This window comes from Peromyscus eremicus, chromosome 6 (genome assembly GCF_949786415.1).
Source record: "Peromyscus eremicus chromosome 6, PerEre_H2_v1, whole genome shotgun sequence".
Taxonomy (NCBI): Eukaryota; Metazoa; Chordata; class Mammalia; order Rodentia; family Cricetidae; genus Peromyscus; species Peromyscus eremicus.
The window spans coordinates 40,304,378-40,376,466 of record NC_081421.1 but is presented as its reverse complement, the minus strand read 5'-3'; the positions used below and the strand labels follow the sequence as shown (position 1 = coordinate 40,376,466).

The 72,089-nt window shown below is 41.4% G+C and overlaps 1 protein-coding gene and 1 pseudogene across 2 annotated transcripts; both read right to left on the bottom strand.

Annotated features, from left to right (window-relative positions):
* Positions 1 to 16,622: 16,622 nt before the first annotated feature.
* LOC131913712 (mitochondrial nicotinamide adenine dinucleotide transporter SLC25A51-like) lies at positions 16,623 to 17,520 on the bottom strand (annotated as a pseudogene).
* Positions 17,521 to 22,739: 5,219 nt separating this feature from the next.
* On the bottom strand, positions 22,740 to 52,354 carry LOC131912418 (vomeronasal type-2 receptor 1). Of its 2 annotated transcripts, none has more exons than XM_059264712.1 (6): positions 52,119 to 52,354; positions 46,362 to 46,653; positions 43,183 to 44,055; positions 30,436 to 30,669; positions 25,069 to 25,192; positions 22,740 to 23,722 (listed from the first exon to the last, which is right to left on the bottom strand). In XM_059264712.1, the coding sequence occupies exons 1-6, from the start codon at positions 52,352 to 52,354 to the stop codon at positions 22,740 to 22,742; spliced, it is 2,742 nt and encodes a 913-aa protein (XP_059120695.1). The 2 variants fall into 2 exon arrangements, with proteins under 2 accessions (XP_059120695.1, XP_059120696.1); XM_059264713.1 differs by having other exon boundaries at positions 46,362 to 46,687; positions 52,126 to 52,255.
* Between the last annotated feature and the right edge of the window lie 19,735 nt (positions 52,355 to 72,089).

The window sequence follows — 72,089 nt, the reverse complement described above, 5'->3', positions numbered from 1 at the left end:
TGGCCAGGGGTTACTTTCCACTTCTTTTTTATAGTGGGGTTTCTTTCCAGGATAAAAGGAGTAGGGAGCAACAATGACTATGACAACCGACATTGTTTCATGTGATGCCTAACACAAAGTAGACACTCACTAGATTCAGGTTCTCTTTCCAGTTCCCCTACAGCATCTGTTTGCCAGTCTGAGGGTGAGGGGAGATGCAAGCCCGTCAGCTGACACAAATCATAGGAGATTTTTCTCGGGAATAAAACATGATAGCCTTGCACCGTCCATGCAGGTCCCATGTGAGCTTCAGAGCCCTGCAGTCTGGGAGCAAAGGAGGCTGCTGCCATCTTCTTCCCAATATGGGCAAATGCCATTGCAGCCTTCAGCCCAGGTCCTCACAGATGCTGAAGGGCCTCAGCAGCTGGAGCTGGTACTATTTCTAACTAAGGTTAATTAGGAAAGGGCAATATCAGTGAACATGACAGCACATGTTAAAAAGACAAGAAAGCAAAGGCATCTGTTTGTGTCAAGTTGGTTGTGTTGGTGCACATATCTTTCTGTTGGTTTACAAGTCTCATTAAAAGCATAATTTTAAAATTCATTTTATTTTTGTTCCTTTCCAGCAAAAGATGCAAAGTCAGAAAGGTTCTTTTTTTGTTTTTGTTTTTGTTTTAATCTATTACAAAGTATTGAACCCTGAGGCAGCCATTAAGTACACACCTAAGCCAAAGTTAAATTAAAAACACCAAGGCATAGGTGGTTCTTTTTTTTTTTAATTTTTGTTTTTGTTTTTCACGAAGTCTAACTCTAGGCTACACAGGAACACACTATGTAGCTCAGATTGGTCTCAAATTCAGGTCATCTTCAATATTTCAAGAGCAGAGATTGTAAGTGTTTGTTGGGTGATATTTTTTTCCAGGGGAGATAAGAACAAATTTCTATTCACCCCAGAACCCGAGATAAGGACCTGACAACTTACCAAAGAAAACAGTCCACCCAAGTCCAGATTGGTGACCTAGTGAATTTATGTAAGTTACAATACTATGTGAAAAGGGATACTTACAGGTGAAAGGACCAAGCAGATGCCATAACTGGCTGCTCAGTCTTCTCTCAGAGATCAGGCCTCAATTTCAGTTTCCTGAGACTTGAGCAAGCAGTTTCTGGGAGGGCCATGAACAAAAGACATAGTCCTTGCAGTAGCTCCCTTTCTGCATGTACTCTGACTGCTCAAAGTTCAGCCACATGTTTACTTTCTGGGGCCCCTCACCAACTTAGAGTTATGTGCAGTACGTGCTTGGCCAGCCAGCCCCCATGGTGGCTCAAGGACAAAGCCTGGGACTTGTGCTGGACTGCCCCCAAAGCAATAAATTGTAACCACCAACCAGTAAAAGAGAACAGAGATAGAAATAAACCAATCCGAGTTGCACCCGTGCAAAACTCCCCCAACCCCCCTGAAGGGCTTGTGGATTTTGCCTTTAAAAAGCTAGCCACACAAAAAAAAGCAAGTTCCTCCTGGCCTCACGACTACGAGTGAGTGCTTTGGATCGAGCTTCCCTGCCCGCGGCTTGTAAACAAACAGAAATAAACCATGCTGTTGCATTCTGAACCTAAGGTCTGTGGTGAAGTCTTTGGGGTCCCTATCTGGGCATAACACAGGAATATTGGTGACTCAGGCAGATGTATTGTTGAGAAGTCCACTCCAATATGGGTCGCATCTCTCAAAAGCTATACAACTAGAATTCCCTTCACAGCTTATGGAGCACTATCAAAGAGTCTCCTCTGCCCCAGGGACTGGTCGCTGATCATCCACACCTTTGTAGAGGGGCCTTGTATGTCTTACATGTTTCAAGGGCTTTGAAACCACTTCATCCAAACTTGCCTTGTGCATGTGTTTGCTCCTGTTCAGTCGCCAATTTTGCTGTATGACTTTTCTAAGGGAAGCATGAATTCATGTCTATTCAACACAGATTGGCCTTTAAGGACGGGTCAAGAAATGATAGGCCTTAAGTCTGCATTTGCTAATGGATGCATTTGTGGGGTGATGTGCTGAGACACCCCACCAGGGGTGATGACTCTCAAAAGTCACTGGAGCTCTCTGCACGGCTTCCAGGCAGCTCCACGGGCAGTGTCCTCTGCCAGCCACTGCGCATGCTCACGTAGAACCTCAGGGGAGGCCTGTGAACCTTCTAAATGCCTGGGTCTTATGAACAATTTCTCTCTCTAGGAAGAATCATTTCCATTAGGAGGCAATAGCCACACAATAGCACAGTCACCATGAAGGGGAGTTGAAAACATCTAGGCTGAGTTAGGAGGCAGTAAATCCAGAGCTTTGAAACAATTTTATAGTACTATTACTGGCAGGAGGAGCTTTAAAAAAATATGTAAAATGATCTAATCCAGGATTTAATAAGAATTTTCTATAAAAGGCTAGAGAGTGAATATTTAGGCTTGACGCTTATATTAGTTTTTAACACAGCTATTGAATTTTGCTTTTGTAAGGAGAATATGCAAATGAGTGTATATAGCTGTATTCTCATATTTATTGATACTGGAATTTGAATTTTGTTTACTTTTCGAAAATATTTTTAATTTTCTCCAAAAACCATTAAAAAGAACAAGGTCATTTGTATCTCGTGGGTCATCCAATAACGTGGAAGGCTGGATTTGGGCATCCTTTGCTGACGTCATGTCTAGAAAGCAAAGCTTTCAGTTGACAGGTTATTAATCTTTAATTACCTCAAAAACTCTTTGTTTCTGCTGCTGTGTAAAGAGCCCAAAGGCATATAATTCAGGAAGATACAAATAAACTTAGAAGATAGAGGAAGTATGTAAGACGGGAAATGCCTGGAGGACAGGCAAGCCTCTCAAGGCACATGTGAGGATGGGGACTTCTGAAAATGACTCTGGGAAATAACCTCAGGAACTACCAAAGAGGATCGCATGAAATTTAAACACCTAGCAATGAAAAGAGTCACAAGCATCAGAAGATGCAGGGTAGATGCAATTAATAGCTAGAATATGCACATGTGTGAACTGCAAAATTAAACATCCCAAGCCCAAACATCTAATCAACAAATAAACCAATGAACAACAGTCAAATGAAGAAATGCTAATAGTCAATAAATATTTGAAAATGTATTCAACATTCTTAGACATCAGGAAAATATAAATTCATATTGCTTTTGGAATCTGTCTTACCTATTCTGACTGGCTATCATAAGGAAAATAAACATCAAAAAATGCTGGTAAGAATGTGGGGAAAGTGGATCCCTTGTGCATTGCCGGAAGGATCTTAAACTCGTGCAGTCACTCTGTCAGTTTATGTGGAAATTTAGAAAACTAAAAATTGAACTAACCTATAACCCAGCACTATACTTGTTGGGTATGTATTAGACCTAACACACCCATAAGTAAAACACACACACACACACACACACACACACACACACACTCACACACACAAAGATATGTGTACATCCGTGTTTACTGCTGCATTATTCACAGTAGCTAGGGAATGGAACTAGCCTTGATATCCATCAATAGATGAATGGATATTGAAAATACGGTATACTTACTCAATGAAATTTTATTCAACCACCAAGAAAAATGAAGTCTTGTAATCTGCAGGAAACTGGACTACACTGGAAATCATTATGCTAAGTGAACAAGCCAGACCCAGAAAGTCAAACACCACATGGTTTTGCTTTGCTCATTTGAGGAACTTAGATTTAAAGTGTGTGTGTGTGTGTGTGTGTGTGTGTGTGTGTGTGTGTGTGTGCGCGCGCACGCATGCGTATGTGTGTGTGTGTGATGAAATTAGAAACTTGACTGTTAAGAGAGAGGAGGTCTTGGGAAAAGATGTCACATGAAAACAGAAGGGAGGAGCATCTGGGAGCAGGAGATCAACCAGGATATGGAGGGCAGTGAGGCAGGGAGAGGAATGAGAACAAAGAGATGTTAAATGGCTTGTGTGTATAAAATGCCATGTTGAAATCCATCACCTCGTGTGCTAACTAAAAGATTAAAACAAAATCATAAATAAGGGTACTAAAATTATATTAATGTGTATACATCAAAGAAGAAAAGAGAGAGCAGCTCAGAAACACTTCTCTCGTGGGAGCTTTTCACAGGTGTGCCCAGGTGACAGCTGCAAAATCTTTGCTCCTATTTGGTCTCCATTGATCTCTAAATGAACAAATGCCAAGGGTTGGGGGTGGGGGCACTTTTTACTCTGGACATACCTCCACGTGTTCTGTCATAGTGAGAATATGATGTTATTGCAGGAGGATTTGTTGGTGGCCTTTTCTTCCTCCCTCCCTCCTTCCCTTCCTTTCTCTCCCTCTCCCTCCCTCGCTATCCCTTTCCTTCCTTCATTCCACCGGCCTTCTCTTGTACTCACTTAGATTCTCTTAAACATGAAATTGAAATAACAGACCCTTCTTATCAGGATAAGGCCATTTTTACAGGGCTGAGGTGCTGGAGAAGAGGAATACTATTTTGTATTAAGATTGAACTCACAGAGGCAGGCGGATCTCTGTGAGTTCGAGGCCAGCCTGGTCTCCAAAGTGAGTTCCAGGAAAGGCGCAAAGCTACACAGAGAAACCTTGTCTTGAAAAACCAAAAAAAAAAAAAAAAAAAAAAAAGATTGAACTCACGATTGTCCTCCCAGAACCCCCTAGTATCATATACCTTTCTCCGTGAGTTCCTGTGGCCTGCTCTTTCCGTGGAATGTATGACACACTCAGACCTGCTTGAGAAGTCCCTCTTGTGTGGGGGCTGCATTGAGACACTCTGACATGATTTATCTTAGGCTGGTCTAATTTGGGCCACTCCAGGAGCCCGTGCTGATTTCTCGGAGTCTCTATCTATGTCTCTCTTGTAGCATTTCTGGAGGCATGTAAATGACACTGAGATGCATGGGGCTCAGAATGTGTGTGTGATCTGAACTCTGGATAGGCTGCTGGTAGAAGACCTGGAAAGTATAACAAAAGTAACTTATTCATCATGTTTTGTTCTTAGGGGATGAAGTAAAAATTCTAAAGCTTTTATGGTGGGATAATGTCATTTTAAATAGGAAATACCTTAGCATTTAAACATGAGCACTGCTTGAAATATAATTTGAGGACCAAAATTCAATCTCTTTTGAAGTTTCTGCTTATGATTTTTCTAGGGTAAAAGTTGCTTTGGTCACTACAATGAAAACATCAAAACTTTAGTCTGTGAGAACAACACTATGTTACATGAACTTTGTTTTCTTGAATAGAAGTTGTTGTTCATCTGAAAACAATAGGGACTTTGAAATCTAATTTATTTTATTTTATTTTTTGGAGACAGGGTTCTCTGAGTAGCCTGGCTGTCCTGGAACGCTCTCTCTGTAGACCAGGCTGCCCTTGAACTCAGAGATTTGCCTGTTTCTACCTTCCAATTGCTGGGATTAAAGGCATGCACCACCACTGCCAGGCTTGAAGACTGATTTTTATGACTAAGGTGTTCAGTCCAAATTGTGTGTGTGTGTGTGTGTGTGTGTGTGTGTGTGTGTGTGTGTGTGTGTGTGTGTGTGTAGGCCAAAGGTCAATGCTGGATGGCTTTTTGAATCACTATCTATCTTATTACTTGAAGTAGGGTCACTCAATTGTCCAGAACTTGTCTCACTATGTTCTTTAACAAGTGAAGCTCATTATTGGGACAGCCCCCTAACTCTAAGCCCTAGTTATCCATTCTTTGCCTTCCCACAACTGGGATTATAACCATCCACCAGGCTTTTTTATGTGAGCATAACTGACCTTTATTTCTCATGTTGTGCAACAAACACTTCACCAACTGCCCCTTATCTCCTTAGCTCCAAATACATTTCTACAGAAGAGAAAAGCTGTTCTATTTTCTCTGTGGTGTGCTTTTGCTGTCCTGAGGTGCACTTTTTATAAAGGAAGTGGTCTATTTCCCAGAATACAGTTAGCAGGAACTTCATTCAGGCAATCTCGGACCAAAGCTAAATGAAACTACAGAATTACCCAGTTATGACAATGGGGGGATTTCTACAGTAAGAAATGAGATGTTATGACTGGAATGTAGCTGGGGTTCTGAGATGCCCTGATCCTCTAGCAGGTGTATTACAGCCTAACCCAGTTAGGTCTTAAAGAGCAAATTTTCTATGTCCAGAAGTTTTCTGACCTTCACTGCTCACCTCTGAACAATAGCTCATAGAAAAAAGACAAGCAGAAAATTTATTGCCAGCTTTTCCCCCTAGAGAGTATTTTGTTTCTTTGACTCATTATAGACCATTTCTATTTGAAATATTATCATTTGAAAATAATTTCGAACTTATAGAAAAGAAGTAATAATACACACAAGATTATCCTTCAAACCCAAGGATCTATTTAACTTTCCAAGGAATTTGAGAGTACACTGTGTAGATGTAACCAACCGTCTTACTAAATAAGAAACACAGAACCAATGCAAAGAAGAAAGCCAAGAGGTCAGAGCTAAGAGCTAAAACCTTACCCTTCCTCCTGTGGTGGTCCTACCTCTCTGAAAGAGAGCTACTACCTGTGTTAAAGTCTTTATATAGACTTTCTGTTCTGCCTTCTCATTGGTTGTAAACTCAACCACATGACTGCCTCATCACTGCCTGTCTGTATAGACCTCCAGGTCTTCTATGGTTGATATTGAGATTAAAGGCATGTGTATCCAATGCTGGCTGTATCCCTGAACACACAGAGACTTACCTAGCTCTGCTTACCAAGTGCTGGGATTACAAGCATACGCCACCACCACCCGGCTTTCCTATGGCTTGCTAATAGCTCTGACCCCCAGGCAACTTTATTTATTAACATACAAATAACATTTTAATACAAATAAAATATCACCATAACACTGCACACATTTGAGAGTACTCGATACACAGTATGGCCAAGAATTCTTCATAACCTTCTAATAATAAGGTATTCTTGCATGTATCCCATCAAAACACCAACTTCAACAGGATGTGCAGCACCACCCATCTTTAACCTCCAGTCTGTACTCATGCTCTGCCAGACAAGCTAGGAGTGTCTGTTGTGACACTTTCATATCCTAGTGGCTGGAGGTGGTAGGGATCCATTCTCGGACCCCACACCACCTTACACTGCCATGTCTGTTGTGTTTTCTTCATTCTGAACAGTTTATGCAGACCCGATTGTAGTACAGACAGGGAAGTGGTTGGAGAACCGTGGCTGTTGTGACATCACAGCATTTGAACTCAAACTATATACCACAGAGCCATTGTAACAAAAATAACACAGTATTGACATGAAAGCAGGCATGTAAGCCAATGGACCCTGAAAGAAACTCACAAACCCACAGCCATTTCATTATTGACAAAGATGTCAATAATATGCATTGGGGGGGAGACAGTCTTTTAAACAAATAGTCCCAGGGAAAATGGACTATGTAAAAGGTGGAAACCAGTTTTATATTTCTCATCCTATACAAACTTAATCAAAAAACTGGATCAAAGACCTTAACATAAGACCTGAAACTGAAGTTGCTAGAGGAAAACAGACCACCACTTAAAAGAGTATCACGGGGTTGGGGATTTAGCTCAATGGTAGAGCGCTTGCCTAGTAAGCGCAAGGCCCTGGGTTCAGTCCTCCGCTCTGAAAAAAAAAGAAAAAGAAAAAAAAAAGAGTATCACAGGTGAAGATTTCCTGATAAGAACTACCAAAGGAAATAAACTCAGGAGTTCACAAATTTGATTGCATAAACTTAAAAAGCTCTGCACAATAAAGGAAACCTCTGTGACCTCCATTCGAGAGGGGAAAGCCACCAGATAGGAGAGGATCTTTGCCAGCTAACATCTAAGAGAGAATTAACACCAAGAATCCACAAAGAACTCAAAAAAATTAAATAGCTTCAAGTCATCCCCCAAGTCAACTACTTGAGAAGTGGGCTAATGAATCAAATGGATAGTTCTCAAGAGAGGAAATAAAAATAGCTGATAAATGCTTGAAAAAGTGGGCAAGGACATAGGGAAAGAGGAAACTTTATACAGTGCTGGGGAACCATAAGGATTAGAAGTCAACACACCACAAGGATGCATGTGCATACGTGTTCATTGCTATATCATTCATATTAGCCAACATGCAGAAGCAACTTAGATGTCTATCAACAGATGAATGAGTAAAGAATATGTAACCCATTTGCATAATCAAATTTAATCCAGCTGTAAAGAAGAGTGAAATTATGAGGCTTACAGGAAAATGGATGCAACTGAAGTCACTGTGCAAAGTGAACCGAATCAGACAGAGAAAGATATACAGTGCATATACTTTCTCATATGTGAAATATATATTTAAATATATATGACATGGAAGTAGGAAGGGCTATGAAAGAAGGGAAGAGGTGTAAAGGGAAAGAGAGGAGGAAAAAGAGAAGATAATGGAATATAGATATCATGAAAGCAGAAGATGAAACTATTTAAGGGAGGAAGGGGGCCAGCAAGAGACGGAGTAAGGAATGGTGAAGGTAGTGGATGAATACAGAACAGTATCTTTTGTAAGTAGAAATGGATTCATATGTCTTATTATAATATGTCGCTGTAATTATCTTATTGTTGGTTATCATTTGTTATCTCTTACTGTCCCCAATTCATAAATTAAACTGTATTACCAGTGCATATATATGGGGGGAACAGCATATTTACTACTTGTTATTATTCAAGGTTTATGGAACATTGGGTTCTTGGAACATAACCCTTGTGAATTACTTTTCTAAACTGCACACTGACTGTGAGCTTCATTAATGTCTTAGGCTTTTTCTTAGCTGCCCAGTGCCAGCATAATTTGTTCTTTACAGTTAATTTGCTCACTGTGAATTACTGTGGACCATTTGTACCACCTTTTAAATATGTATCTCTGGGGAGTCACTGTATTCCTATTTTATTTCTGCTATATTAATACACTAGGCACTTCTCTGGTATAAAATCTATAAAAAGAAAATGCAGTTCATCTTCAGCAGATTTTAAAACATCACTATTTATAAAGAAGGGAGAAAAGCTCTCTAAAAATATTTAAGTGTCTAGCAAAAGAAAAAAACAAACCATCAGTAACACTCATGCGGAAGCCTACACCCTCCCTGCTATCTCTAATTTAAGGAAACATCACAAAAAAAATAGCATTCTAAGGCCGGGTGGTGGTAGCACACGTCTTTAATTCCAGCACTTAGGAGGCAGAGGCAGACAGATCTCTGTGAGTTCAAGGCTAGCCTGGTCTACAGAGTGAGATCCAGGACAGGCACCAAAACTACACAGAGAAACCCTGTCTTGAAAAAAAATAGCATTCTAAGTGGGCTTTCAGAAACCCCTTTATACAAATCAAGAGACTTAGAAACTACTGATCAAGATATACCTAAATGTGCAATAGGGGCACTCACATGTTGGTAACCAACAGGTATCAATTTGGACTGAAGTCCCATTCAACAGGGTGGAAATTATGCCTCATACTTTTCAGGGCTAGTGTGACCATGGACCTTAGAAGAGAATCTACTACCACCACTTTACTAGACATGCATAATGCCTTACTACCTTCTAGATCTTATCCTTATATCCACAGATAAGTGTACCCCTCATCAAGGAAGCTTCTCTTTACAGCAAATGGAAACCATCACCCACACACACACACAAAAAAAAATCGACTGGATACAACGCAGAGCTCAAGCAATAGTTAGGAGCCCAGCTCCAATGGATATATCTATACCACAGCTCATATGTATATATGTATATACTTTATACATTCTTTTGTTGCTGGACACATAGGTTGGCTTCATTAGCTATTCTTAATAATGCTACAATAAACATTAGCATGTAAAACTCTGTGATATGTTCACTTGGAGCCTTTTGAATAAATACTCAGGAGTGGCCTAGATAGATCACATGGTTAATGGGTTTTCATTTTTGGAGAAGCCTCATCCTGATTTCCATAGTTGTGGAACTCCCACCAACAGCCCATTTAGTCTATTTTCTTGCCATCCTTGGTGGTAATTGCTTTCTTAATGACTGGCATTCTGACTGGGCGAATGAAATTTCAATGTAGTTTCGGTTTACATTTCTCTTTCGATGATGGAGATGGATAGTTTTCATATATTTACTGGCCATTTGTGTTTCACTTTTTGAATTGTGTCTGTTGATTAATTTGGCCCATTTGTTAGCTGGGTTGTTTGCTTTCTTGTTTAATTTTTTTAGTTCTTCTTATATTCTACACATTACTATAAACAAGAATAAAATTATGACATTGTAAGAAAATGAATGAAACTGAAGACCATTATGTTAAGTGAAATAAGCCAGACTCATAAAAACAAATACTGCAAAAATGCTCAATAAAATACTTGCAAACTGAATCTAAGAACACATCAAAAAGATCATCCACCCTGATCATGTAGGTTTCATCCCAGATATATAAGGACAGTTCAATATATGAAAATCAGTAAATATGATCCACCATATAAAAAAACTGAAAGAAAAAAACACACACACAGTCATCTCAGTAGATGCAGAAAAGACCTTTGACAAAATCCAACACTTCTTTATGATTAAAGTCCTGGAGAAACTAGGGATACAAGAGACATACCTAGACACAATAAAGGCAATTTACAGCAAGCCAACAGCCAACATCAAATTAAAAGGAGAGAAATTCAAAGCAGTTACACTAAAATCAAGAACAAGACAAGACTGTTTACTCTTTCCATATCTATTCAAGATAGTACTTGAAGTTCCAGCTAGAGCAATCAGACAACTGAAAGAGAGCAAGTGGGTACAAATTAAAAAGGATGAAGTCAAAGTATTGTTAGTTGCAGATGATATGATAGTATACATAACTACCAGAAAAATTCCAACAAGGAGCTCCTACAGCTGATAAAGTGGCTGGATGCAAGATCAATTAAAAAAAATCAGTAGCCCTCCTATATACAAATAACAAATGAAATGGACGAAATCAGAAAAACAGTATCTTTCACAACAGAATTAAATAATATGTAAGATCTTGGTGTAACTCTACCCAAGCAAGTGAAAGTTTTTGTCATACAAATGATAAAAACTTCAGATCTTAGCTGGGAGGTGGTGGCACATGCCTTTAATCCCAGCACTCAGGCAGAGTTAGGAGGATCTCTGTGAGTTTGAGGCCAGCCTGGTCTACAGAGCAAGTTCCAGGACAGGTTCCAGAGCTACACAGAAAACCCTGTCTTGAAAAGCAAAAAAAAAAAAAAAAAAAAAAAACCCTTGAAGAATGAAATGAAGGAGATATTAGAAGACAGAAAGATCTCCCATGCTCATGGATTGATTAACATGATAAAAACAGCCATTCTACCAAAAGCAATCTACAGATTTGATGCACTCCCCATCAAAATTCCAACACAATTCTTTACAGACACCGAAAAGACAATTCTCAACTTTCTATGAAAAAAAATTCAGCATAACTAAAACAATCCTAAACAATAAAAGAATTGTTGGAGTTCTCACCATTTTCAATTTCAAGTTATACTACTGAGCCATGGTAAAAAAAAAAAAAAAACCTTCATGGCATTGGTATAAAAATAGACAGGTTGATTAATGGAATTGAATTGAAGACCCAGACATCCAGACATAAATCCACACACCTCTGGATACCTGAGTCTTGTTTTTGTTTTTGTTTTTTTATAAAGAAGTCAGAAATACACACTGGAAAAAAGACAGCATCTTCAACAAAATGATGCTGGTTAAACTGTATGCCTGCATGCAGAAGAATGCAAATAGATCCATATTTATTATCCTGCACAAAACTCAAGTCCAAGTGGATGAAAAGCCTCAAAATAAAATCAGATGGACTGAACCTGATAGAAGAATAAGTGGGGAATATCCTTGAACACACTGGCACAGGAGACAACTTCCCAAACAGAACACCAACAACTTCTTAAACAACAGGCACTAAGATCAACAATTAATAAATGGGGCCTCAATTAAGCGGAAAAGCTTCTGTAAGGCAAAGGACTGTCAATAGGACAAAACAGCAGCCTACAAAATGGGAAAAGATTTTCAACAACTCCACATCCTCTACTAGATCTCAAATAATAATAATAATAATAATAATAATAATCCAATTATTAAATGAAGTACAGATCTAAACAAAGAATTCCCAGTAGATGATTCTCAAATGGCTAAGAAACACTTAAAGAAATATTCAACATACTTAGCCATCAAAGAAATGCAAATCAAAACTATTTTGAGATTTTATCTTACACCTGTCAGAATGGCTAAGATCAATAACACAAGTGACAGCTCATGCTGGAAAGGATGTGGAACAAGAGAAACACTCCTCCATTGCTGATGGGAGTGCAAACTTGTACAGCCACTTTGGAGGTTTCTCAGAAAATTGGGAATCCACCTACCTCAAGACCCAGCTATACCACTCTTAGGTATATACCAAAAGGACACTCCATCCTACCACAAGGACACTTGCTCAACTATGTTCATTGCTATTATATTCATAATAGCCAGAAACAACTTAGATGTCCTTCAACAGAAGAATGGATAAATAAACAAAATGTAGTACATTTGCACAATGGAGTATAACTCAGCTGTTTAAAATAATGGAATGAGAGCCGGGCGGTGGTGGTGCATGCCTTTAATCCCAGCACTCGGGAGGCAGAGCCAGGCAGATCTCTGTGAGCTCAAGGCCAGCCGGGGCTACCAAGTGAGTTCCAGGAAAGGCGCAAAGCTACACAGAGAGACCCTGTCTCCGAAAAAAAAAAAAATGGAATGAAATTCGCAGGCAAATGGATGGAACTAGAAAATATGGGTGAGGTAACTCAGACCCAGTAAGACAAATATGGTATGTATTCACTTATAAGTGGATATTAGATATTAAGTAAATGATAACAAAACTGTAATACATAGACTCAGAGGAGTTAGGTATGCATGGATCTCCCTTGGAAGGAGAAATAGAATAGAATTTACAGGTCTGCTGGGGGCATGTACAGAGGGATCAGGTAGGGGAGGAGATAAGAGGAAAGGAGAAAGTGTGAAGAAAGATGAGTAGAATTGGGAAGCACTTGGGGAGTGGTATGGAAAATTAGTGCAGTGGAGATTTCTGAAGTCTATGAGGGTGATCCTAGTGAGGATTCCTAGTAATAGGGGATGTGGAGTCTCCCCTGGCCATCTTTTGCAGCCAGGCAAGGCTTACAGTGATGGGACTGGGTTACATAAGCTTGAGTTGTTGGCCAAGGGGTTCCTGTGGAGATCTCCAAATAGCACAGGCTGATGCTAGGCCAGAGGGCTTCTCTCTGCAAACTGACAGTGAGGCCCCATTGCCAAGGATAACACAGCTCATTGAATGTGGGGGGGAGCCTTCACCCCTACATTCTAGTCTCTTTGGTGCAGGAAGGTAGTCTGAAAGCTACCGAAAGAGAAACCATGGACACCAACCCGGACGAGAGGGAACCCATGCTGTACACTGCTTCGATCCCAGGGACCGGGGATTGGATAGCCCAGAGATCTAGGTTAGAATCAAACACGACTGGCTAAAAAAAAAAAAAAAAAAAAAAAATGAAATGATTCCTAATGATACTATGCTATACTCATAGATAGGTGCCTTGTCCAGTCCTCATCAGAGAGGCTTCCTCTGGCAGCAGATGGAAAAGGGTGCAGAGACCCACAGCCAGACATTATGTGGAGAGAGTCTAAATCAGAGGTTTCCATCAGGTCCCTCCCCTAGAGCTCAGAGAATCTGAGGGAGCAGACGGATTCTAGGAGGCGGAGGGAATGGAGAACAGCAAAAGAACATGGCCCACTGAATCAACTAAGTAGGGACCATATGGGCTCACAGACAGAAGCTGCAAGCACAAGGCATGCATGGGTCTGCACCGGCACAAGGCATGCATGGGTCTGCACCAGGTCCTCTGAGTGTATGTTCCGGGTGTTGTGTTTAGTGTTTTTGTGGGACTCTTAAATGTAGGAGTGGGTATGTCTCTGACTCTTTTGCCTGCTCTGGACTCTTTTTCTCCTACTGAGTTGCCTTGCCAGCTTCTGTGTGAGGGCCCTGGCCTTGCCTTACTGTATTTTGGTTTGTTGTATTTGGTTGTCTCTGGGAGTCCTGTTCTTTTCGGATGGGAGATAGATGGGGTGTGGATTTGGGGAAGAAGGGAAGATGGGGGGGAGTGGAGGGAGGGGAAACTGTGGTCGGCATGTATTGTACAAGAAAAATCCATTTTCAATGAAAATATCTATTAAATTTTTAAAAAGAAAAATAAATACCATGTTTTCTCTTACATGCAAAATGTATGTCTGTGTGTGACATGAACATAAAGAGGTGGGTATGAGAGGAGCAGAGGTTATGAGGCAGAGAGGGCAGAGTTAAAACAGAAGGGAACAACTTGGAGAGGAAGGAAGGGACAGGAAAACAGCGAGGGGAGATATGGGAGAGAGCGGTGGGAGTAAGGACAGAGTGTACTGAAGTTTGTACGCAAATGTCATGATGACACCATTTCCTTGTACGCTAACCAAAGGCTACCTGAAAGAGGAGCCTTCTCCCATTTAAGAGACCTCCTTCCCAGTCTCATTCTTGCCCCCTTGTGCCGCTGACATGCACATTGCTCTCGCTGGCCCCTGATACCTTGGAAGTGCACTGTGTCCCCACAAGGCTCCTTCCACCTCTTCCTCCCCTATTGTGCCCCAAGCCTGTCCTGCTTATCTTACCTGGAAACCTTGCTCTATGTCTGTTAAGGTAAGGTTAGCTATTTTGATAACTTTACTCATTCAGCCATTAAAATTTAAGCATCATAACAATTGAGCACCAATTAAAATCAAAGAGTATTCTAGACAATGTTCTATGATATTGTCTAGATCACTTCCTGACACTTCCAAGACTGCCATTAAAACTTGCTTTGAAGCCAGGCAGCGGTGGCTCATGCCTTTATTCCCAGCACTCAGGAGGCAGAGCCAGGCAGATCTCTGTGAGCTGGAGGACGGCTAGCTACTAGCTGACCAAAACTAACCACAGAGGTTTTGGAGGACTGAGGACAGATAGACAGGACACAGGAAGTAGTGGGGTGGGGTTTAGAGAGGGTCTCAGCCTGTTTTGGACTGAGGAATAAGAGGTGGGGAGGAGGGAAGGAAAGATAAAGGGAGGAAGGGAGGGAGGGAGGGAGGGAGGGAGGGAGGGAGGGAGGGAGGGAGGGAGGGAGGGAGGGAGAGAGAGAGAGAAAGAGAGGAGGTCACTGGTTGCTTCTCTGCAACTTCTTTGATCATTCAGGTTCTTACCCTGATATCTGACGTCCAAGTTTTTATTGGTAAAGAATAATTAGATAAATGCTTCAAGGTGATAAGGCTACAAAGACAAAGGTAGACAAATAAAAGGTAGATCTCAAGTTCAGTTCACAAAATATATTATAGTGGGACAAGAGTAGCCAGAAATGGACGTGGACGACGCTAGTAGGAGGCACAAAATGGCTAGCGATGCAAAGGAGGCACATAGTCCTACAGCCCTGTATTTTAGTAACAGCAGGAACGGTGTCATGCTGACAATTGCCATGTTATAAGCATGAGACTAGGAAAAATGCACACACGTCTGGTTCATTTTTCTCCGTATGGCTAGTTCTTTTCTTTTCTTTTCTTTTCTTTGGTTTTTTGAGACAGGGTGTCTCTGTGTAGCTTTGCACCTTTCCTGGATCTCACTCTGTAGACCAGGCTGGCCTCTGCCTCCCGAGTGCTAGGATTAAAGGCATGTGCCACCACCGCCCGGCTAGCTGTGTTTCTTTGCTTGTTTGTTTTAACTTTATGGAAGTGTTTCTTTTTTAAAGTCTAGTACCAGAGAACAGGGTAGACAGACATGACAGTTACTACTCACAAGGGACAATGCCCCCTCTGGTCAGCTACATTGGCACCAGTAGCACAGAGAAGCCAAGCAGAAACAGTAGTCTTGCAGTGCCCGGCTTTCCAGGATGAAGCACACGGCAGAAGTTAACTAGCTCAGCCTATCATCTTCTGGGAAGGAATTCAGTAAGAAAGCACAAGGACATCCTGGAAGGGCTTAATCACCTTCAGAATTAAACAGAAAATGTTCAAAGCTAAACAGTGAAGTGGAAGCTCTCATTAGCTGCTCAGTTCTATCAAATCTAAAGAGTTTGGATAATGACTATCTCAAGAGCACTTAGCTTCCAACAATTCCTGGAACTATCCAGCCTAGACGCTGTCTTCCGTCTCTCTGCTCCAGCCAACCATGCAATGCTTGGGTTTAATGAAGAGGTCCTAAGAACAGAGAGGCAAGACATGAGGTGAGAAAGCCCTGGGATAGGAGCACGTGCCCTGGCTGCCGATGCTATTGTTTCCATACAGAAGGCCTAGCAGCCCCTTCCAGGAGGAAAAGAAATCTATCTTGGCTGACAGCTGCCCTGAGAAGATCATCAGATATGCAGCTAGTTACCAGGTAACAGCCTAAAGCTCTTGAGTAATGATCAAACCGAAACCCTGCCATCTGCCCATGGAAACATTTTATTGTTTTTGTCAATGCTTTGTCCGTAATTTATTATGGCCTAGACTTAATGACGCCAACCTGTATTTAAGCCAATTAGGAGCAAAACCACATTGCATTCTCTTTAGGTCTAGTTGGTTGAGAATAACATTTCACGTAGTGACCTTATCATTCAGTCTTTAACAAAAACTCCTAAGTTGCACTGATTATTTCCCAGGAGATGAGAGAGCGATGGTAATTCAGATGGGCACCTCTGAAAAGATTGATCAGTTTCCTGTCCCGTTCTAGCCAGATTGTCTTAAAAACCATGAGCAGAAGCTGGAACGGCCCACCAATCCGAGACTGTATTCGAGCTTTTACAACATTAATCAGGAAGCTTAAGAACCCCAACATGGCACCTAGCACACCACCACAGATAAAGTCGTTGACCAAATGCGCGCTACTCATATAGTGTGGCAGTAGGCAGATGCTCCTTAATGGGCCCCTGAAAGCCAAAAAAAGGCCATTGCTGAATCCATTTTAGAAGAGGATAGGCACCAACCCTAGGTAATACTTTGCAATTCCATAGCCTCTAAGGGCCCGGAAGGCCTGGTAAGTGTTTGTGAGTTTTATCATGATGCTTGTGGTCCTGAAGCAAAGTCTGAACCCTTTCTAATGGAGTGAGAATGTCTTCTGTTGTCCCGGCAAGCACCGCTACCACACTTCTGGTGGTAAACTCCAGAGCACTGCTCACATGCTTGCGGAGCAGGTGAGACAAGTCTTCATACAGACCAAACATAAGTGCCAGCATGGTTGTCTTCTGCATCAGTCGGGGGAGGATCCCACAACACAAGTTTCGAAACCCATCCCTCCTCAGCTGGAGTATGGCATTGCCGGTTTTGATGCCATACAGCTGCTGCCAAAAGAGGATCTTCTGAACGGGGTATGTGGTGGCCACGTTGTTGAAGGCTGCGCAGCAACCACAGAAGTAATGCTTTATCTCACCCATGTCTGAGATGTGAGGTGACCAATCCTGGCTTGAAGAGGTCAACACTGGGGGTCTCTTATCATGCGCTTCTGAGTCCATCACGGTGCTTACGATCTTTCTTCTCTAGGAAATTTTTTTTAAACTGTGAACTGTGGTCTTCTGCTAGGCATTGGATCCTCAAAGACAATAAAGCTGCAGCCTAGTCAGTGAATCTCCGAGACTGGCTCAGTTCATGGAGTTAATACATCGAGAGCACCTTTGAGTAGTCTGGAGTACTCAACAAAGCTGAACTATGTTGCTATTCTTTTCTGAAGTACTTATTTGATGTATAGATTCCTCAGGTCGTATCCTGTGACATTGACTGAGCTGGCATTGATGATGACAACTTTCTGGTAACTTTTCCAATGTTTCCCATTGTTACCCTTCTCTCTTCTGGAGTCAGTATTGATAACTGCATTTCCCACGGCCCTGGGCGTCTGCCCGCAGGACCGCTGGCAAGTGAGCCTGAGCCTGCACAGGCACAGACCAGGCTGGACCCAGGCCTGGTTCTTTCTTGTCCTTCAGAATTTTTTTCAATGTCAGCTCATTGAAGAAGCCTTTCTTGACCCTGAATCAACCTGTTCCTTCTCTATCAGAATCACAACTTTAACACATCATACAAAAACTTTCAGTACATGATTTACCATCCCCCAAACAGCAAACACCTAAAGACAGGGATTGATACCTTGTCATTGCAAACTTTCTGTGTTCAGCCCTGAGTCTAGTACTCTTTAATATTCAAGGGTGGATGGATGGACAAATGGATGGGTGAACGGACGCTGCATAGACAGATGAAGGTGTGTGGAAGGATGGGACAATATTAGAATGTTAAATGAAAAGGGAACGATGTGAATTAAAAAATAGATCCCAAGAACTGCAGGAGTACAACCAGTTTGTGTTATAAGGATGTGGGTAGAAAGGCAGCAGTTGACAACCACTGAAAATAATAGATGCAAGCGGTTTGAGAAGATGTTGCACATCAAGAATCAGTTAGACCCAGGTTTTCATTGACCATGGAAAGCACCTGAAGTCAGAAGAACAGAAGAGAGGCAGCCAAAGCTGTATGTTAAGGATGGTAATTAGGAAGATGGAATTTCTTACCTTTTTCATGTACTTGCTTGCAGTCAGAAATTGTATTATTATTGATTATTTAGTCACTCATTAATGAACAATATTTAATGAGCAAGGAGTTAATCTTGTGGTAGGAGGGTTAAGCTCCTATGCTGTAAACATCCCTTTTACTAAATATGTATTAGGTAATGTTGTCTTGAAGGTTTTGTTACTTCCCACATCAACAAAATCATCATTTTAATGCAACATCTTGAGATTATTCAGGCCTCTCCCTAGAGCCCATCACCAGCTACAAGCAAATGTTCAGACACAGTAAGGAATATCACTACCAAATTCTAGTTAAGATTTTCTTACAAAGCAACATATGCAGGTGAACAAAGATTTCAGTCACTCACTAGAAATAATTTTTAAAATAAAATTTTATTAATTCTTTGAAAATTTCATACATGCCTACAATGTATTTTAGTCATATTTATCCCCCATTCCTTCCTCTAATTCCTCCCAGACCCACACTCCACTCCTCTACTGTCTCCCAACTTCCTCTTAAGTTTTTATATCCTTAGTCCAATTTGTCCTGCCCATATATTAATGGGTATGGGACCATCCCCTGGAGCATGATCAACCTGTCAAGGTCCTCCCCTTGAAGAAAATTATCTCTCCCTCTCCCAGAATACATCTACTGTCAAAAGCTCTTCAGCTAGGGATGGGGGCTGGTGAGCCCCTCTCTCCTCCAGGCTGAATGTTGCCTGGCTTGCTCTTATGCTAGATATAGTTTTTAAATGATATATTAATCCAAAAAAATCTTCCAACATTATGGGAAATAGTTTAATGTTTGATATGTAATTAATAAAAAAATTAAAACACTACAAATTAAACCATAACATTTTGACAATTACATATTTTTATTTTAACTGCCATCAGCCAGTTCTATAACAATACTTTGGTGCCAAATGAGCAAGAAATAACCTCAAATGGTTTCACCTTGAAGGTATAAAGTGACATAAACAAACATTGCCATTAAATGTGCGAGTCAAATTAATGTTTTGTTTTTGTAAAATTTATACCTTTGATTTACTGAACTTAATGCTGATTAGAAAAGTAATTATAATGAGTACAAGATTAATAAGACAGTATTTTTTTTTTTTTTTTTTTTTTTTTTTTTGGTTTTTCAAGACAGGGTTTCTCTGTGTAGCTTTGCGCCTTTCCTGGAACTCACTTGGTAGTCCAGGCTGGCCTCGAACTCACAGAGATCCGCCTGCCTCTGCCTCCCGAGTGCTGGGATTAAAGGCGTGCGCCACCACCGCCCGGCTTAATAAGACAGTATTACTGAGAGATATGGTAGGAAGGAAATATAGAGCAGATTGTTAGGATTCTGCCGCCACTCCAGCTGCATGACCGCACAGTTCAGCAGCTGAGCAGGGGGTCCCATCAGTGCACTGAGTGATCACACAAATGCACACAGAGCGGTCATGCAATCAGTGCATGCGTGGCATAGCTCCATAAGCCCACCTGCTCATGTGCATGGGAATCCTTAAAAAGCCAGGGATGAGGAAGTACCTAATATCCCAAATATTCCAACCAATAGATAAGGTGGACAGATGTTCTTGAGTCTAACACACACCTATTTTTTTGTTTTACAGATACCCCTAGACAATTGTCAGCCAATCCGGGTCCTGAACTCTGGAAATCCCCTCACCTCAACCTAAAAAGAAAGAAAGAAAGAAAGAAAGAAAGAGAGAGAGAGAGGGAGGGAGGGAGGGAGGGAGGGAGGGAGGAAGGAAGGAAGGAAGGAAAGAAGGAAGGAAAAGAAAAGAAAAGAAAGAAAAGAAAAGAAAAGAAAAGAAAAGAAAAGAAAAGAAAAGAAAAGAAAAGAAAAGAAAGGAAAAAAAACCCATCCCACCCGAGCTCAGGGCTCTCTGCTGTCACCGCTGTGTGTTGGACAGAGGGGCCAAGCTCCGGAGCTTAAAATAAAGGCTCTTTGCTTTTACATGGGGGGAGGGGAGCCAGACACAGACTCCTCCTCTCCCCTCTCTGTTCTCTCCTCCCTCCACTATCTATCTCTCTCTCTGCCCGTGTTTCTTCCCCAGGCCTGGTTCTTTTGTTCCCCACCCCCTTCCTCCTAATAAAGCTCTGATACTGGGTTTTGTCCTGGCTCCTGCCTCATGACCTTCCCGGACGGTAACCGCACTGCTTATCATTTTTTAAACAACATAGATGTTAACCAGATGGTCTTCTGTATTAACTTGATAGAGAGAATATGTTCAATATTCAACATCTCAGAAAAGTAATAAGTGACATTGAAATTAAAATATTTTGAGTTTTGAGTAAGTCACATCATTACAAATAAATTACCTTCTAGCTTTGTTTGAACATTGATATGGATCATTAAGAACATCCAAGCTGTGTGTATAATTGAAAAAGAAGTTGACTTATGGATTTTCATTTCCTATATTGCTCTATGGTCTGAAAAATCATTTTCTCTTTCCTAGAATGTAGCCTTGTGAATGAAAAGCCAAATAAATATTCAAACACACTAAAGCAATGATGGACAAAGAAAGCGCTTTCCCTCCTCTTCATACTTGTAATATAAACTTATTTAATGGTTATGAGGGCAATGATGAGTGCTGGGAAAGTATTCAGTGATGGCTAGATGAATAGATGTCTATCTGGAAAACCCTTATGTGCACTGGCCCTCCAACAAGTGTAATCAGTTTTGAGTTTTGCCAAGGCTTGATATAAACTTCCCATTTAAATTACGGGAAGCTCATTCCCTTTATCTGGTCTAGAATGATTTTCCTTTTGTAATCAGTAAATAAGTTCCCAACTTTCCCTGCTAAGGAAGTCATCATGGTTTGACTTTCTGCTCTAACACACCTGCAGAAGAAATCTCTGCCAAGTTTGAGGGAGTGAAATTCACAAATATTAAGCTCACTTGAAAATAGAGCATGCTCCGGTCCTGGTGTACTTCTACCACTGAATGTGCACATGCAGTTTGAGACTATCTGCATTTCTGTAAGTTCTGTTTGCAGCACATTTAACTCATATGCATATAAATAAGTGAAGGTCATTAAATTTCATGGCAAGGGCACTAAAATGATGGGAAGTAAATTCCAGTAACTGTATAATCAGAGGGTAGATTATCTATCATTGTATATCATTTTTAAAAATCAGTTTAAAAAGTCTTGCATTCTAATCCCTGCTCTAGGTAAACATTTGCTCCCTTTGCCATAGTTCTTTACTTGTAATCTACTTATGGCTAGGTTGGCATCTCAACTCTTCTGCATTTATTTCTCATGCAGAGGAATGTTTTGAACTGCAGACATTTTCCACTTATTCTCTTCCAGGAAAGCCTGGAGCAGGATCATAGCTTGCTCAGAGAAGCTAATCTGTTCTCATTAATAGCTTAAGAAGAAATTGAATTTTATCAATAAAAAAATTTTATCAGTTTCAATCCTCTCAATTTGACCTATACACCAAGTCCTTCAAAGCACAAATTACCCTCCAAGAATTCTCTAGAGCTTCTGCTCCCAGGGGAGATTTCAGAGCTGCAGCTTTCTCATTTCTTTTATTTTATGTGTATTAGTGTTATGCTTGCATGTATGTTTGTGTACTACATTCATGTCTGGTACCCAAACACTCGAAAAGAGGGCATTGGCTCCCTGGAACTATAGTTGCAAACATTGTGAGCCACCATGTTGGTGCTAGGAACTGAACCCTGGTCCTTTGGAAGAGCTGCCAGTGCTCATAACAACCCAGCTATCTCCCCAACCATCAGAGCTGTAATTCTTAAAAATAGAACTATCTATTTCAGGGAGGTATCAATAGGATGAGAAAAGTTCTCTGTGTCCTGCTTATGTGTTTTTATTTAATGTAAACATCTAGGACAGATACTCACTATTTAAGAAAAAAATATTCATGAGCCATTTTACTACCATTTTTGATAAACTGTGTTTATTTATATCCTCTACTTTAAAATTCTAAATGGAATGGTTTCTTATTTCAACTTATTTCAATCATAAATGACATTATAATCCATGCTCAATGGCATGTCACAGAAAGAGATTTCGTTCACCATGTTAACCTTACACTATCACAGCCACAAACAAATATTACCCCAGAGCATCAAGCAGCTGCTTCAGAAGCAACCTGAAAGGGAAGGTGGAACCAGGTCATCATCCGGCTCTGCATGTCACGTGGGACTCACAACTCTAATCATCCAGCACAGTCGACACTGCGGTGTTGTTAAGCTCGCTGCTCACAGAAGCTGAGGTCAGCTGGATGCTCCTGTCTATAGTGGGAACTCTCCCACCCACAGTTTCCTCAGTGTTCCTCTTTGGCCTCAGCAAAATAATGAAGCACTTGGGAAGAAATATGCATCCTAACAAGCCATAGCTGGATGCCAAAATGGCAAATATTTCCACGGCCACTTTGAATTTGCCTTTGGTGCTCAGGTAAGCAGGCACAAAAGAGATCCAGACAATGAAAAAGACCAGCATCCCAAAAGTGATGCATTTCCCTTCATAATAGTTATCTGGCAGCTGGCGAGCCACAAAGGTTGTGAGAAAACACAGTAAGGCCAGAAGGACATCAAACCCAAATATGGAGCACAGAAACTCTATAGAACCTTCATTGCATTCAAAGATGATCTTTACATTTTGAGGTTCAATGTTCTTGTACACCCTCGGAGGCTCCAACACCAAGTAAGCTGAGCATACACCAATCTCCCCTAAAACACAGATCAGCACAATGAGTTTTCGAATAATGGGGTGCATGGATGTAAGCCGAGTTTTGGATACGGAAATCCTGTAGGCAAAAAAGAGTGAAATAGTCTTTCCGAGAACGGAAGACAGACAAAGGCAAAAGCCCAGTGCCAGAGTGGTCTGGCGGGCCATGCAGGACCAGTTGAGTGGCTTGCCTATGAAGAGCATGGATGAGAGCAAGGTGATGACCAGAGACATCTGAATGAGGAAACTCAGCTCCCGGTCATTGGCCTTCACCAACGGAGTGTGCCTGTGGATCACATACACCACGATGACTGCCAAGACCACAAGTGCCCCAAAGATGGAGAGGATGACAAGGGTGAACCCCAGGGCCTCCTCATAAGCGAGGAACTCTACTTCCTTCGGCACACACTTGCTCTTCTGTGCATTGGACCAGTCATCTTCCCCACATGGATCACATTCCCTTTGGCCTATTGAGAAAGAGCAGAGAATTGACTGCAAGAAAAGCCACTTGTCACTTTTAACTGTGAACAGTCCAGGACAGCTAAAGACTTGAGCAAGGTATGTGTGTTTGTGGGGTGTGTGTGTGTGTGTGTGTGTGTGTGTGTGTGTGTGTGTATGATCTTAAATTAGTAGTGGAAAAGGGCCTTGGTGCCTACAAATGCTGTGACAGACTGAGAGTTGTTTTTAATTTTAGGAATTGAGCATTTCTTCCCAATCTCAGGCTTTCTTGAACTGATCTTTTCCAGTGATGTGCTCCTCTCTTTCTCCTCCATCTATCTATTGGGGAAAGAGGCACGTGTCCTTATCAACCCCAGAACCGCCCACCAATGAGAAAGTAACAGCTACTGAGGTAAAACAATCAAAAGAATTGGGACACAACTGGTTAAACCCCTGGTGTTTTCATTTCCTCAGTCAATATCTCCTTGTGGAGGAGAATCGTGTATTTGCCCATCCAAATGTCCCCAACTCCAGATGCTCATTTGAATGAGTGGTGAGGGTGAGGGTAGGAAGGAAAACAAACCACCAACCATGGTCCCTGAGGCTAAGAAGGCTAAGTCTGTCTGGATGGAGGCTCTTAGAGGAAGCACTGGTGAACAAGAAAGGCTACTTGAGGTGAGGGTGTGACAGATGAGGGAATGGGTTACTCAATGTTAATTTAAAGGTCCAGGTAAAGACTGGTGTTCCCTGTCAGTCACTCTGACTCCTGGTCTGGACATCTCTGGATGGAATTCTGGGTAAAGACTGGGGACTTGTAGCCAGGGAGTTGTGCAGGTTACAGGATGCTTGTTTTCCATCCCAGACCATTGTATCCTTCTTACATGGTTACTATTAAGGGTCATGTGACAAAAGACAAGTGCATTTTTTGTTCCTTCAACAACAACAAAAAGTAGAAATATAAATAAACGTGCTCCAACGCACTTCACAAAACCAAGCTGCCTAAGTCACCTCCAGAGAGCAGCAACTGAGCAAGCTGTTGTAGGAGTTCATGCAGCAGCAGCTGCACAATGCATGTGTTCTCAGTGCTTAGAACCTTAAGACAAGTGGATGACTGTTCTCACACTATAATGAGTGTTGAGTCTATTTTAGAAACAAGTAGTTGGAAGATTTTATGAGTTTATTCATATTTCACATTTTATATGTTTTTATCCTTTATCCACACTGCACAGAACAATCAATAATTTGATAGATGTTAATGATTTTTGCCATACACTACTTACATCTTTTATTAAAAAAAAATGTTTCCAAGGACCTTTTTGTCAGTAAATGTTTAATCTAATTGCATTCCTACTAGTGAAAAAGCAACCATCTGTACCTGGTTTCTCTGACACATATCCATCAGCACATGGGATGCAATCAAAGCAGCAGATGGGTTCACCCTGGCGAACTCCCTTCCGGGTCCCTGGAGGACACACATCCGTGCAGACTGAGTAGGGAAGCTAGCAAAGACAAAGACAGTGGGTGTAACAATGCCTTGAAACTTTTCCTCTTGGGAAACTGAGAAAGTTCCCAATTGTATTTCCAGGGAGATGGGTGTCCTATTTATAGAGGAAATGAACCCAGGATAGTGAGTGAAGATATCAGTCAAAGCATGAGAATATGGGCAGCCTAGAAAGAATTTCTACTGAAGAAGAGTCCTGTGATTGACTCTGGAAATGCCGAACTAACTCTAATGACTTCTTTGTTATCTTGGTGATCAAGACCAAACTAGTATCACGTGATATACTGCAGATGGGACAGTTGGCTAAGTCGGTTCCCATTTTCGGAGAACTTAAACCTCCAATAATCATGCTGAAAAACTTGAAATATATTTCCTCTCAGCAAAATCATTTCAGCATAATATTAAAATTAAAGTTGTTTCATAAATGGTAGGAAAAAAATTAAAAGTTCAAGGGAGGAAATTGGAAAGGCATAAAGAAATTAAAGAAGAGAGATAGTCCAGGAATATTTTCTTGCTAAGTTGGGTTAGAAATTTTGTAGCAAACACAGGCCTCCTTCCATATCATGTTGTGTCTGAAAGTCATTCCTTGGAGTCATCCACCACCTCTGGCTCTTAAAATCTGTTCAGCTCCTCTTCTGTATAGATCCCTGTTGCCCAAAGGGAATCTCACAGACTCCTCAAATACCACAGGCTATTGCCAAGGCTATTGGTTGCTCTTCACAACCTGAGAGTAAGGCCCTATTGCTGAGACAACACTTAAGCTATCAAACACAGTAAAGTCGAGCTGATGCCCTACTAGAAGCTTTACCCCTACTGACTTGCAGTCATGGTGCTGGAAAGTATTCTGCATGGTGCTGGAGGAGAAAAGTAATCATCAATATCATCTAACTACAAACCCTATCACCTATAGCATCAACTCCCTACAAAATATACTAATGTAAGAGTGGCACAAATGTCATAAAAATAACCAACCACTTTTTTTTATTGGATTTAAGGCCCATTTTATGAGATGTACCTCATACCCATCACTGCTGAAGTGGCCACGGACCTGGCCAGGTTCGTAGATCATGAGCCTAAGAGAAAACCTACTACCATTATTCTGTTTAAAGAACATAGCAAAAAAAAAAAAAAAAAAAAAAAAAAAAAAAAGGACTCCTGATGATGACATGCTGCTGTATTCATAGATCTGTGTCTCTCTCCGCATCATCAGTGAAGCTTCCTCCCGAAGCAGATGAGAACTAATACAGAGACCCACAACTGGACAACGTGCAAAGAGTGAGAGACTTTGGAACACTCAGTCCTAAATGAGATGTCTCCATTAAACCCTTCCACTCGAGGCTCTAGGATCAGTTTCTTAAAGGGCAGATAAAATGCTCTTTCTGAAAGAGTAATACTTAGATGTAATCTCAGAACTTGGGAGGCTAAGGAAGGAGGTTCATGAATTTGAGGCAAGTCTTAGCTAATAGTGAGATCATGTCTCAGAAAACAAAAGAAAATGTAAACCTATGAGGCTTTCCATCCTTAAGATATAAACATATATGACTGGTGCTGTTAGTAAATGCTTATTAAGTTAGTGTTGAATTGCATTTGAAGCACTATTATACAAATATAATATCAATCTTAATAGAGAAGAGAAATAAAATGACTATACTGAAAACTTATTAAAATAGAAATATACTATTATACTTTTATTAGTTTTCTTTCAAATAGAGTAGAATAGGAACCTGCAAACCTTGTATGGGCAAACATTTTCCTTTTTCATTCAAACAGTATACTGGACTGTTCAAGAAGCATGAAAAGCAAGTGTCAAGATTCATCTCTAAAGTATTTCATCTTCCAGGCAGTGAGCTCAGCCCCACAGAAGAGGTTTAGGCTTAAGGCAGCTCTGTCCTTTCTGCAGTTATAGAAGGATCACATTTCTGTGTTGGCCTGCATGGTATCTGGCTACCTGTGGCTATTGAGCCCTTGATATAGCTAATGCGACTAAGGAACCAAATTTCCCACTTTATTTAATTTTGATTTACTTACTTTTTGAGTGCAATTCTGAGATCAAACTTAAGGCCTCAAGCATACTAGGCAAGCAGTCTACCAGCCCTGTTGTAATTAATGTACACTTGAAAAGTTAACTGAAGTTAGGGGCTACTGAGTTGGACAAAACAGCTCCTGAACAAAGACATGAAATGCAGGGAGTGGTGGCGCACACCTTTAATCCTAGCTCTCAGGATTAAGAGGCTGACAGATCTCTGCCTCTTGGTCTACATAGTGAGTTCCAGGCAAGCCAGGTTACACTGTGAGACCCTATCTCAAAAATACCAAACATTTAAAAAGAGGGAAGGAGAGAGGGAGGGACAGAGGGAGGAAGGGGGAGACAGAGGGAGGGAGGGAGGGAGGAGGGAGGGAGGGAGGGAGGGAGGGAGGAAAGAAGGGAAGAAGGAAAGAAGGGAAGAAGGAAATGAAGAGGAGAGTTCTACTTTCCCCATGTGGCATACACTGATATGCTATTTTGATTTCCAGCCATAATGTATTCAAGTGCTGCTTCAGGATGCACCAAGAAAAGAGAGAGTAGAGTGTAAGAAGAGGTGTGTGTGCAGTTTTGGGAATATGTATAAATCAACATGTATATCGCTAGGCATAGAAATCTTAGAGCAAGTACTGACAGGTGAAAAAGATCCTATCTATGTGAGGCACAGGGTAGGAGCTCAAAACCTTATTTGGGGGATCTCAGACTTCAGGGCAAGAGGAAAGTTAAAGTAGGGGGTGGGAAACTCCTCCCAGACTCTCATTAAGAAAGCTTCCAAAGCAGTAGTTCCCTCTGGCCCCAGTGACATTGCTTTCATCATTCTGTGATTTTTTTCCAGTCCTCCATCCTGAGATTCACATGGAAGATTTAAATTATCTGTGTAACCATGTCACTTGTACACTTCTACAAGTCACTAAATAGGAAACACTAAATTATATTGTCAAAACTCTATTGTGCAACTTCCCCCAACTCATATTTCATTAAAGACAAAAAGTTGAGTACATGATCCATGATGAAAATGCTGAAAATCAGTGATGAGTGTTCAGACATTGAAGGTCATGGATCCAACCTCCCCCTACTCAAGGCTCAGGAAACGTTACGAAGAGGTAGGCAGAAAGACCCTAAGAGCCAAAGGGTGGAGAAGATGGGGAGGGGTGCTATAAAGTGCTGTCCTCTGGACACGACATGGCTGTTCCATGCATAAATTCACAGCTGGTGTGGTTGCCTACAAAAGGTCAATCAAAATTCCAGCGTGGATGGGGGACGAGCACCCAAGTTTCCACCCCTAGCTGAAGAGTTACTAACAGTTGATGGCTGCTGCGCTGGAGAGTCACTTTACTTTAGGGATGTGGTCCACGCACCAGCAGATGGCCCCACACCCATGCACATGTGGTCAGCACTAATTGGATTCAGGAGCTCCTAATAATAAAGTAATTTATAAAGAGGACACGCATTTGTGAGAGGGATAGGTTGGTAAGTCCCAGGGAGAAGTAGAGAGAGGAAGCAGGGGGAATAGGTAAAAATCAAAATATTTCCTATACATGTATGAAATTTTGAAAGAATAAATTTAAAATACTATTTTATGTCCACCCTAAAAAGATACTTTTTGAAGACAAAAATCGTGTGGGTACGGTTGTGGAGAAATGAGAACACTGTACACAGCCGCAGGGAATGTGTGTTGGTACAGGCACTGATGGAAACAGTATGGCTGGATGTTAGAAACTTAAACTACCACATGATTCAACAATCTCAATATGGGCTATAGATCCAAAGGAAAATAAATCAGTGTTCCTAATATTTGCACTCACATGTCATTGCAGCACTATCCACAATAGATAAGAAACTACTTCTGTTCATGAACCGATGAGTGAATAAATAAAATCTAGTGCAGAAACACAATTGAGTATTATTCAGTCGTAGCAAAAGGATTAAATCTTGACATTTGCCACAACATAGACAGCATTGGAGATTACATAGTAAGGGGAGTAAACCACACTCAGAAAGGTAAGTACTCTCTGACCTCATGCATACATGGAGTCTAAAATGAGATCTCATTAGAGATCAGGGTCCTAGCATAGTCATTGTCAGCGGCTGGACAGACTTCCTGGAAAGGGCAGAATCGAAAGGCTGGTCAATTGGTACCGAGTTACAACTAGATAAAAGTAGGAAGTTCTGGTGTGCACTTGCATAGTAAGATGACTCTAGTTGTGCTTTACACTTCTAAAAGTGAGGACTTTAAACGCTGTCATCATAAAGAAACGATAAACATCTGAGAAGATAGAGATAGCTAACCTAAATATTACAGACTGTGCATATGCATGGAAACACCACAGAGTAGCTCATAAATAAGACTTTTATGTTCTTATGCATCCTTTTAAAAATAGACTTAATTTTAAAACAGAAATGTAAGTTTTTTCAGCAGATATAAAATTCAAAGAAATGAAAAGGGTTGACTTTACTTGTGAAAGAAATAACAAAAAGACATTTCCAGGGTTTAAGACAGAATAAGGAGTTAAAGAATATATTCCAAAGAAAATGTAATAAGAAGTATTGAGCAAAAGGCAGTAAAATAGCACAGAACAGAAATGAGGTAAAGAAAAAGCCACTGAGAGAGTGGATTGGGTAAAAGTAAACACAGAAGAGGTTTAGGAATACTGCTCTGGTGAAATGCTTGTCAAATCCCAAACACCCAAATAAAAGCAGGCATGACAGAATACGTCTGTAGCCCCAAAACTGGTGAGAGAACCAGGTAAATCACTAGCACTCATTGGCCAGCCAGCCTAGCTAAATAGGCAAGTTCCAAGTTCAGTGAGAGACCCTGTCTCAAAAAACTCAACATGAAGAATGACTGAGGAAGACCCCAACATTGGCCTCTGGTTTCCACATGCATGTACACAAACAACCACAGGCACACATGTGTATCACACACATACATGTATACCCTTCATCACAATATAAACAGAAAAAGGAAATAAAACATGAAAGTGGTCAAAATAACTATGGCCAAAGTGCTTGAGAAGATAACATACTGAAATTAATGTTTAATACTAAAATCCAAGAAAATATTCCAAAATTTAAAAATCTGGATTTTCATATATGTTAAAATGTGTTGTATCCAGGGAAACTGATTTGTAACTAGAATAATTTCTAAGTATTTTACGTTTCATTGATATCCTTAAAATATATAAATATAAATAAAACAATCCATCAGTGCAACTAACCTTTGATGACTCAGTGTTCCAAAATATTGAAGAATTATTTGGAATAATGAGCTCAAACTTAGTAGTGCTTTTGAAGTTGAATTTCCCAACCGTTGCAAAGGAAATTTCTCCATTATCGTCTAATTGCCAGTTTAGGATATCATAATGTCCATTGAGCACATCTCCATTTTCATCCAGAACCATCCGTTTTCCATCATGCATTTCAAATGAAATTTCCTTCATATAGTACATTAGCTAGAAAGCAACACAGAGGGGGGGGGGGAAGAGAAGAAAAGAATTTGTAAAACTTCAATTGTCTAGAAAATAGTTTTATAAAGAAAATAATTTCAAATTCATATTTAATTTATGAAATCGTAGTGCTTCCTCTTGGTCTCTCTACTTTTTTTTTTTTTTTTTTTTTTTTTTATCAACTACGACAACCTCTAGCCACAAGTGAAAAATCAAACTTGAAGATTTCACTTCGAAGTTTCTGAGAAGATAGCGGGGTAGAAGCTGCCAATTGTAAACTAGTGAAAGTCAGAACAAGGGGGGCGGGGGGGGGGGGGACAGGGGGGATTGGACTCAACACCAAACAGAAAGAAAGGAGGGACTTCAGAAATCCAGAGAGGAAATGAAAGAATACATGAAAAGTGCAAAGAAAAGAGAAAACAGAAAACCAAACACAGCTTCCACCATGAAGTCACCTTGCGTGGCAGGAGGAAGCTACCTCCAAAGGGATGAGGACAGATGAGAGGCACTCAGTCCTACCCTCAGGACCACGCTGTAGCCTTCATCCCTCCAGCAGACTGGTTAGTGGTGGAGAAAAAGCCCATTTTGTCACTCTATGTGTCTGAGAGGCAAGCACCTGAGTACCCTCTCCAGAGGGGACCTATTGTTCAAATGGAGCCCCCTTGGGAGCCTAAGATTAGGGAACAACCACACATCAGGAAGCCTCAACTTGGTCAAGGCTCCTGAGTGAGGAGAAGGATGAAGGAGTCAGTTGTGTAGAGCAGGGTAGCTGAGGCTGACAGGAGTGTGTAGCAGGAGCCTCCGCATTGGCTAGGAAGTGCATGGGGAGGGATAGCCCCAACCTAGGTCAACAATAGATTTTACCAGCTGAGGCTGACCCTGGAGTTTGCTAGCTCTCAGGCTGAGGCCAGGGGGTATATCAAACTCCGGAGCCACCTGTTTCTTCTCTTTGACTGAAGTTCCGGGGTATGTATAATACCAGAAGGGTGACTGAGGAGTCCTTGAAGGTGTGAACACAGACCCTGCATCAACCTCAGTTGTACACATAGGACACACCTCAGTTAAAGCATAAGCCACCCTAGAGAACATAATCCAGGAAGTCTCCTAGGAGAAGGGGAGGAGGCAGAGGAGGGGGTGCAGAGCACCTCCCTAGCCCACGGATCGCAAAGCTAGGCAGAGGCACCTGTAAGCAAAGAAGGAATGTTAGTGAGGTAAAGACAGCTCGGTCCAGTACTGACCACAACAGCATAACCATAGGAAAGATAAGTCCACAAATTCAAGTGACACTTTTGCCCTATGCATATGGCTGGAAGTCTCTAAAACTCTAGAAGAAGAAACATACTTTCTCTCTCTCTCTCTCTCTCTCTCTCTCTCTCTCTCTCTCTCTCTCTCTCTCTCTCCTCTTCTCTATCTTTTTCTCCTCTCTCTCTTTCTTTCTCTCTCCTCTCTCTCCTTCTCGATGCATTCTCTCTCTTGATTTTTTTCCTATTTATTGTATTTTCATCACTTTTGTTACTTTATTGTATTATTTAAACTTTTTGTATTTCTAGTTGTTATTCTCCTTAGTAATGTATTAAATTTGTCTACAAATTTTTTCCTTATTGGGACTGTTTTTTGTTGTTGTTTTAATTTTTTCATTGGTGTCCTTCTCTGTATCTGTACATGTTTTTTGCTTAGTTGGGTGGCTACTTGTTATCATTTTTTTTTCTGCTTTTTCCAACCCCCTCTACATTTAATATTTTCCACTTTAACTTACTGGTTTTTAAATATTTTTACTTTGTGGTTTTATGGCCATTCTTTTTTTTTTTTTTTTTTTTTTTTTTTTTTTGAGACAGGGTTTCTCTGTGTAGTTTTGGTGCCTGTCCTGCATCTCACTCTTTAGGCCAGACTGGCCTCAAACTCACAGAGATCTGCCTGGCTCTGCCTCCCTAGTGCTTGGATTAAAAACGTGCGCCACCACCACCTGGGTTATGCCCATTCTTACATTAAATTGCTGTTGTTTATGAAGTTTTTCATTAATGGGTTTTGTTGTTTTCTTTTTGCATTTCTTTGATTTTTTTCAAATCTCTTCCTTGTTTCTCTTTCCCTCCTTATATCTTTCTTCACTCTTTGTTTTCTTTTCTTCCTCTTTATTTCCCCTCTATTTCTTCATTTGCTCTGTCTATTTCTTGTATCCCATCCATTTACAATTTCTACATCTGCCCTAAATATTACTTTTAGCTTATAGCATATTCCTTAGTAGTTTTTTCATTTTTAGTTTTATGGTCAATGATGATGGATCACCAGGCTCCATGTGATGCCATGCACATTTCTATACCTTTCATGGGTTTATTTTATTGTTGTTAAAACAGTTTGAATTCTCCTCACTGAGTGGTACTGAGGATTGAGCCTTTAGCAGTAGCCCAGTCAATGAAAGGATTCTGAAATAAAACCAGAAGGGACATTCAAACCACAACACAAAAACACAGGACCTTGGAGGGTTTGTGGGGAGTGGTAAGGAATGCTGAGTTCCTGACTTGAAATAGCACTCTTGAACTCGCAGCAGCTCATATTACCTGCACAAGATCTGCACAAAGCTAGACCAACCCCTATCCTGAAAGGAAGAGGAACTCATTTGGCCCTAATCCTTCCTAGTGATGTATATACAGTTGATGGTTGCTAGGGAGAAAGAGGCTTATTTATTCTTCAGTAGTCCCCACTGGTAAAATATAAATGCTTCTGTGAACAAACTCTCACTTACCCTACAAACAGCCCTAATGAAACTCATTGGGTCATACACACACACACACACACACACACACACACACACATACACTCAAAGTAAAGACGTGGGGAGAGGGTCAAGGGAAGATAATCAGGTCAATATGATTGTACATGTATGAAAATGTCAAAATGAAATATATGTAATTAGCATAACAGTAACTAGATCTGTTTAATTAATTCAAATAAATAAAATGGGAGTCATACAGTAACTTGAATTAAGAGGAAAAAAGACATTTGCCGGGCAGTAGTGGCCTACCCCTTTAATGCCAGCACTCAGGAAGCAAAGGCAAGTGAATCTCTGAGCCGTCTGGCCAGGATGGCTAGGGAGAAACAGAAACCTTGTCTTGAAAAACGAAAAATCAAAGGAGAGAAAAGAAAAGAAATTAATGGGGAAACTTCATTCAGATTAGCTTTAAGAAAAACACCTAGGAATAAACCTAACCAAAGAAGTAAAATGCCTCAATAATAAATACTTAAGACAACCGAAGACAGGCATGATGACCCACACCTTCAATCCCAGCACTTGAGAGGCAGAGGCAGGCTGATCTCGGAGTTCAAGGACGGCTTGATCTACAGAAGAAGTTCCAGGACAGCCAGAGCTACACAGAGAAACCCTGTCTCAAAAAAACAAAAGAAGCAATGGGTAGGATTTGGCCTGACAAATGCTAACAGGAAATTCTCCCCCATCCTTAAGTTCTACAGTGTTTCAGGGGCAAGGGTGTGCAGAAGCCAGCCTCCCTGGCACAGCAGTATGTGGGAGTGATGGTACATCTCCTGGATAATTGATGGATAGCAATAGGAATTCTCTGAGGAAATGACCTCTAACTCTTGCTGCACCCCACCAAACTTATCAAGGCAATGGCATGTTCTTTTTCGTAGAAAAGTAACCCATCACACGGAGGCATACCCTTGGTTTTCCTCAGCAGCACATGCTGTTCTTGAATTTTCCAACCAAAGTCCCTAGTGCAGTCACCAACTCACCAGAGATCAGTAAGGCTGCACAACCTCATGAACAGGGCTTGAATGAAAGCTGGTGATGATCTGTAGGGTGTTTGTTTTTCTCTGTTAAATATCATAACCTCGGATAAGGCATATACTAAGTATTATTTTCCTGTTCTATGCAGAGAACACTATTATTCCTTCTTCCTTCTGTCAGATGAGTTAAGGTTATATACTGAAAGCCTTTACTAAGTGACTATGCCAAGCTGGGTGGCACACACCTTTAATCCCAGCACTAGGGAGGCAGAGGCAGGTGGATCTCTGAGTTCAAAGCCAGTCTAGTCTACAGAGCGAGTTCCAGGAAATCTGAAGCTATACAATGAAACCCTGTCTGGAAAAAAAAAAACCAGCAGGTGACTGTTGCAGTATATCCACCGCTAGGACCCCAATGCAGGTCGCCTAACTTTTATCTTTCCTCTGCCTTTTGTACCTTCTGCTCTTCTCAATCCAAATATCTATACATCAGATTTCACCAAATGTAGCCACACAAAAAAAGTTAATGAAAAGGACAAAATTAAAAAAGAAAAAATCAAAACACCTCACTTTCAACTAATCAGATACAAACTGCTTAGAGCCTGAAGCAGACTTGTGATGTCTTACTTAGACAATAAGAACCCAACTCCTAATGGCCCCTGGAATCTCTCCTCAGACAGTCTCAAAAAGGAAAAGTGGCTTACAGAACTTTACTACTTCATCTCATGTGCAGTAGTGGCCTCAATGATTAGACAGCCAAAGACAGTGTGCTTTGGACATGACACACTAGATGTGTTCATGAACTTACCGTAACTTTGGTGACCTGCACAAGGCCTACACCAGATTGGGCCTGTCAACATCTTGTCATGGAAGGAGGAAGGGTCATGAGGTGCCATCCTTCCCTAAGGAACTATGGGAGTGTTGATTGTTGATGGTGGTTGGGTGATGTGATGTTACCTGCTTTGGTGGTATATCCACTGATTAGTTGCCCACTCTCCACTAAATAACCTCTTACCTAGCTCATGGAGACACATCTAATTGAACTCAGTAGGTAACACACACACATTTTTAAAAAGAGACATGAAAGGAGGGGGACCTGTTAGAAGGGTTTCATAAGGAGATGGGGTGAGACAATGTTAGAGAGGGTGAAAAGGACTAAAATTATTATGTACATGTATGAAACCGTCTAAAAATAATTTAAAGTAGCAGAATTCTAAGTAGTGGCTGAAGTGATAACTCAGCAGTTAAGAGCAATTACTGCTCTAGCAGAGGACTGGAGTTCAGATCCTATAACCTACTGTAGGTAGCTCACAAGCACCTGTAACTCCAGCTCCAAGGGATCCAAAGTCTCCTTCTGACCCCTGTGGTGATCTACACACATGGGCATGGATACACACACATATTTTTTAAAGAACTTTAATTTTTTTTTCAGTTACTATCTCCAGATGTTGCTAGAGAATTTCTCTCCAGCTCCCATCATCAAGTCCCGCCAGTCTCAGAGCCCACTTATAAAATAAACACACAGACTCTTACATTATTTAAACTGCTTGGCCATTAGCTCAGGCCTGTTATTGTCTAGCTCTTACTCTTATATTTAGCCCATTTCTATTAAACTTTACTTTGCCACATGGCTCATGGCTTACTGGTACCTTACATCTTCCTTGTCCTGATGGCAGCTGCCAGTGTCCCTCTCTCAGCCTTCCACTTCCCAGAATTCTTTTCCTTGTCCCGCCTATACTTCCTGCCTAGCCAATGGCCAATCAGTGATTTATTTACTGACCAATCAGCAACACACTTGACATACAGACCATCCCACAGCACTTCCCCTTTTCTTTTCTTAAAAAGGAAGGTTTTAATTTTAACATAGTAAAATTACATATAACAAAACAATTATCAAGCAAGAATTACAGTTACAATATTAAAGAAGAGATCCTATCTATCTTATATTTGTAAGTTTAAGGTTTTATATCTAACTTATCTTTTATTATAACTAAGGAAAATTGTAAGTATCTAGTCTTTAACCATATCAAAGACCTCAGAAGGATATATTACTATCTGAGAAATGGAGAAGGATATAAGCAACTCTTAGGAGTCTTGTAGGGTAGACAGAGACAGCTGGCAGCCTGGACAGTCATTCAAAGTTCTCTTGTAAGGTTGGGGCATCTGTCTTCAGCCCACAGGCCTAGAGTCTCTTATTTATTTTTCTCTGTGTCCTGTAGAATGTCTGGCAGTTTTCTCTGCAAAGCAGGAACCTGAAGGACCATTTTGTCAAGCAAAGTTCAGTGGTCACCTTTGTATGGGTCCTGTATGTCCAGTTGATCAGGCAGTCTAGGCAAGAACAGTTTCTTGCCCAAATGGCTATTTTTGTCAAGGTGAAGATAAACTCCGTATGGAGTGTCTTCGATGCCCATCCTCCTCTCTGAAGTAAATCGGTGCTGTCAGGAGCAGACATGTCTCATTGTCCAAAAAGTCTAAACTTTTAAAACATTTTAAATGCCATATTCTGTAGGTCTTTGAAGTGTTTGAAGACTACCTATCTATCTGAAATATATCTATGTATACCTAGAAGACTTAACTAACATGGCTACAAATATTATCATAGATGACTAATTATTAATCTATTTTTTAATTATCCATTATAATTTTAAATGAGTTACATAAACATAATACCTCAAACAAGAATAGAAATATATATACAGTATAACAAAATTAAGTTTAAATTTGTATCAATAAACTAAAATCTGTAGCAATGTAAAATATTTTAAACAAGTTGTTACTCTTTAAAAGTAGGTTCATTAATCTACCCTTTCATCCTATCATATCTAAACTATCCCCTTTTTTTCTTTAGAAAGAGATTGTATTTATAATCAACCTGCTTTAAATAAAAATATTGGTTTTTGTCTGTCCCACACCATCCAGATAATGAGCTCTTCTATTGAACTCTATTCAAATTGGACCCCAAGCAAAGAGCCTAAGTAATTTCTCTTTACTGTTATAAGACGACCTCATTTCCCTTAGTGAAGTGATTCATTCTCTCTCTCTCTCTCCCTCCTTCCCTCCCACCGTCTCTCTCCCTCTACCCAGACTCCTGAGAGGTTTCCTTGACCCACACTATTTCTATCCACAGCATCTCTTCTTTATTAAAGTGTTTGTATTAATTCTGGCCGGTTAAATGCTTTCCCTGTCCCATACCTTGGGCTACTCATTCTAGACGCTATCTTTCAAGGCCTAGCCTGAGAACAGATCCCTTGCACCCTGGGCCACTCCTCAGCCTGGGTGCTTATGATGGCCAGCAGCCTGGCCCTGAAGAGCTGAGCAGTCTCCTTAGCCTCTGTAAGGTAAGGACCCTGCTTTCCTTGCTTCTGGAGACCATCATTACTCTCAGTTCGGGACACAGTGATCACAGCGATTTGTGCCTGTTTTTTTTATCCAGCCCGGCTGGACTTCGTGATCCAAGCTGCTTATGGGAAACCAGGGTTTTTGTTTTTGTTTTTGTTTTTTTTATCCAAGTTTTCAGTTTCTTCGGGACAGTTAAATTTGGTTTCACTCACAGTTGGTTTTTTTGGCAATCTCAGTTTGTGAGCAGCCTGACCAACCAGACAGGTTTGGCTCCAGTGTGTAAGTGGGTTTCAGCTCTGCAAGTTGGAAGGTCTCTCTCTATTCTTGGGGTACAGCTCAGTCAAGTCAATGTTGTGAGACTGAGTTATGTCCGATCTGCAAAGTGTACTAGAAACAAAATGTTCTAATAATTTGTGGACTAATAACTGTCCTTCACGAAGGGAGGCCAGTATTCATCCAGGGGCTGCAGGTCAAATCAAACTCAGAAAAAGACAAATGCTCCTGATTCTCTTCCTGGACTATAAGGCATTCTATGGGGCATGGTGGGAGCCAGGGGGAGAATCCCTTCCCCTTGAGGACTGCCAGATTTCGAGGACTCTACAAGCTCCTGTGTTCTCCATCTCTAGGGATGAGACTAGGAAAACCCTAGATGTGGCAGGGGAAAAATTACTTTCATTTTAAATATTACCATCGTTTCATCAGCTCCTACCACCTTCTCTGGTTCAACCCTCCAGTCCCAGATCCTCCTCACTGATATTGATGGCAAGCTTCAACCAGTGAGATAACACCCCTGTTTACCTGCAATATATGCAAATCTCTTTGTTCTGGTCCTAAGCAATTGCTCCATTCTCCTTCTACAAAGAGATGCCTTGTCTAAGTTTCAGGCTGATCTAAAACTCTTTGAAGCTCCAGAGGCATGTCTCTGTTTAACAAAGTGACCAACAGCAAAACAAGCGGCTTAGCTTCTACTTCAGGCTGCCTTAGTTGCCAGTCCAATTCTCCAATATCTTCTCTACATCCTCAGAGGACCCTGGAGGCATAGTGCAGAGCCCAGAAAACAACCTGTTTCTCCATGGATCCTCCCAATGGAAGATTTTTGTTTGCATCAAGCCACACTTTGGGGGGCTAAGACCATCCGAATTCTAGTTGAGCTCTTTTCACAGACACCAGAGTTCCTTATGGTCCATTTCCAAAGCTTTTCCAGCCTGTTGTCAGGCCAGTCCTAAAGGAGTCCTCACACCCTTTCCTTTTACAGCCTGACCAACATAGTGAAGTATGCCACAGGAAGATTAGAAAGTAGAGTTCATTCACCTACCTCCATGCAAGGGACTCAAATACCTATTAGTTCTTGTGAATACCTTCACCAGATCGATGGAGGCATTCCCTAGAAAAATAAAAAGGGGCCTCAGAGATAGTCATCATTCTTTTTTTTTTCTTTTTTGTTTTTTTGAGACAGGGTTTCTCTGTGTAGCTTTGCGCCTTTCCTGGATCTCACTCTGTTGGGATCTCACTCCAGGCTGGGCTTGAACTCACAGAGATCTGCCTGGCTCTGCCTCCCAAGTGCTGGGATTAAAGGCATGTGCCACCGCTGCCCAGGCATCATTCTTATAGAATACATTGTCCCTCACTTTAGGCTCCTCTGGTCCCCAAAGACAGATAATCACCAGCTTTCATTTCTAATATCACTCTCAAAATTAAGTATTATCTCTATGCATCCTGACATCCTCATCTTTGGGATTTTTTTGTTGTTGTTGGTTGACTTTGTTTTGTTTGATACAGGGTCTCACTGTGTAGCCCTGGCTTGCCTACAACTTGCTGTGTAGACCATGTTGACCTAGAACTCACAGAGATCAACCTGCCTCTACCTCCCAAGTACTGAGACTAGAGGCTTGAATCACCATAGCTGACATTGTCTGTCTTCTAGGAAGGTAGAAAGGGCCAGTTGAACTCTTGGGAGAGATCTTACTAAATGTGCCCTCAAGACTACATTCTTAGCCCAGTCTTCTCCCAGTTGTACTGTAATGATCCTGTATTACTCCAAAGTCTATAGCCTACCTCAACCTCACTTAAGCCCTTTATGGTAGGCCCTTCCTCCAGTCAGATCTCCTGCTAGACCCAGAATTCACTATCTTTTTCAGTATGTTATACCTTTCAGATAGATAATCAAGACTGTCACTGAGGGACAGATAGATAATCAAGACTGTCACTGAGGGACAGGACAGGAACAGCCACAAGTATGACTTCACTTTTTTAGGATCACCTCCTTACATTAAGTTAGGAGACTAGGTCTATCTTAAAATCGTCCTGCATGATAAATGAGCACTCAAAGCCATGAGAATGTGACCATATCAAATCTTACCTCCATCTTAAGCTGCAAGGGCTGTCACTGTGAATTCATCTGTCTAGAGCTAAAACTATTCCACACCCAGAAGCTCAGACAACCTATTTCTCTGAGTCTCTTGGAGATCTCTGTCTCCTCTTCCGGCAAGACCGAGGTGAAACTCAACCATAGATACCCCAATATCTCCATGAATAGCTAAGATATTCCTTCATCTCTCTGAGCTTTATGATATAATTTTGCAAGTTCTGTCTTGTAGCTAGAGTTTTCCTGCCTGTCCCACAGTCAGGACAAATCTCTCTCACCTGCCAGTCACACAGCCGCTCAGGCCCGACCAAGTAAACACAGAGACTTATATTGCTTACAAACTGTATGGCTGTGGCAGGCTTCTCGCTAACTATTCTTATATCTTAAATTAATCCATTTCTATAAATCTATACCTTGCCACATGGCTCGTGGCTTACCAGCATCTTCACATGCTGTTTGTCATCGTGGCTGCTGGCAGTGTTTCTCTAACTCAGCCTTCCACTTCCCAGCTTTATTCTCCTCCTTGTCCCGCCTACACTTCCTGCCTGGCCACTGGCCAATCAGTGATTTATTTATTGACCAATCAGCAATACACTTGACATACAGACCATCCCACAGCACTGTCTCTCTCTTACTCAATCAGTGTCTTAATAAACAAGACCCAACTGAGTTTGAAGAGTTCATTTTAGACCTGTTTGTTCAGAGGGGTCTTCTAGATTACCTCTGGACAGAAGTAATCACTTACATTTAGTTAAATACGTTTCTACTTCTATAAGAAAGCCAAATATGGCATAGTACCATATCAGGGACCTGCTCATTGTCTTTTTACTCATATGTGTCCTATTAAGGAACTGACCCCACCACCAGAAAGGCACACATGCACAATAATAATAACAGCAAAATGTAAAGAATAATTGTCAATGAGTGCTAAAAACTAGTGGGCAAAAAGTGTAATGAAAAGCCATACATTTTCAGAGCCTCAAAATATTGCCCAACAAGGTAATCATTACTTCCCAAGGAAAATATAGCAACTTTATAGAGAAAATATAGGGATCCTACTGTAATTAAGTTACCAAAGTTAACAATATTAGCAATAACTAGAGATGTTTACATAATGTGCCTTCCTTTTTTTTTTTCTTTTCGTTTTTTTTCTGTTTTTTGAGATGAGACTTTATGTAGCCCAGGCTGGTCATTATGTTCCTAAGGATAACTTTTAACTTCTGATGTTCCTGCCTTCACTTCCTAAGTGCTAAAGTAACAGGTGTATACCAAGTATCAGATTTTCATGTGGTCTAGGGGACCAAAGCCAGGACTTTGTGCATGCTAGAAAAGCACTCTATCAAACTGAGCTGTATCTCCAGCCCATGATATGCCTTCTGATAGGAGGAATTTGAAAAGATACAATATTGCTTTTGCGTTATTTGTGCCAAAAATGCATAAACTCAACCAAATCATAAAAAAATAGACAAAGCCAAATTGAGGCCACTCTAAAACTATCTGACCAATCCTGATCAAAATTATCAAGTTCATAAAACAAGGAAAGGGAAAAAGTACCACAGACTGAGTAAGACTAAGACTGAGCAGTAAGATTGAAAGCAGGAGGTAAACAATTGAAAATGCAGGTCAAAGAGAAATGCAATGGCCCCAGCCACGGCAACCTCTGCTGTATTGACAGGGAGTTATATAAGGGTAAAGTGAGGATGACCCGTCAAGGAAAAAGTAACAAGTTAGAGATCATATTAGTTAGGGTTTACTATTGCTGGAAAGAAACACCACGACCACAGCAATTCTTATACGGAAAACATTTCATTGAGGGTGGCTCCCTTATAGTTTCAGAGGTTCAGTCTATTAAGATCACGAAGGAGAACATGGCAGCGTGCAGGCAGACGTGGTGCCAGAGCTGAGAGTCCTACATCTTGACTCAGAGGCCACAGGAAGTCGACTGACTGTCACACCGAGTAAAACTTGAGAAAAAGACCTCAAAGACCCACTCCACAGTAGCATACTTCCAACACAAGGTGTGGCCAGATTAAAGGTGTGCCCTCCAGCCTCAAGGTCTGGATTAAAGGCATGTATCATCCAGCCTCCTCCAACAAGACCACACTTCCTCCAAAAAGGCCACACCTCCTAATCGTACCACTCCCTATGAGCTTATGGGGGTCAGATACATTCAAACTACCACAGAGATGCTAACTGGATCTCCTGCAGGGCTGATAGAACCAGGGCAGGGATGCTCAAGCTCTGTATTTCCAGGTAAGGGGAGAATCTTGGATGAGACCGCACAGGCTACTCTGAGCCAACATGAATTGTTTAACATGAGACCAAAAATGGGAGGCACAGAAAAGAGTCTCCCAGGTAATGCCCCAGAATCTTCACCTCCTACAGTTCTCACACTACAGGAAGACTCCATAATCCAGCTCCTTTCAAGTTAGATAAGACCACATGACTAAAATACGCTATGTGAGTATAAGAAGAATTGTATATAATTTCCAGAAATGGTCTTCATTCCCCTTTTCCTTCTTGTTGTTTCAAATGTGAGCATGGTATCTTGAACACAAGTAATCATCCTAGATGACAAAGTGAAGCCACATATTGTAGACAGAAACAGCAAATTAGAAGAAACTGGAGTCTCTAAGCCATTCATGTAGTCCTAGAAGGTTTACCTTTAACTTTTATTTATGTTAAAGAAAATCAGCTTACCTAGTAAAGGAATTCTTTTTGTGGAGGACATAGATTCCATTTACAACAAGCCTAATAATTCTGTTAATAAATGGGGACTTAAAACACACCTCCAGCTGGGCTGTAGAGGCGCGTGCCTTTAATTCCAGCACTTGGGAGGCAGAGGTGGGTAGATCTCTGTGAATTTAAGGCCAGCTTGATCTACAAAGTGAGTTCCAGGACAGACAGGGCTGTTACAGAAAAACCCAGTCTCAGAAGAAAAAAAAGCCCACATCCAAGCCAAACAGGCGAACTGTTTCTTTAAGTGGTCATGCAAGGAGATGAGACCATCAAAGGTAAAGAACTTTAACATCAGGAATGCTCATGAATGACATGCTACATCACGAAGGAAAACAACTTACCTGCCATAACTCAAAGGTAGGTATATATGCACAAGTATTATTTGGAGAATATGGCCCGTGTCCTTCTTGACATCTGCTGAGACGATCCAGGGCATAAGCTATAGCATACACAGCTTGTTTGACATTGTTCGTGGTTCTGAGCTGAGATATATCCAGATAGGTATTGTTCAGGTCTTCCAGCCTCTCCTCTCCAGTGCAGAGCTGATCAGACATGTCATACAGTCTGTCTTCTTTGCCAGTCATGTTCACTCTGTGGTCCACATTGTAAGGCACACTGCTGTTGGGCCAGGTGCAGTTAAAAGCAGTTTGCCAGAATTCAATGGTCAAGGTATCATTTGGATCCTTGCTAGGGTGTATATCATAAAGAAATTCTTTTAATCCTGGTATAACGGCTCTTGGTATTGCAAATCCAATACTTCCTCCAAAATATGGAAAGTACTCTGGCTTTGCAATGAGGGCTGAGGTAATCCAGGCTTCGCTGGCTATCCATGTCCTATCGGTTATGTTATGATGAATCATTTCCAGCACAAAGGGGCTGAGATCAATGTCAGAGGTATAAAGCACAACGACTCTGGCAGTTGAACTTTTTACTGCATTAACAGCTTTTTGCATTTTCTCATTGGAGTAGATTTTGGGAATGGTTTCAGAGAAAGCAACACAGAGGTTGGCAGTCTCCATTTTTTCCTTAAAAGTTTTTACTCCATATTTTCCATAATCATCATCAGCTGCAATAGCACCTACCCAGACCCAACCGAAGTGTTTGATAAGATTCACCATGGCCTCAGACTGGATCTTATCACTGGGTATTACACGAACATAAGATGGAAACTGGAATTTGTCACTAAGAATTGAGCAGGAGGAAGTATAGCCCACCTACAATTGAAAATATTTATAGTTATTAGGAAGCCAGAGCCAAATCTTAAACGACAGCCTCAGAATATTCTGTGAGGGGAGGAGCTGAATAGTTCTCTCTTTTCCTCATATTCTTTCTATGAAAAATGACTCTCTACTCCTACTCAATGAGTCGGGGCTGCTGATGGAAGTTGTTGGTCTATGCTGTCAACCCCAAGGGGCTTAGGGCAACCTATTATTGATACAATTCAATGCAGTGTTTTTCCTGAATGGCACTGACAGCGAGGTCATTTGCTTTTTCCTGTATCCTCCCTGGAGATATGGTGCCTCCCCTGAGTCACGACATCCAGACTGTTGATCATCTTCAGTATCTCATGCACAAGGATGATGGAATGGGTCCTCTCTCCCTCCCTTTGGTAGCACCGGTTTCTCTTGCTTACACTGTCTCACTTCTCCACCACCCCAGTTAGTTTTGTTCTTTTCTTTCCTTTTTCATTTTTCTCTTTATTTATTTCATTCTGCCAGGGCTTCTGCATGAGTAAATGCTAAGTCTTATACTGACAAAAGCAGTACAAACCTTAGGTCTAAGGGAGCATTTTCTCCAACAAAGTCCCTTGACACTCTCACTTTATAGGCCAGTAACTACACACATAAAGAAGCCCTTTTTGTCATGTTGTCAGTAGCCCTTGTATGTATTTCCCATCTCTAGGGACTTGATCATGGAACTGAGGTCACCATGTGTTGGTGACCATTTTTGTGCACTTCTGTAACTTAACTCTCCACATCACTTATTCTCCTTATCATTTTACTAATGCCTTGCTTCTGGTAGGGTCTTGTATATCACAGTTCCACAGCTCCAGAAATGTCAATTCCTTCAGGAAGTCAATCTACTCGATGTTCTCTTTCCTCAGCCTTTCGTTTCATTCTTGATCATTTTCAATCCTCTGGCTAACATTTACATCACAGAAGCTATCTACAGGAAAGAACATTTTTAAGAAGCAAGGACAGAACTGATGGGATGGATCAGTGGATAGAGTGCTTGCCATACAAGCCTGATGACCTGAGTTCAATTCCCAAAATCCAGGTAAAAAGTAGATGCAGTGGCACACATCTGTCATCTCAGCACTTCCATAGCAAGATGGGAGGCAGAGAAAGGAGAATTCGCCAGAAGCTTGCAGGACACTTAGCCTCGAGTATACTAGACAACATCAGTAACAAGAGAAACCCTGCCTCAACTGAGTGGAAGGCAAGAAATGACTCTCCAAAGTTGTCCTCTAACCTCCACACTTATGCATGGCAGTCATGTGTGCGTATGCTTGCTCGTGTGCAAGAACCTGTAAAGTTGTTTCAGCTTTTGGTAGTATCCCAAAAGGATATCCGTTTGGTGAAATTCCCAGACCCATTTTAGATTGTGTAATGATTTAAGTCATGATTAATAAGCATCAACAGAGACAAAAACCAAAACATGTGCCTTATTCCAGCTACGGATCAACCCACAGTACTAAGGAGCATGGTGACTAGTGAGAAGTTAATATTCACTGCATCACAACTCCATCGGGGCCAGCAGGATGCTCTGGGTAGAGTAATCGCAAATCACCTCTAAGGAAGCCTCAGTTCTCATGGCTGAGGCTTGCTTAAACAGAGTCACTTGGAACTCTCTCACACTCATCCTAGGATGTCTTTGTAACTTTGTAACAATTTCTACACGCTGTTTGTATTTCTTTAAATATTTTTGTTTGTTTTTCAAGACAAAGTTTCTTTGTGTAACCCTGGTTGTCTGGGAACTAACTCGGTAGACCAGACTAGCCTCTAACTCAGAGATCTGCGCCTATGCCCCTCCCCCAAACACCCCCACCCCGAGTGCTTAGATTAAAGAGTGTGTGTCACCATTTTTTTAATGTATATTGATGTTTTGCCTGCATGTATGTCTGTGTGAGGGTGTCAGGTCCCCTGGAACTGGAGGTACAGACAGGTTGGAGCTGCCATGTGGGTGCTGGGAATTGAACCTAGGTCCTCTGGAAGAACAGCCAGTGCTCTTAACTACTGAGCTATCTCTCCAGCTCTGTGTACCACCATTTTTAAGTGTATGTGCATGTTCTTGCATGAGTTTATGTGCACTGCATGCATGCAGCAGCCCATGAAGGCCTAAAGAAGGCTTCAGATCCCCTAAAACTGGAGTTTCAGATGGTTGTGAACCGACATGAGTCTTGGGGACTGAATCTAGGTCCTCTGCAAGAATGGCAAGTGCTCTTAACCTCTTAGCCATCTCTCCAGGCCCCGTTTCTATTTCTTTACAAGTAAGTGCTCAGCACAGTATTTCGAAATACCTGAGGCAAGTAATACAACCCCAGAATTCTTGAAGCTGCAACTGACAAGGACGATCCCCCTGATCCAACCAGTGCTGCCAGAACTGATCCAGTGCTGTTTCTAAAATTGGGCTGGAATTCCTCCTGCCCCGTCAGAAACACCAAAGCCGACTCCATTGCTTTGGTGATGCTATAGCAGGAATCAAAGATCTGATAGCCCAGAGTGTGGTTGGGCAAAATGTCCGTCCTCTCGTTAATCTCCTTGATGGTGTGGATCATGGTTTTCATCCAGCGGAAACCCCGGAAGTTAAACCTGGAAAGGAAAAGCTTTTGTGAGGCACTGGACACTGGGAGTGGGAGTAGGCAAGAGGGTGGGGGGGGGTGAGACACTTTTCTAGGAAGGAGCTTCAGTTACAATGAGTGATTACAGCTTTTTGCTGAAGCAGCAGCAGGTACCTCAGTCGTCAGCTCGCCTGACATTACAATCTTAAAATATTCAAATGAATCATATTCACTATTGATTAGTAATCTTGGGAAGCAAACGTTTGGATTTTTCTTGCCCTATACATATATATTGTTTATATGCTATGATTTCCTCAAATGGCCAATTATGTCTTTGTCACAAAAATATTGTTCTAGTCAGAATTCTCTTCAGCAACAGTCCCTCCTTTTCCCTTCTCATTGGAAGTTGTAGCTGAAAGTTTTTCTGTGTCCCACCTGGCCTGCAGTTGGGACAACTTTCTCACCCACAGTCCCACAGCCTTTTATAAAATAATCACACAGAGGCTTAATATTAATTATAACTGCTTGGCCATTTGCTCAGGCTTATTACTGACTACCTCTTACACTTAAATTAACCCATAATTCTTATTTATGTTTAGCCACGTGGCTTGGTACCTTTTTTCAGTTCTGCCTTCACATCTTGCTTCCTCTGTGTCTGGCTGGTGACTTGTGACTCAGTCTTCCTCTTCCCAGAATTCTCCTTGTCTATTTATCCCACCTATACTTCCTGCCTGGCTACTGTCCAATCAGCATTTTGTTTATCAACCAATCAGAGCAACATATTTGTAGCTAGAAGTTTTTCTGTGTTCTGCCTGGTCTGCAGCTGCTCAGACCCAAGTAAACACACAGAGGTTTATATTAATTAAAACTGCTTGGCCATTTGCTCAGGCTTATTACTGACTACCTCTTACACTTAAATTAACCCATAATTCTTATCTATGTTTAGCCATATGGCTTGGTACCTTTTCTCAGTTCTGCCTTCACATCTTGCTTCCTCTGTGTCTGGCTGGTGACTCGTGACTCAGTCTTCCCCTTCCCAGAATTCTCCTTGTCTATTTATCCCACCTATACTTCCTACCTGGCTACTGTCCAATCAGCATTTTACTTATCAAACAATCAGAGCAACATATTTTCATAGCATACAGAAAGACATCACCCATCAGGGAGTCCCTAGGGCCATATGATTCCCCTTAGCTTGACCTATGTTCTTCTGAACATTAATAATAATTATAAAAATCACTAAAATACATTAAGAGCAGTCAGAAGAACAGATTGGTGCCTAGCCCAATTTCATCAGAGAGGCTTCATCCAGCAACTGATGGAAACAGATGCAGCCAAATATTAGGCAGACCTCAGGGAATTCTGTGAAAGAGGGGGAAGAAGGATTGTAGGAGCAGTGAGGTCAAGGCACCCCAAGAAAAACCCACAGAATCAACTAACCTTGGTTCATAGGGGCTCACAGAGACTGAACCAACAACCAGGCTCATGGGACTGACCTAGGTCCTCTGCATATACATTACAGTTGTGTAGCTTTGTCTCTTTGTGGGATTACTAACAGTGCAAGTAGGGCCTGTCTCTGACTCTGTTGCCTGCTTTTGGGGCCCTATTCCTCCTACTGAGTCCAGCCTTAATAGGAGAGGAGGTGCCTAGTCTTACTACAACTTGAAATACCATAGCTGGCTGATATCCATGGAAGGCCTGCCTTTTTCTGAAGAGAAACAGAGAAGGAGGAGTAGATGGGGAAGTGAGGGGAAGGCTGGGAGAAGAAGAGGGAGAGGAAACCATGGTCAAGATGTAGAAACAAACCAACAAACAAACAAAAAAAGAAAATAAATTCTTTTTATACAATTTACTAAAATACATTAAGACTCTTAAAGGAGGAGCACAGAAAAGCATTACAAAAATTATGTGTAATACAACTCCAACTGCATAATCTTTCTGAGATTTTTATTTTTAATACTGAAGGATATTGATTGGTTCTCACATATAAACACAAATATGATACATCATCCTTTTAATTCTCTAGCCATTGAAATAGATATTGCAGCTCAATACTACAATTTTTTCAATTCCCCCTATATATGTCAACTAACTCTTCTATTTCCTTCTTTCTCTCTTCAGTGTGAAAGCATATTTTAACTTACTAAAGGCAAGTGCTCCAACATGGCTTTATGCATTAAATTTTCTGTAGATATCTAACTTTGTCTTCTGTTCAGTAATTTTTTTAGTTAAATACCGAACAACAGGAAACTAGAGAGATGGCTCAGCATTTAAGAGCACTGTTGCTTTTTCAGAAGATCAAGGTTAAATTCCCAGCACCCACATGAAGGTTCACAACCATCCATAACTCCAGTTCTAGAGGATCTGATGTCCAACTCTGGCCTCCACAGGCTCCAAGAGTATACCTGGTGCACATAGATACATGCAGGCAAAACATTTACACATAAAAAAATTAAATCTAATAATTAAAAAAACAACAACAAGTAACACTTTTGGAACACTGGAACTTTCTTCCACGTCACTTTGATTGAATTGTCATATAGGAGGTCGCTCTTTGGTTTCTCAAGACAGTAGACCACAACAGTGAAAGAATAAGCATAACACTTTCTGGGTAGGAAACAGAGACACAGTCCAACAGTAACAACACAAGATGGTAAAAGGAGCCATCTGAGTAGATGATGCTCAAAGGGACACCCAGCCCCGGAGGAGCTCACAGGCGTGCTGAGGCTTAAAAGATGACACAGCAAGAGAAGGAAACTTCAAACAGAAGGAGCAGTCGGAGTCAAGGCTCCTGCCAGGGGAACACGGTAGTTAGTGTCAAGGAATGGGAAGACTGGTATGGTTAGAGGAGAGAGGCTCGGCTGGAGCAGCGTGGGTAAGGAGAGAAGAGGGCAACAGACCATACAGCACAGAGTGCTGTTTCCAGATTAACAACAGTGACATCATCAAACTTTTGAAGTAAATGTAGCAGTATCTTTTTTTAAGTAAGATTAAAAATTCACTTCAAGAGCTAGAAAAATATTTGCCTGCTTTGAACTAGTAACTTGAGCTCTTGAGAAGTTAACTGAAAAAAAAAAAAACTCTGAGAAAGCTATCTACTCCCAAAGGGCAGTACAGAGTTGTTGTTGTTTACATTATTTATTTACTTTATTGGTGTTTTGCTAGAATATATATCTGTGCACAAGGGTTGGGTCCCCTGGAACTAGAGTTACAGATGGTTGTGAGCTCTTATATGGGTGCTGGGAATTGAATCTGGGTCCTCTGGAGAAGCAGCCAGTGCTCTTAACTAATGAACCATCGCTCCAACCCACAGAGATTATTATAGTACTGGAAAACTAGAACAAACTAATATGCCCACTGATGGAACCTCAACTGTATGAGAATATTTCCCATCATTACAAAACAATGATCCAAGAAACGATACAGCAGTGAGAAAACAATTGTGAGTGAAACAGGCAAGTGTGAACACTTTCGATAATTAAAGCTGCGTGTGAGGTATTTTAACGATTACCAGGGAAATCATTCTAAATCATCGCAGGATAATTACTAAAAAGATGATAAATTTTCCTCCATTCATTAATTTTTCTTATGAGATTCACAATATTTCATAATATCTAAATCTTCCTTTTATGACAATCAAACAAAGCTTAAATATGCCTTTCTCTTCTCCATTTCATTATTTTTCTCTGTTCTGAGCAACATTTTTCAAAACAATACAAAGTCTTCCTGTTTTGTGTACTTTTAACAGATGGACAACTGAAATGAGTATTGTGTTAAAGTTGTTTATTGCAGAAGGAAACGTCTCCAAACCCCAAGTTGGAGTTCTGAATCAGTTAAAGTTTATGATTCAAAAAATAAAATGAATATTGCTTTGACCCTGGATTATGAACACTACACAGACCACTGGAAGAATAATAAGAGGCTTGGGGAACACTAGGGTTGAAACTATTGACAGACACTGGTGGAAAATAATCCTGAAGATCTAATTTTAAAGAAATGTAGTTTTTTTAACATTATAAGACCAAGATGTAGCCACTCAAATCCTAATTTCAATGATTACACAAATCCCAAAATAACACTAGTCAGGGCATTATTTTAAATAGGACAGATATCCGCTGTTTCAACTACGCTGTAATAACATATTATTTTATGGGAGGGAAATTCATATTTTAAAATCTGTCTATTATCTTTACCATCTAACATTACTGGGAGAGAAACCTTCAGAGTTTCCAGTGAAGGGTGGGGAACAAATTAAGTAATTCCATTTATAAAATATCAGTGGGTTAAATTATGGTGAACTCTAAGTTTTCATTTCAATTATTGGGGATTAAAGAAGTGAAAACTCCTGTGATAAATAAAACTTGACTCTACAGTAATCTATTTGTAGGTAAAATCCTATGTCTTCTTCCTCCATTCCCTTTTGTGGACAACAGTCCCAGGCTTGAGGAAGGCAGGAATTGAAACATTTGTATTTTCTGAAGACATGGAGATGGTTATTATCTTTCACACAATGACATCTCAAATATGGAGCATGAAACATTTCAAAGAAAAGAAGTTGTGATCAGTAAAAATGTGAAGTTGTCAGAAACTGCTAAATGTTTACAGTATACATTGACAACTCTTATGGCCATGAAGTGTCATGGAAATGCCTAGTGTGTTAGGTAAAAGTCCAGCTAAAACTATGTTTGTATTACAGTTACAAATATTTAAGGCCATATATATATATATATATATATATATATATATATATATATATATATATATATATATATGGGGGCCAAGAAACAATACAGAAAAAATGAAAAATTGCTTTCTGATAACAATAAGTTGTTGGTAATTTGCTTTGCTTTCTTCAATTTGTGGCATTCTTTTCATACTAAAGTGGTTGTGTGTGTGTGTGTTTGTGTGTGTGTGTTTGTGTGTGTGGTGTGTATGTGTGTGAGTGTATTATGTACAGATAGTTGTCCTATCCATGCTTTGAATTTCTCACAACTGATTATTGGCAAATTCTAGTATCAGGCATGGATCTTTTTTCCTGAGGAGGTAACTTGGAGATGCAAACACTAAGGGCAAAAGCTTCCAGCAGGGTAGGTCTTGCTCAGATAAATCAGTGCTCCCCTGCAATATGCTGCTCTTGAAGAGAGTTTCAGTCTTTGCTAATTAACAGTAAATCGGCAGTGCTACATAATTCTGCATCTGTGCTTCTCAAACCTCAGTGTGCACATGAATCAAGAGGCGTCTTCTCAAAACACGAGCTCTCTCACTCTGCAAGTCTGGGATGCAGCCCCTAACTCTACATGCCTAATAAGCTCTTGCATGCATGCATGCATGCATGCTGCTGCTGCTGCTTGCTACTGCTGCTGCACCACAGAGCACTCTGTGAGAAACAACCGTTCTGTACAGCATCAAGAGTCCAGCTGGATACCCAAGCCCCATGATCATCACTCCTCCCCCACCAACTGAACTGACAAAAACGAAGACTGAACAATGGCTTACCCTTCACATATAGGTGATACTGGCTCCAAAATAGATTCATCTACTGGGATGGTCCTGGAGTGAATAGGAAACAGTCCTGCAATAATAAGTGAATGGTTTTTGGCATCTACATATCCAGTCAAATTAAACCTGCCCATCAACCTGCATTGTAGTTCCTCCGTTTGGTTTTGAGCACCGAATACAGCCCATAAAAATGCAAGAAATCCTAGAGCCAAGCATATCTTTCTGCTGGCCATGTTAATAGGGTGTCTAAAGAAAGTGACTAGTGTGGAAATCACACACCTTTTAGTGAAGCATCTTGATTGAGCACTAGAGTGTATGTGTCCCAGTGGACTTGGCTTGCCACTACTTGCTACATAATTTTCATGTCTCAATCACAGGCGTTGCAATCACTTGCAATTTGTGGATCTGGACTGGGAGCTGAGTAACCCTTGGAGAAGAAGCTTCTGAAAATCCCCTTATGCTTTGTAATAATATAGATTCTGAGTTTGAGTCATTTTGTTTTGTAGAAACTGTCCCTCTCTTTCCCAGCACTGTTGGCTTCATCAGTTCTCACTGCAGTCAATTCTGTGGGGGGTCTTCTCTGTGCCAAAGATGAGAAGGAAGCATCCTGCTTCATCATAAAGTACCCAAAGTGTGACAGTAGTATCATTACCCCACTGATGACTAGGAAGCTAACAAAGTACCTTAGAAAAAAATCTGTACAGCCCAGATGTATTTAATGAACTTCTTTCATACATGCCATTTCCTTTACCCTTTAATACCACGTGCAGCACTATTCTCAAGACCCACTCAAAAGACTCAGGCTCATAGCTCTGGTTTCTCCTGAAAAAAAAAATCTCTCTCCCCTATCCCTCCATCCTCTCTCTCTCCCCCTTTTTCTTCCTCTCCCCTCTCCCTTCCCATGTCTATTCACCCACACATCCCCATTCTGCTGCTGAGCCACACCTCTAGTCCATCTGCTTCCTTTCTTACCAGGCCAGCTCAGAGACAAACTTCTCTTGTAAGATCAGTTTACCCTTTTTCTTAGTCCTCCCCAGTTGCCCTCTCATCCCTGTTTCAAACATCTCTCCTCCAAGTACAAAATTCACAATAGTTTCAGACTACAGCCCAGGCAAAGTATTAGATACTGAAAATAGTGTAGACCCTTTTCTCACGCAACGTTTATCCAAAGCACTTTCCTCACAGTTGTGAGAGAAACCCACACAAACTTGATGTACACTGGAAATGAATATAGCTTTAATTGCCATCCTAAGACATAGAACAAGCTAAAGGTGCACAATAAGGAGATTTTGAGTCATAAATGGTCTAGTTACATGATGGAATGCACAGCCTTTTAGATCACGTTCTTAAGAACAAAAGTATAACCCCTCACCAGCTGCAGCACTCAGAAGAATGGGCCCTGCACCCCGCCTGGGCAGCACTGTAGACAGGGATGTGGGTGAGCCAGCCCTGAGGGTATGAGGGCCATAGCTGGTATCACTTCCCTCATTTTCCATGTGGTGGTGAGGGTGAGGGAAAGATGCCCTCCCCCCCTTGCCCTGTCACCTGTAATGGGCAAAGGAGCTGAACCACTTCCTTACCAGCTGCAGCGCTCAAGAAAGTAAGCCCTGCACCTCGCCTGGGCAGCAGAGTAGAACTGATCCTATTGGGTACTGGTGAATCAACCGGACAAAGCAAGCGGGGGAGATGCGGCCCAGCCCCTCATCTGCCATATGATTGTGTGGGTGGGCGAGAGATGCTCTCCCTACTCCCCCCTCATGCCTCCACCCTCCCACCCCTCACCCCTCACCACTTATAGCAGGTTGGGAAAACTGGCCCTGAGGTCATATAAGCGGGAAAGCTGTCTCTGCCCCTCACCAGCTGCAGCACTCGGGAGAATGGCTCCTACATCTTCCCTGGGCAACACAGTAGAACTGGCCCTGATGGTGCAGGTGTGGGAGACCCAGCCCTGAGGGTGTGAAAGCAGAAGTGGCCCTGCCCCTTGCTCATCGCTTCAAGGGGTGACCCAGCCAGGGCAATGCTGGAGAGCTCACCCTGGTAGTGAGGTAGAACTGGCGAACTGACCAACCCTGCAACTACCCAGGCCCAGAACTAGGGTTATGGGTTGGCTCACCCCAAACATCTACCCCATCTATGATCTACAGGAGCAGGTGAAGTTGTTGGTCCTGTGGACCTAAAGCTGCAGGATCTCCTCAACACAGGGCAACAACAGGATACCAAAGAGGAGTCCCAGTGAGGGCCCAGCATCAATAGTGTAGCAGAAGCCAGAGGCCTCAAACTAGACCAAAGACTCTTTGTAATGAATACATGCAAGTAACAATATATGGATTAAAGGGTTTACTGCATGACTCACTGAGTTACACTACAGCTTCCATGATGAGATTTTTTTTCCTTTTTTTTTTCCTCTTAAATTTTATTCTATTTTGTAAGGGTAGAAGTTGCAAGGACAGAGGGTGGATACAAAGGGAGGAGAAATGAAAGGGATCAAGACGCATGATGTGAAAGACACAAAGAATTAAATAAAAAGAAAGTTTAAAAAAGAAAGAAAAAGAACAAAAGTACTCACAAGTGGCTGGAGAGATGAGCCAGCAGTTAAGAGTACACAGGCTGCTCTTGCAGAGGAGCTGGGTTAAGGTCCCAGGACACACAGTAAGTGGCTTATAACAGCTTTTAATTTCAGTTCCAAGGAATCTGACACCGTCTTTTGGCTTAGCTGGCACCTATATACACATGATGAACATAGTATCCATAAAGGAACACACATACTATTAATTTTACTAACTATACATTTTTATTTAATCTTTAAAAATACAAAAGAAAATCTCACAGTGGTGTATAATGTTAACACATGTGAAATTACAGTCTAGATTTCTAGAATTTCTCAGTAGATTGTAACTCTCTTTTATCTGTTTATTTCCATCTTAGAGTTTAGAAGAAACCACTGCCAAATAGAAATCAGAGGGAAGGGAAAATCCCCTTGTCACACTGCCTTAACAGACCACTCATTTTCATGACTCCCCATTCATTCCTATACCCAGTCAGTACTCATGCTATACTGTTAGGTTAATGTGTGATTTTTTTTAGCCTTCTCCTTTATACTTCTCTATATTTTCCTATACAAACTCTACAGCGTGGGACTGGGGAGATGATTCAGTGGTGAAAGCTATACAAGTATGAGGACCAGCATTTGATTTCCCAGTACTCATATAAATGTGGGATGAGCATGCGTGGCAGACAGCCTATCGGCAGAAACAGCATCCCAAGGACAAAACAGCAAGCCACCCTAGACAAATCAGCTCTTAGTTCAAGTGCAAGGCTGCCATCATTTATGAAGTGGTGTGGCCAAGGAAGACAGCCGATGTCAACCTCTGCCCTTCATACCATAGGCACACATGTGCACATGTACCTGCCCACACACATGCACACAAACACACACACACCCACACACCCTACATAACATAGTGTCTTATATTTATTGAATAAACAAAAATATACTAACAGAAATTTTTTTCGATTACATGCATGCTCCTTCAACTATAACTCTCAGCACACATTTTGCATATAATACTGTTATTATCACCAGTCATCTGGGCCTCACTTCATCTCCACTATAGGATTTCTCAGTAGTTAGCTAAGCATAGTCTCCCACTGACACAGGGGGAGCCTCTCATTCCTACTTCACTGGTGAACTACGAGGCCATGCTCATTTTCCCACAGCTGGCTTGGCCTTCACAAGTGACCCCAAGAGTGACTTCCTGACCCTGACCAAGTTGTCTCTAGGTCCATCACATGCCTCACTGGTCTTTTTCTGAAGTGTGGACGGTTCACATATTCTCCCCTCATACCTTCCACATGTTGGTGGCAAGACTGAGTGACTAGACAGTCTCAAGAGAGTCTCCCTGAATGGCTTCCAAGTTTGATGAAAGATCGGGTATATGACCACTCCTCAATGCTAACAGCATAAGAATCCTCCTGAGCTTAATAAAGGCTTAGTTCATGACTTTCTCGGAATGTCTGGGAATGACTCATCACTCATGTTTGGCCCTTTCATTTCATTTCATTTATTGATTGATTGATTATTTTCTTGTTTTTACATCCTAACCAAAGCTTCCCCTCCCTCTCCTCTTCCTAGTCCTCCTCCTACATCTGCTTCCCATCCACCCACTTCTCTTCCTCTGTTTATCCTCCAAAAAGGGCGGACCTCCCATGGATATCAGCCAGCTATGGTATATTAAGTTGCAGTGAGACTAGGCACCTTTTCTCCTATTAAGGCTGGATAAGGCAATCTGGCAGGAGGGAAGGGTTCCAAAAGCAGGCAACAGAGTCAGAGACAGCTCCCATTCTCACTGTCTCACATAAAGACAAAGCTACATAACTGTAACATATATGCAGAGAGCCTAGGTGAATCCCATGCAGGCTCCATGGTTGTTGGTTCAGTCTCTGTGAACCTGTGAGTCCAAGTTAGTTGATTCTGTGGGGTTTTTTTGTGGTGTCCTTTACACCATTAGGTCCTACAATCCTTTCTCCCCCTCCTCTGCATGATTCCCCAAGCTCTGCCTAATGTTTGGCTGTGGGTCTGCATCTGTTTCCGTCAGTTGCTGGATGAAACCTCTCTGATGACAGCTGGGCTAGGCAACAATCTTGTTTGTCTTTCTGGTTATGGGTTACCTCACTCAGGATTGCCAGTGAATTTCCAGATGTTACTGTTTTTAACAGCTGTTGTGTAAACATACCATATTTTTTTTTTATCCATTCTTTGGTTGAGGGACATCTAGGTTGTTTCCAGTTTCTGACTATTATGAATAAAGCTGCTATGAACATAGTTATACAAGTGTCCTTGTGGTATGGTGGAGTTTTCTTTGGGTATATGCTCAGGAAGGGTATAGCTGGCCTCCCTTTCTTATTTCAGTGACTGTTTCTGAGAAATTAACCTTTGGTTGCCAAGGCTACCTCTTAGAGAAAGTATGCTTATCACCCAGGAATATTGGTCCTAATTATTTGAGGAAATGCTGTCCTGGAGACCATAAAATCGTTAGCATATTTTGTTGTTTTAATATTTAATATTTTCAAAGATTTATTTTAATCATGTGTAGTTGTGTGTTTGCATGGGATTATGTGCACATGAGTGCAGGTTTCCTCAGAAGACAAAGGCATGGATCTCCTGACATGTGTTCTGGCAACCAAACTCAGGTTCTCTGAAGTGCAGCAAATGCTCTTAACTGCTAAGCCAATTTCCCCGACCTTATATTAGTATTTTAAAACTAGTATTTTATACTTTCAAATGGTCTCCACATTCCTTAATCTTCTAGCTCAGGAAGTGGATTCAGGTGAGGAGGTTCCCGATTTGTGCAGCAGATTCCCATCTGCTATCCCGTTTGTGAATCTTCAGAACACTGGTTTATTTTTATTGTGGCCACAGTGACTGCATCATCCAAGTGCCATAGAATTCAACAAGGATAAAGCAAAGGCAACAAAAAGTCACCTCTGCATTCACAGGGAGGGGTTTTGTGAAATGCACGTGAATGGATGCTCAATGCCTCATTTCCCAACACAACACTTCAGGTGACTGTTTTGGTTTTCATTATTTCACAAATGAAGAGACATGAGTTCACATAGTTAATACGCTCTGACATACAGACATCAAAACCTGTGATCTACTTTAGACCTTGTAGAAAGGAAGCAAGCCAGGTCCAGGAGGTGGATTATTACAGCCTTCTCTCAGAAACTGAGGGCTTAATGAACCAGCGATATTCTGATTGTGGGCAAACCTTTCCAAGGCTCAAACTAAATGGCACTTTAATAGTAATGTTGCCATTACCTGCAGTGTGGAATTGTTTCTTTGATGGTACTTTGAGCCTAAGTACAATTTCCACAGAATTCTGACTTCAAGAACCCTTAGTTCAGAAAAATGTTGGTGTAAATGACCTTGGAGGTTTGATCACATGTCCACAGACAAGACTCCTGGACCAAGACAATGACTGTTTCCCCTTACTCTCCCAGCCTGGTTTGATTCTTGAAGTTCTCTGAGGGCACAGGCAGTTGGGCCCTCTTCCAGAAATAGTGACAGGTTCTGTCTAGACCTGTCTTTGCCTCCAAGCAACGAAAACACCTGAGCCCATTAAGGCTCTAAAAAAACCAACCACCTCATTAACAAAAGCTGAGTGTTTGCCAAGGTTTGAGTGTGAAGCGTCCCCTCTAAGCTCATGCCTGATTTCCCAGCTGCGGCTGCTGACTGGGGAGATTAGAGGCCCTTCAGGAAGTGAGACCTAACTGTAGGAGGTAGGTAACTGGGGGGAGGGTCTTACATCCTGACCCTGTTTTCTGCCCTCTGTTTGCTTCTCATCTGCTGTGACAACGTAGCCAACCATAGGCTACAAACTCAGTCAAGAGCTGTAGCCCCCACGCTTCCCTAAACGGAACTGACCTAAAATAAATCTTACTCCTTCTAACTTATTTCTGTTAGCTATTTCATCTAAATCAGAGTGTGGCGGTGTTTGTGTATCTGTCCCAAAACAATCTATGGTTCTGCATGAGTCTCTTTGTGCTACATAAACTATATGAGTGCGGTGTTTTGAATGAGAAATGTCCCCATAGGATATGGCATTTAAACGTGTGGTTCCCAGTTGATGGCGCTGTTCGGTGGAGGATCAGCAGACGCAGCCTTGCGGAAGAAGTACAGCTCTGGGAGTGGGCTTTGAGAATTTAAAGCCCAGCCCCGCTTTGCATTTGCTCTCTGCTGGGGGCTTTCACTTTGAAGATGTGAGCTTGCAGCTCTGCCACCAGGATGGATAGTTTTCTGTTTGTTTTTTATTTTTATTTATTTGTTTGTTTATTTATTTATTCATTCATTTATTTATTTATTTATTTATTTGCTTGTTTGTTTGTTTGGGACTGGGTTTCACTATGAAGCTTTGGATGGCCTGAAACTCACTATATAGACCTACTCACTACGCAACTCTGGATATCCTTGTCCGCACAGAGGTCCATCTACCTCGGCCTCCTGTGTGTTGGGATTAAAGGAGTGCACTACCATGCCTGGCTCATCATGGACTCTTATCCCTCTGGAACTGTAAGCCCACATAAATTCTTTCTTCTCTATATTGTTACCGGTCACCGTATTTTATCACAGCATCAGACAAGTAATATGATAAAGTTAGAAAGTTGAAAAACTATCTGGAGATTGAAGTGGTTAATTTTGCTTCTGCAAGGGAATGGACAGGAACAGAGGCAGACAGGAACATTAAAACTTTCAATTCAGAGTTACATTCGGCCATTTTTTTTTCTTGTTTCAATTCTTATTAAAAATGTTATTCCGATTAGTAAAACAAGAGGCCATGAATTTGAAAGAGAGCAGGGGAGGGTAAATGGGAGGATTTGGAGGGAAAATGTCATAATTATAATCTCAAAATAAAGTAATAAGCATGCTATTCGCTCCTGGGCTGGGACATTAGTAGCTTCCGGCTTTAGTCAGTTGTTCATTATGTAACTCTGCACATACGGCTCTTGCACAGCTTGGTTCCTGGTACCCTTATTGATGACTCTCAACTCCCTGTCACTCTAGCTTGAGTGTCTGACACCCTCCCCTGAACTCCAAGAGCACCTGTACTCACATGCACATAACCACACACATATACACAGTTTTTAAAAATAAGACCTTAAGGGCTGGAGAGATGGCTCAGTGGTCAAGAGCACTGGCTGCTCATCCAAAGGACCTGAGTTCAATTCCCAGCAACCCCATGGCAGCTCACAACTCTCTGTAACTCCAGTTCCAGGGGATCGACACCCTCACACAGACCTACATGTAGGCAAAACACCAATGCACATAAAATCTTAAAAGAGACAACCTTCACAAAAAGGAATTTTGAATTTTCACTCAGAAAAAGGGAAATCCTCATTCTAAAATCAACCATCAGAAAATACCACCAGTGAATCACACCATTCACCATCTTAGCTTTTTTCTTTGTTTTTAATTTATTCTTTGAAAGTGTCATACATGTATATAGCATTTTTACTCATTTTCATTTGCATACCCTCTCTCATACCCCTCCCTCTTCTATTGAAGCCCTTCATTACAAAAAGTCCCCGTTTTTTTCTTTATTCTTCTCTTATACAGTACATCCCAACCACAGTTTCCCTTCCCTCCATTTCCCCTAGTCCCCTACACATCTTCCCTCTCCCCCAGATCCACTGCTCCTCCATTTCCCTTCAGAAAAGAACAGGTCTCCCAGAGATACCACCTGAACATTGAATATCAAGATACAGTAAGACTAGGCACAAACCCTCATATTGAGGCTGGATGAGGCAGCCAAATAGGAGGAAAAGGGTCCCATGAGCAGGTATAAGAGTCAGAGACAAACCACTCCCACTGTTAGGAGTCCCACAAAAACCCAAAGCTGACCAACCACAGCATGTATGCAGAGGACCTGGTGCAGACCCACGCAGGCTCTGTGGTTGCTACTTCAGTCTCTGTGAGCCCCTATGAGTCCTTGGTGTTCTTCAGGTGTCCTGGACCCCTCTGACTCCTACAATCCTTCCTCCACCTCTTCTGCAAAGTTCCCTGAGCTCTTCCTAATGTTTTGCTGTGGGTCTCTGCATCTGCTCCCATCAGCTGCCAGAGGAAGCCTCTCTGATAACAACTGGGCTAAGCATTGATCTATGAGTATATAAGAATATCATTAGGAATCTTTCATTGACTTTTTTCTTTTATCATTCCTGTTTGGTTCTACCCTAGATCTTCCCAGGTTCCTGGCCGTCCAGGCAGTGCTGGCATGGGCTCCCTCTCATAGGTTGTGTCTTATGTTAGTCCAGTCATTGGTTGTTCACTCCCACAAGCTCTGAGCCCCCATTGCCCCAGAACATCTTTCAGGAAGGACAGGTTGTGGGTCAAGGGTTTTGTGGCTGGGTTGATGTCCCAGTACTATCACTGGAAGCCTTATCTGATTACAGAACATGGCTGGTTCAGGCTCAAAATCCTCCACTACTAGGAGGAGTCCTCCCTAGGGTCACCTCATAGGTTCTAGGAAGTTTCCACTGCACTAGGTTTCCACATCATTCCCTAAATGCCATCCCCCAATTCAAGTTGTCTCTCCCTGTACTCTTTCCCCCATCCCTCCCTTTCCCACCTCTCTCCTGTTCCCATCCTCACCTGCCCCCAGTCCACCCACAAAATCTATCCTATTTCCCCTTCCCAGGGTATCCATATGTCCCCCTAGACCTCTCCTCTTTATCTAACTTGTCTAGGTCTGTGGACTGTAGTGTGATTATCCTTTACTTAACAGCTAATATACACTTATAAGTGAGTATATATCATATTTGTCTTTCTGGGTCTGGTTTGCCTCTTAGCCCTTTTTTCCCCCCAAGATACTCATCCAGGGGTTATTAGGATCATTGCTGTTCTTCCAGAGAACCAGTGTTCAATTCCCAACACCCAAATGGCAGCTCACCACTGTCTTTAACTCCAGTTTCAGAAGACCCAATGCCCTCTTCTGGCCTCCACAGGTACTGCACATACATGGTGTATAGACATATAGTTAGGTAAAACATAACAGGAAAAAGACCTATGCACATATAAAAATAAATATTTGTAAGGTACTGATCTAATTTTTAAAATGAGTAAGTCCATGAAGTTTAAATTATATGTAAGTGTATGAAAATAGTGAATGGTGACCTCTGTCTAAATTCAAGTATCACTTCCCAGAAGTAACCAGGGTCAATAGTTACTCCACATTGTTGTCTACATAAACTGAAGGTTAAGGATTTGGAAAAACGTTTTAGTACTTGCTGTACAAGGATGAGAACTGAGTTCTGGTCATCAGCCATCTATGTAAAAAGCTGGATATGGCAGCACTTGCCTGGTGCTCCCAGTACTAGGGAGACAGAGACAGGGGCATCCTTGGGGCTTGCTAACTAGGTACTATAGCTGAATCACTGAGCCCCAGGTCTCTAAGAATATGGTAAAGAGTAGAAGAAATCTGATGTGCACATGCACACACACACACACACACACACACACACACACACACTACACATATTTTCTAAAAATATGTATACAGGGACGTCCTAAGAAGATAATCAGGAGGCCTTCATGATGGAGAGCAAATCTGGTTGCAGGATTTGAAGTCAGGAAATAGGAATTCTCTTTACCCTCCATGGCTTCTAAGTTAACCTTGTGCAAATTCCTGCATGTGTGAGGAGCTGCATGCAGCCTATAAATGCTACAGGAACAGCAGCCATTCATATTTCCTTGGAGGTTCTACTCCTTGTTTTGTTGGTGGTGGTTTGGTTTATGTTTGTGTTATTTCCTGATTTGGTCATACAACTTAACTCTTACTCTTTACAAAGTCACTAAAACCCAGTTAGAGCCCTCTATCCTAATGTTCTTTTAATGATTCCCTATTGCTTCCGGAAGAGAATAAAGAAACCTAAGACCAGATAAGAAGGTGAAACAGCCCTGCAGAAAACCCAGGTCAGAGGTTCCCAAAGAATCAAACCATTCTCACAGAACAGAACCCACTGAAGGCTCATCCTACTCTGTGCCCTTAATTGGACGAAGACACAGAGGCAAGGATACTATATGACCCCAGAACAATGAAACATTCCTCTCTTCTATCCAGGATGAGCAACTTCTGCTCATTTATGTCACCCAGAAAACCTCTTTCCTACAAAGATGGTTGAGATATACAAACACAGAACCAGCACTTGCTTTCTTGAAACATACAAATAATGGGTCTTCACGTCCTTAGTTGGTATCCAGCACTCACTCAAATCCTAAGTAAGCTTCTTTGTGTGGCTGAGAAGGAGATTGGTCTCATTGGTAGAATGCTTATTTAACAGGCATGACATTGCTCTGGGTTTACCTCTGGCAACATAAGAATAGATGAAAGAATGCATGCGTGAATGAATAAAATGAAAACTTAATCCAATTCTTTGAGTATCATTAGTTTTGCTGAAGCAAGAAAAAGTCTAACTTTTTTTTTTTACTACAGTGTGTTTCTGATGATGTTCACTGATGCATCTTGATCACACGGGAAAACTAACTTCATAGGAAGAATATTAAATGGTACTCTGATCTTCCAGAAACCCCTAAAAATGCTTGTCATGGCATGCTTCGTATTCTTCCATTCCCAATAAAGAATTTCACTACAGTGTAGTAACTTCTATGTGCATCTTTTGTCCACTTTATCATCAAACTTGTAAAACAACTAAAATTAATGTTTTTGTCTCCAACACGTGAAGTTGAGACTTGCCCAAGTTTATTTTAAAAAAAAAATGTTTGAAGAGCTGTACAGAGGTCTTCAATTTCACCCCAAGAACACCCTGCCACTGGGAAAATGATCAAGGAAAGGTCCAAAAGCTTAGTTATCTCCTCAAAATATATATTAAAGGACTTAGGAGCTCCTAGGAAATTGACATTTCTTGAGCCATGCAGTTAAGAGCATCCCCAATCTGGCTCAGTGGTTAAAAGAGTGTACCACTCTTCAGAAGGCCTGAGTTCAATTCCAAGCACCCATGTCAGGTGGCTCACAAACCCCTGTAAATCCAGCTCTAAAGGGATCTGACACCTCTGGCCTCCACTGACACCCACACTCAAGCGTACATGTCCACACACATACACATAATTAATCCTGCATCAAGTGAAGGCTTGCCCAAGTCAGCCATCTGTGTCTTTTTAAAGCCCATCCATACATGTTCTCATTAGAGATGATCAGAGTGAAAGAGTCGTAACAATAGACAAAACAGGACCTGGGATCAAGTCCCTCCTCAGCTACAATTGATTGCTTAGTTGCTTTTCCACAGCAAAGGATTGTGGGCCCTCAGGCCCTGACTCTTTTAAACCACTTTTAATCAGCCCCCTTCTCTCTCTCACTGTCACCATGTTGGATTCACCTTATTCCCTAAACACTGGCTCGGTCTCATTATGAAATTCAAGTTTGCAGCATCACCTCAAGGCTTCCCAACAGCACTAGCACTTCCTAGAAGGCAAAGAAGCTGCAGCTGTAGAAATAGGGAGATGGCCCAACAGTTAAAAGCACTTGCTGTTCTTGCAGAGGAGCTGAGTTTGGTTCCCAGCACTCACACCAGGGAGTTCACACCACCTGAGACACCTCTGCAAGCACTGTTCACCGGAGTGCAAAAATATATGCACACACACACACACACACACACACACACACACACACACACACACGTAAAACATCAAAACCCCTACAAAGCCACTGCCCTGATGTGACAATTGTGACTTTGATTTCAACACAATAGGTCACTGTCAGACCCTATGGCATTACTTGACTCACCACCAAAGCATAAACTTTGAGGTTCCAGCTAAGAATAAGTGTACTTCTACCAGATGTCCAGAACCATCTCTTTCCCAAGATTACTAAGGCCTGGGCCTGCCTTCCCAACAACTGCCCTTTTCTTAGCTGCTTTTCCATTTGGGGACAATTTCTATCACCAGAGATGAAGGAGGAATTGTTCTTTGTTTTGAGGTCAGATTTTCAGGTTTGTGTAGCTTAAACTACAGTGGCCTCAAATTCATGACCCTACTGCTTCAGCCTCCATAATTCAAGGATTATAGATGTGAACTACCACCTCCAGCTTCAGAGATATTCTAATAACAACACAAGAAGAAAAAGGTTCCCGTCTCTTACTCCCAGAGGATTCTGAATCCAATACTGTAAAGAATATAGCTTAAAAACCATCCAGTGTAGCTTAGAAATGATTGACTATTATGTGACTTGGAGTAATGTAATGAATGTGAGATAGAAGTTTGCCACCAGTTAGCTCAGGTAGCCTGGGATAGGCCTTGATGTGTTAATGAACTAACCTCAAGGTGGTGCTGATGTGCTAGAGAACCAGCCATAAGCTGTGAGCAAAGCTACAGGTCCAATAAAATAATAGCCTGTGTTTATACCCACTGGTGAGAGGACTTGAGAACGTGTGCATGACCTGGCCTCAATGATCAACACTGACTGGACCCACACAGGCCTGCCTGTCAGCGTTAGCCCCTGGCCTATGCTCTCAAGGATCTCCAGGACCTCTACCAATGCCATCCTCCGAGGGTGCCACAGTTGAAGGACTTTACAACCTACATGGGTCGAGTCTGCAAGCTTCAGAAGCATACTCACTAGAGAAAATTCCCCAGTGGAACCCTGCAGTAGCCTTCCTGCCCAAACAACTGTTCCTTGCTTGGTGAGATGCCTGTTTAACTTTTATATTAACATGGTATTATAAGGAAAGTTTGTGTGAATAAACAGAGCACATTCGAAATAGAAATCTTGAGTAGATATCCTAATTGCTGAGTGCCTTACAGCCCACAGGCCCTTACTCCCTCTAAAACTATGCAAATGCCACCATTACTACCTCATCACTACCTGGAATGATGAGGTTGTTAAAACTCATTCCAGGAGGGCTCCTGATGCAAATCACCTTCTGGAGCAATGGAAGGATCTTTCTACTGACACTTGGAGGAGACCCGATCTGGTGTTGGTGTGGGCCTGGGGTTCTGTTTATGTCTTTCCTCAGGACAATGAGGTTCCTCTTTGGATTCCTGAGTTCTGTGCACCCTGTAGCTGCTACTGAAGCCCAACATGGCAGAGACCTATTGGGCCTTCATGAAAAACTCTCCCCTTCTGATGCCAATGGAGATTGAAAGCCCAGGTGGGCAGCCTTGGCAAGCATTAATGTAAGCCTAGGAACTGCAGCCATGCGGTTGGATTCTACAGAAGGTAATGTATGGTAACTGCTTTTTCAAGTATGTTTGAAATCATGTCACCCAGACACCTTAGAGAATAAGGATAACCCTGAAGGTCACTGACCTCCATTTGTTAACAGTAGCATGCCAACTAAGCCTTTTCGTTTTCACAATCCTCTTCAAGCTGGTGTAGTACCTACTTTCCAGGAATGGCTCTGTGCAACATTTATTGGCCTCCTGAAATTCATTTAGCCCCCTTTGAAGATACCTTAAAATTTATGAGCCTGAATGTAGCCATTATAAGACCATTAGTTATGCTCCTTGTGAGCTGCCTGTTTTTTCTTTATAGTTCTTAGTTGTTCTTTTGCAGAGCTACCAGCTTAAATCATGCTGGGATCAAGAAAAATGGGCCTTGGCAGTTCGTGTTCCTGGAGTGTGTCCATGCCAGTGGATGCCCACATGCTCCAGAAGAGAATTTGACATTGCTGCTGCCATTGTTGCTGTTATAGCAGTGGCAGCCACCACTGCTAATGTTTCTGGGATTACCATTTCATAATTGCTTACTACAGCTAGCACAGTGGAGACCCTGGCAGCAAAAGTAGCTACCACAGTTAATTAATTTTTCATTCTATTGGGCATGATAAATTTAATTCAATAGTTATATACATTTCGATTGGCTTTGAAAATTATAAATTTATAAACTCAATTTCCATTTGCTTTTGGTATACCATCTTACAAGGGCTCCAATTTGCAGTAAGGCTCATTAAGAAAGGGAATGGCTCAGTTGCCTTTAGCCTACTGGCTATTGGTGGGTTAGGACTTCTGTTGGTCTTTTCTGTGTTGAACACATAGATTGCAAGCCCAGTGCCACTTTGAGATCTTTGGCAGCAGTTAACTCTGCAGCTCACACACGATTGAGCCTGTATGATAATGAGTATTCAGAGATGGTTAATGCCTGGGGGGCGCTCACCAACTTAAGACAGAGAGCCTGTGTGGCCTGGGCAGGCATCTCCATGTTGGGTAAGGTGACCTGCTGATGTCCCACGCAACCTAAGTCAGAAGCTCATTTATTAGTAAAAGGGGGACCTGTAGGGTCCTGGCCCCCATTTTGGGTAACTGTTGCCTTGCTTGCTGACCTTGACCTTGATGTTTTCCCTATGCTAATTCCCTCCCAGGTTTCAACCTCCTGAATGCTTAAGGGAAGTTCCTTGTCTGTATATCCTACATAATGGGTGTTAACAGCTTAGATGCAAGATTGTAAAACATCGATAGCAAACTTCTGCCCTCCAGGGTTCTCCCATTGTGCTGTAAACCTGTATTTAAGACCTCCTCCCAGCCGGGCAGTGGTGGCGCACACCTTTAATCCCAGCACTCAAGAGGCAGAGGCAGATGGATCTCTGTGAGTTCGAGGCCAGCCTGGGCTACAGAGTGAGTTCCAGGAAAGGCACAAAGCTACACAGTGAAACCCTGTCTCAAAAAAACCAAAAATAAATAAATTAATTAATAAAACTCATTCCAGGATCTATGGATTAAAGCCTGTTTCACTAACTCAGAACCTTTGCTTTTTTTCACTGAACCTGCTCGTGTAAAAAACAAGTTTTAAATAACGGCTTCAAAAAGAGGCCGGCCGGGCGGTGGTGGCGCACGCCTTTAATCCCAGCACTCGGGAGGCAGAGCCAGGTGGATCTCTGTGAGTTCGAGGCCAACCTGGGCTACCAAGTGAGTTCCAGGAAAGGCGCAAAGCTACACAGAGAAACCCTGTCTCGGGGAAAAAAAAAAAAAAAAAAAAAAAAAAAGAGGCCACTACAAGAGACCATACAGCTTTTAACTGAGCACTATCGGATGAGTTACATAAAGACACACAATTGCCAAAGAATGTAAAGAAGGTTTTCAGTTCTTTTAATACAGAATATGATATGGAGATAGCTTTTTAAGGTATAAGCATTAAGAGTATCTTCAAGCAGACTCTATTTAGAGCATTATTTACAAACACTATAATTAGCATGGCTATGAACTGTCAATAAATAGATCAAACATTTGCACAACTTCCAGATGAAAATGTAAATGGAACCCTCAGTCACTATTATTTGTGTGTATGCACTTGACACTGATTTAAAACTCACACATTTGATTCCCCCAAGAACGGTTCCCGACTATAGAAAGGCTTCTTACATCCAATGTAAACATGTTAACTATAACCTATAACCAAAGTTTGTGTGTGTGAGGGGGGGCAGTAAAAAGAAATGTCTTTCATTCCCACAATCAGTGATGTGGGTATAGCTACTTGGCTTCCCAATGGCATTTTCTCTCGTTTTTTTCTAGGCTGCTCCTTCTAAGTTCACTATGTGTTCATGAGGACTAGGACTCAGGCTTCTACTTCATCTTCCTAGGGTTCTAAAAAGGAGAGGCCACATTTTAATGAGCATCTATACCTCAATTAACTTTGCTCAGCAGCTCCAAACACAAACATTCCTATTCTGAGTCTCCAAAATAGTACTACAAAAATCAGCATGAAATTGCAATGGCTGTAGACCCAGGCATCCAACTAGTAATCAACCCCAGTTGAGAACACAAAAGATGAACATTTTCTTCTTTTCCTGTACATAAAGCTCTTCTCAAACAGCTGCTATTAGGATGCATACTCCAAGTTCACACAGAAATACTGCCTGCCTTACACACAGGCTCCCTATTCCCCACTACACCCCAAATGAGATAAAAACCAAATGCCATCCAGTAAGCAGAACACCTACTCATTTAGAGCTCTTGAGTATCTGGAAACCCCCCTACATCATATTGGCAAAGTAGAAAGAGCCTGATCAGAAAAGGAGAAAGCAATGAAATCAGTCAAAATGTTTCAGTGAGGTACACAGGCTTGTGATTCCAGCACTGGGAAGGTGCACGCATGTAGGAGGATCAGGAATTCAAGGCTAGCCTGAGGCTACATAGCCAGTTTGCAGGCCAACCTAGGCTAGCTACATGGGAACCTTGTCTTGCAAGAACAAAAGTTTCTTATTCAATAACAAATTCATAGATCATTGTTTTACTTTAAGAAAAATTACAGCGAAAACAGGTTAGGAAGGCAGCAGAACCTATAAGACAAAAATACTCAAAGCCATTGAATCAGTTTAAACATCTGAGAACTGATCACCAACTCTGGGGAACAAGCAGCTGTGCATCATATGAACAGTCACTGAGGACAATTGTGTCTCATTCTTGAGCCCGATGACAGGAATAGGAGACTGATCCAAAAAGCACTGTTAGATGTTAGACATTTTCTTTTTGTTTAAAAACTTCCAAATTTTTAGAAGCTTGTTTAACACAGTCACTAAATATGTGTGCCCATGTATATATGTCATTTTCGGTACTTCCCCAGTAAAACACTATAAAAATCTAGTTAAATTTATTATGTCTTCACCACTCACAATCAAACCGAAAGCTGTATCAGAAAGAACCACAAGATGGAAATTTCTTGCACTTAGCTAAACACTTTTTTATTCCACAAACATTTTTCTTAGAGTGAACGACAATCATTGTAATGTAATTAGACAAAGACACCTTGACAAGGGGCTCTTGGTTTTCTACCATTTTACATAGCTACATTAAGTGGGAATTTTTAAATGGTTTTCACTGACGTTGTTTAATTTAAAGAACAATTTGGCAGTGATGTGTTAAAACACAGGCACAGTACTCTAAAGATTTAACATAGTATCAAGGATAGATTAGGATCCCTGAATTCTTCTTAGGACCTAATTTACAAACATTCTTTAATATAGGGCACAAGTAATTTACAAAATGAACAAAAAACTTACCCCTGATGCTAAATACAGTATTTTTTAAATGGAGAATGACAATTTTAATTTACAAAATCTTCAAATTTAAACTCAGAAACATTTCTCATTTTAAGCTGCAGTAAAATAGTAAAACTTCCCAAAATATAGTTGAACTTACTCATTTTCTGAGACAACAGGAGGCCATATCAGGTCACTAACTGGAGCACTAACAAGGCAGAGCCCTGTGGCTGACAGCAAGCATGAGCTCATGGTTTTTGCCCATGGTTTCCTCTAATCTCTAAAAGGACATGGGTTTGTACCACTCATAACACAGTTCCAACAAGTAAAGAACACAGCAATGGTGATGTAGCTCTGTGGACAAACGCTTGTATATTGGGCCAAACATACTGGGTGTGGCTCCCAGCACTACAAAATACACAGATTAGTAAGGCTAATCTATATTTTGAGAAACTAAAGACTTACATAAGATGACTATTCAGAATGCCATGTCTGTGGCGAATTTTAAAAGCACACATGCATATATACATCTTTAGCTGCTCATTTAACTAAAAAGCTACCCCAAGATTTGTGTCCACTGTTAACACTGGACAAGATGTTGACATATCTCTACACATTTAAGGGAAGTTGATTAAGTTTCTTGTCCAGAAGTCCTAATAATATATGCAATTTCTTGACAACCTGAACATGTCCTGTTTTCTTTGTTCTTGCTTCCCATTTTTATAAACACCAAGACTTAGTGACAAATTATGAAATCATCATTTCCTCCTTTATGAACTTCACTGAAGACCAAAGAAAACTGTCATTTCACATTAATTTAGCAAATAGATTACTAACAATTACATAGTGATTCACAAAAACTATACTATTCACTTCAATTAACAAAATAGTGCTTTATAAAAAATACGTTCAGAGGATGTTTACATTCATTTCATCTGAAAGTCAAGGTTGTAATAGTCACCACAGTCAATGTAAAGACAATATTAACTTAAAAGTATGTGACTCTACTAGATTACTCGAGGTTCAGGTTTCTCAACAACTCATTTTGGTGCTTCTGAATGTAACATATGAAAGAAATAACCTGCCTCCCTAAAGTCTTCTGACTTTACTATAAACAAGGCCCAAAGCTGCCACAAGTTTTACAGGAAACAAAGACCTTAGATAAGTTAAAACAGTGCTGCTAAACGACTCTAATTGAGAAGGTATCTCTAGTTCCAACAGCTAATCACCACAAGGCACACTCCTAAAGCCTCTTCAGCTGGTACAGGAATAGCTCAGTCTTAGTTCATGACAAAGGAGTCTCGGAACTGGAGACGGCGACAACACAGAGTAGATATCTTCTTGTCAAGAGAAAATTAAAAGGAGTAGGAACAAAAAGGGTGAGTCCATGCAGTTGTTCTACTCTCACATGGGTAAAGACGTCAGTTGTCTGACAGATTCCCTACACAGGCTGGTACACTGACTTTTGGAGCATAGATGCAATCAGATCCAAAAAATGTGGCCCCATGATCTGAACTTAGTTAATGTGGATCGCAGCAAAACTCTCCAGGCTTCATTCCTCACCTGTTTGAGTAGGACTTTAAACTCTTTAAACAAGAGGCCAGGTATATCCCTTAAAGTAACTTCTTCCCGCTGAGAAACTTAAAACTGGGGGTGGGCACCATCCCCACTGAACTCTAATTTAGTCACATCTGAGTTTTGTCTGTTTTTTTAATTCCTCAGGCAACAGCAACCAAGGTTGGGATCCACTTAAGGTTAAGGTTTCCATGGGATATGACTTCTGTATACAGCATGTCTACTGTTGAAAGGTAGCATCCTGACACTCTGGGGACTCCTCATCCAGCTGTTAAATGTTCATAAAGCCATTACTGTGGTGAAAGCCTCATGTGACAAGAGTTTTCCTCTGCCATCTGGTACAGCTACTTCAATCAAGACAAGAGAGAATTCCCAAGTCGAAAACACTTAACCTGTACTCAGTTTCCAGTTAAATCTAGACTTGGGCCAATTAAAGGAGTACATACCACTGGGGTAACCACGAAGGCTTGCCTTCCAACAGCACTCTGAAGATTCTCAGAGAAAAGACCGGGGGGGGGGGGGGGGGGATATGAGGAGGTGTTATGCGAGAGAGCAGTGTGAGAGGCAGTCAGAACACTGGGAGTGAGAAATGTCAGAAATGGTAACATTTCTGAAAGGCAATGGGTTGTCCAGAACTCCTGTGAGAGACAATACTGTGACAGTAATTTATCCGATTAGTTGTCTACCTCTTCAACACAGAATCAGAAAGCCTGAATTCCAGCTCCTGCTCTGCCAGCAGCTAATAGTTATGTCTAGTATTTAATGTCAAAGCTGAAACATACTCTGGCAGCTCTTCTAAAAACATAGTAGAGAGACTGGTCCACAAACACTGTAATGGGCATTTTCAGGAATCTGACAAGACCAAACCTTGATGGTAGGTATGTTCATTAGCTGGCAGCGGTGGCGGGTGAATGT

Excerpts from the sequence above, each read along its gene's own strand:
- LOC131912418 (XM_059264712.1), bottom strand. The coding sequence starts at position 52,354 with ATGGCCAGCAGAAAGATATGCTTGGCTCTAGGATTTCTTGCATTTTTA. Across the intron at positions 44,056-46,361 it reads GGTTGTATTACTTGCCTCAG|GTGGGCTATACTTCCTCCTG; the intron begins GTATTTCGAAAT and ends TTTCAATTGTAG. Across the intron at positions 23,723-25,068 it reads ATATGTGTCAGAGAAACCAG|GCCAAAGGGAATGTGATCCA; the intron begins GTACAGATGGTT and ends CTTTCTCAATAG.